Source organism: Procambarus clarkii, chromosome 11 (genome assembly GCF_040958095.1).
Source record: "Procambarus clarkii isolate CNS0578487 chromosome 11, FALCON_Pclarkii_2.0, whole genome shotgun sequence".
NCBI lineage: Eukaryota > Metazoa > Arthropoda > Malacostraca > Decapoda > Cambaridae > Procambarus > Procambarus clarkii.
In genome coordinates this window covers 37755527-37827615 of record NC_091160.1, presented here as the reverse complement: position 1 = coordinate 37827615, position 72089 = coordinate 37755527, and the positions used below count along the sequence as shown (strand labels likewise).

General features: G+C 48.2%; 1 protein-coding gene across 1 annotated transcript; it reads left to right on the top strand.

Moving 5' to 3' along the window:
* The first annotated feature begins 16269 nt into the window (after positions 1-16269).
* On the top strand, positions 16270-61072 carry LOC123752933 (uncharacterized). Its single transcript, XM_069322622.1, has 3 exons — positions 16270-19037; positions 20732-21136; positions 59779-61072. Exons 1-3 carry the CDS (start codon positions 16385-16387, stop codon positions 59931-59933), a joined length of 3213 nt encoding a protein of 1070 aa, XP_069178723.1. The 5' UTR covers positions 16270-16384; the 3' UTR covers positions 59934-61072.
* The last annotated feature ends 11017 nt before the right edge of the window (positions 61073-72089 follow it).

Below are 72089 nucleotides of genomic sequence, written 5' to 3'. Positions count from 1 at the left end.
GCGGCCCTTTTATGCACCTCTAAGAGGCCCCTTTATGTGCTTCTAGGCGGCCCCTTTATGCACCTTTAGGCGGCCCCTTTATGCACCTCTAGGCGGCCCCTTTATGTGCCCCTAGGCAGCCCCTTTATGTGCCTGTAGGCGGCCTCTTTATGCGCCTCTAGGCGGCCCTTTTATGTGCCTCTAAACGGCCCCTTTATGCGCCTCAAGGCAGCCCCTGTATGCGCCTCTAGGCGGCACTTTATGCGCCTCTAGGCAGCTCCTTTCTGTGCCTCTAGACGGCCCATTTATGCGCCTCTAGGTGGCCCTTTATGCGCCTCTAGGCAGTCCCTTTATGTGCCTCCAGGTGGCCTCTTTATGCGACTCTAGGCAGCCCCTTTATGTACCTCAGAGGTGGCCTCTTTAAGTGCGTCAAGGCGGTCCTTTTAGGTGCCTCTAGGGGGTCCCTTTATGTGCATATTGGTCGTCCGTTTATGTGCCTCTAGGCAGCCCCCTTTATGCGCCTCTAGGCAGCCCCTTTATGCGCATTTAGGCAGCCCGTTGATACGCTTCTAGGCCGTCCTTTTATGTGCCTCTAGGCGGCACTTTTATGCACCTCTAGGCGGCCCTTTATGCGCCTCTAAGAGACCCCTTTATGCGCCTCTTGGCGGCCCCCTTTATGTGCCTATAGGTGGCCCCATTATGTGCCTATAGGCGGCCCCTTTATGTGCCTCTAGGCGGCCTCTTTTTGTGCCTTTTCTTTCTCTCTTTTCTGTTCTTTGTTTTCTTTACGTTCCCTTACTATCCTCTTCTTATTCCTATTACTATCTCCTTCTCATTCGGTGTCTATAATAGGAGCTGCCTCGTATGGGTCAATAGGCCCTCTTCAGTTCTTATTCCTACTACTATCTCCTCTACTACACTTTGCTCCTCACCTCTCTCAAGCCTATTTATTGCCTGCATCTACTTCCTCGTCATTCCATTGCAGGATCTTTAGAATTCTAGGTTCTTGGAATTTGCTGATAATTCCGTGGTATCCATGGAGTCTGATGAACACGCCATGGAAGTTGCAATTGGTGTATAGGTTCTTAGTGGACCTGAAATTGACTCATCAATATCGCTTTCCGACGAGCTGGACTCTATCTGCTTTTTATGGGGGTGTCTCCTGCCCTGCTGTCTTGACGGTGTGGATATTACATCTTCGAATTTTTTGAGCTTGTGCTCAATTGTCTTCCGAGTCTCTGTGGTTTGCTTGATTCCATGTGAAGACAGCAGACTTTCGATTAACTCAGTGACCAAAGTTTTGAGCATTGGCCAGAGAGCGTTCAGTTCAGTGGGAGCATTATTTAATGTTGTGCAGGTTAGGGGCCTAGTGGCTTTTAGACCCTTCTCGGTAGCAACTTTGGCACTGGAATTGCTACTCCTATTGGCCCCAGTGTGCTTGCTGGATGAAATGGGAGGCCGACTGCTTTGAACATGATTCTTGTGTCCTCCATCTTTCTTTTTGGCCTGTACTGTCGTCTCACCCTTCACCATGGCCAATGGTGAAGGGCCGTGTGCCCCCTCTTCCTGAATGGATAGACCCCACGCGGTTTTAGTGGGCATGGGAGCTGGTATTCGTTTTGGTGGGGGTTTCGGCTCCGCTTAGGCGTGGTGGGGTTCGTTTGAAGCCTTTTGAGCCTTTCAGGGCATTTCAAGTTCCAGGCATGATGTGCCTTGGAACAATTTGGGCATTTTGCCTGAACAGGGTGGTTTGCCTTGAATTTATCAATACATGTTTTTGTATCATGGGGCTGGCTGCAGACTCCGCACCTCACTGGGCGTTGGCAGCCATCTTTGTGATGCCCAAATCTCTGACATCTAAAGCATCTTAGGGGTTCTGGGGTGTAAGGCCTGTGTTGGAACACACCCCAGATTCCAAGGTCAAGTTTCTCCGGGATCCGTCCTCTTACTGTGAGAAGGACAAGGACTGCGCACTAAATTGCAACACTTGCAATGCATAGCAGCAACCAAGGGCATAGACATCCTGATACTACAGGAGAGCTTGCTTCGAGCCGGATTAGAACCTAAAATCTCAGGCTATCGAGGCTTCTTCCTTCCATGGATCAATGGGCAATCCAGGGGATGTGCAATCTATGTAAAATGTGACCTGATCTCCAAATCCATAACCAGCCCACCCTATTGTGGAGCAGGGACAGACGTAATGGGAGTCACCATTGAGCTAAGACACGACAAACTTGAAGTGTTCAATGTGTACAGGTCTCCACAAGCCGAAATGGATCTCTCTGTGTTATTTGGACACGCGACAACAACAAACACAATCATTTGTGGAGACTTTAATGCCCATCATTGATTGGCACTGGGCTCGAACAAAACAAATGAAGCCGGCATACACATTACACATCTACTGGACCAGCTTCCAGAAATACAAATCCTAAACAAGAATGAACCTACCCACATCCAAGGAGGCAGATTAGACCTAACCTTCGTTTCAGCCTCCCTAAGAGATGCAGCAACATGGTCAGTTGAGCCCACACTCACAAGCGACCACTATGGGGTCCAAATTGATCTTCAGTTAGACCTACCCACCCCACCTCCGCCTCCATCTGAAGCCTGGAACTTTGCTTTAGCAAACTGGGACCGATTTCAAAACCTCATTTCAGAGTGGCAAAGAAACTATGATCTTCCCGAAGACATTAATCAGGCAGAACAAGAATTTGTCAAAGCGATTCAAAGTGCAGCCAACCACTCAATCCCACTGAAAAAACAGTCCACCGGACACCATAAAGATCATTGGTACTATTGCGAACGTGTCAAAGAACTCAACCATAGACTCAATAGAACAAGAAAGCTATACAAAAAGCAGCCAAGTGACCGCAACAGGATCTTACTTTGTGAGGTCAAGGAACATGTACATCGAGAGACCAGACAAATAAAAGAACAAAAGTGGCTGGAATGGTGTTCACACCTAAATGAACACACCTCTCTCGGAGAGATGTGGCAGCAAATTCACCGGGCCAAAGGGAATAAAACACCTAAAGCTCCACACCCTAAGGATCCTCAACAGGAAGCCGAAGTACTGGCAACCAGGTTTGCAGAGAGAGCAGCCAGCAATCAACTTCCACCAGATGTATTAGCAGTACAGACCGGACTAGAGGAGGAAAGGTGGCACAGAATCCTTACAGCATGTGAAGAAGTCTCTGACACTAATGCCCCCTTCACACTGGATGAGCTCAATCGGGCTAAGAAAAACTCCAAGGATACATCCCCTGGAGCCGACAAAATAACCTATAAAATTATTAGAAACCTCGGCCCAGAGGGAGACGCTGCATACCTAAGGTTAATTAATTTAGCCTGGACTTCTCAAACTAGACCTTCTGCTTGGAATAGAGCAGACATAGTGCCGATCCCAAAACACAAAGATCCAGCTAATCCCAGGCCCATCTCTCTCCAAAGCTGTGCAGCCAAGACGGCTGACAGAATGGCACTCAACAGACTGGAGTGGAAAATGCCTAAACTGCACCATGATATGTATGCCTATAGAAGAGGGGTTGGCACAGTGGAATGTATTACAACTCTGTTAGCCCACTTGAATGACAGACCAGGAATGCTGATATTCCTGGACCTCGAAAAAGCCTTTGAACTGGCTAGCACCCCAGCTATTCTCTGCTGCCTCATTGACAAAGAGGTCAGAGGCAACCTGCTCTCCTGGACCAAAAACTGTCTCATAAACAGAGAAGCAAGAGTAAAACTTAATGGCACAGTCTCTGAGTACAAAAGACATGAAAATGGTACACCGCAAGGAGGTATTCTCAGCCCTCTTCTCTTCAACTGTTTAATGGAAAGTATAATGAGGTTGAAACTCCCACATCACTGCAGGCTGCTAAACTACGCGGACGACTTTGTCATCATCATAAAAGGAAGAGATGCGGCGCGCCTTGCACCCAAATGCTTAGACTGCATCAGTAAAGAGGCAAACCAGATTGGGATCAAACTCAACCCCTCAAAGTCAAAGGCCATGCCCAAAAAAATAGCGAAGCCCAACATTCAACTCACAGTACAGGGCCAACCAATAGAATGGGTCGACACCTATCAGTATCTAGGAATCATCCTGGACACACACATGAATTTTAATGCTGAGGTCACTTACTTGAGAGAGCGAACTGTGGCCCGGACGGCAATCCTCAGGTCGCTAACCTCCCTTTCTGGAGGAGCCAATCTGCAAGTCCTTCGCACATACTATGTACAGGCAGTCAGATCAGTGATCGATTATGCCGCACCTGTACTCACAAATCTATCACACCAACAGTGGAAAAAGCTTGAAGTTGCCCAAAACAATGCTATGAGAGCTGCACTGGGAGCCCCCATGTGGACCAGGCTTGAAACTCTTAGACTGGAGACGGGTTTGCCCTCTCTACAAAAAAGAATATCACAAAGGACAGCTACAATTATCAGTAAGATAATTATTTCTTCCGATCCAATCCCAGTACGGCAGGCCTTGGTGGTTGGACTAGGCCAAAACAATGGAAACTCTTGGGTTGCAAGAGCAGGAAAAGTCCTAAACAGACTACATTTAAAAAGCATGATTCTTGATAGAGAGGGTGATCATCCACACCCAAATTACACTCCTTCCGCGCCGTGGGAAGACCCTACTTTCAAAATAGTAATAGAAAGTCTCCCAATGAAAAAGGCTGCCTATGATCCGACAATCCTAAGGCGCATAATAGAAGAGCAAATGTATAGCATAGCAGTAGCAGGAGCCACCCACATCTTCACAGACGGATCGGTGGACACAGAAAATGAAAGTGCTGGCGCTGCTCTTTGCACGACCAGCGTACAGGCATATTGGAGACTGGGAGGACTAGTATCATCAACCCAAACTGAGCTGTTTGCCATACAACAGGCATTCGCATATGTGATTGCACAAAACACTCAAAATGCAATCATACATACAGACTCAAAAGCTGCACTTCAAATACTAGGACAAAAACAGTGGAAAGATAATGTGGAAATAATTACCACCATTTTGTATCTTGGAGCAGTCGCTAAAGGCAAAGGACTCAATATAACTTTAAACTGGATCCCATCCCATATTGGAATCTCATTAAATGAAAAAGCTGATGAAATTGCTAAATTGGCAACTCGTCATCCAGTGATACATAAAACAATTCAACCCAGCCTAGAGAACATAAAAAACATCATCACCAAAAAACTCTCACATCTCAACAAAGCCTACCTGCACCAGAGAATAGCTGAAGGTTCGCCATCTGCAACATGGTATCTTCAGGCTACCAAATTAGAAAGGTTAAATATCCCAAAAGGAATCCACAGGGAAATAGCAGTTAGGTTATATAGACTACGTCTAGGTTACAGATGCAACTGGGAGATTGGTGAACCCCGACAGAGAGAGTGCATCTTCTGCCAAACTGTCACAGAAAAGCCATTACTTCACTATCTACTGGAATGTGAAGCAACCAATGACCTTAGAAGAGCTTTAAGAGTTCCTGAATCATGCAGTGGCCACCCTGAAGCCATCAACACAGCCACTCTCCTGGTCAACAAAGGTGTCCAGCAGCTGGACACCCTCATAAAGACTGTGAAGCAGTATCCTCCCCCGCGATAACAGCTTGATGGTTAAAAGCAACCTCAGAATACTGAGAAAAAAAAAATTGTACCACTTACGGGCTATTCATGCCCGTGCCACCTCTTGGGTGGCTTAATCTTTATCAATCAATCTTTCCTCATCACTTGCGGACTATTCATGCCCGTGCCACCTCTTGGGTGGCTTAATCTTCATCAATCTTCCTCATCACAATCGAATTGTGAATGGTCCAGGACGGACCGAAACGTCGTCGTCCCTTCACCTTCTAGTGTGTAGTCTGGTCAACTTACTTTAGCCACGTTATTGTGACTCATCGCCTTCTTAGTTAGCTTGTACATAGGGTCAGACCTGTGTTGATTACGTACCATTACTATAAATCCAACAGTTATCTTACTGGGCTTTGCTCGTGTATTGCTTGCTCTAGTGAACTCGGCTGTTGCCTTGGACAGTTGTTCTCGTATTTTCTTGAAAACTAGTTGCATTTGTCTACGCTTTACTTGAAGCGTAAATTACTTGATTTACGCTTAACCAGGAAAAATTAAAGCGTAAAGCGTTTACTTGAACAAAATGATCTACGTTATACAAAGGAGTAGGGGGTATGTTAATAAATTCATTAGCGAGAATCTTATCTATACCATAAAGAATAGCGTGAGGAGTGTCACCTGTGGAAACATTAATTGAAGAATTTATGGCCCACTGAAGTAAGGGTATGAATACATTCCAATTGTTGTTATCAAAATTCAATGTGACCCTCAAGGCATCTAACACTTTCCTGTTAGTACGCTCTGCTAACCCATTACTTGCTGGGTGATATTGCATAATACTACATTTTTTAATGTTATATTAATCGCACAAGCTAGTTAAAATACTATTACTGAATTCTGGACCATTATCTGAAAGGATTACTTTAGGCATACTATATCTACAAATAATTTTGTGAGGGAATGCACTGGCTATAGTTTCTGCTGTTTTGTTCGGGATTGGAACTAGTTCGCAATACGGTGAAAAATTATCAACCATTACAAGCAAGTGTTTGTTCCCTTTTTCTGTGTCTGCAAAATTTGTCAACAAATCCATCGATACTCATTCCCAAGGAGCTTTAGTCGTTGGGTACACATGAATTGGATTAGGTCCTGCTACATGATCCTTGTGCTGTTAGCACATTAAACATCTGTCAACATAATGAGCAATCTCCTTAGCCATTTTTGACCAAAAGTACTTTAATCGACCTTGCTGGAGTGTACGATCCTTTTTTGGATGTGCACTTGCAGGAGCATCATGGATAATTTTTAACACAGTTGGTACCAAGACAGCTGGAACAACTAACTGACAACATTTCCTCGGGGCTCTCCCTAGCTTTACTACTCTACACAGCAAATTGTCCAAAATCACTAACTCTTTCAATGGTACTGGAGGTTTGTGAATTGGGCGAGTATCTTGCTTAGTTAAAAACTTAATGATAGGTGCCTATATAGGGTCTTGTCTCTCTTCCGTCTCTACTACTGTAGCGTCTAATGCAGGGTAATTTAACTGATTCGCAGCTACATGTCGAGAAAACGCATCAGCACAATATTTTGTTTTTCTGGAATATAACCAAATGTGGGACTGAACTCTTGAATTGTGAGCAAATATCTGGCAAACTTTCCAATTGGATTCTTATTCTTGAACAAAGGAATTAATGGTTGGTGATCTGTAAGAACATGAACTGGGTAATTATAAATTGTATCCCTGAAATTTTTAAGAGCCCATACAACTGCTAACGCTTCACGTTCTGATGCACTATAATTTTTCTCTTTAGATAATGTACAGCTTGCATAAGCTATTGCGGGATCTCTGTGACCTGCTGTTTGAGGCAGAACTTGCAGCACTTAACCCAATGCCACTAGCATCTGTAACCAACGTGTAAGGTTTAGAGAAATCTGGGTACCTAAGGACAGGTGACGAGATCAAGGCTGTCGTGAGTTTTTGGAATGAATGTTCCTGGACTTCTTCCCAAACAAAGGTTTCATCTTTCCTTTGCAACTTGTAAAGTAGAGCAGCTATAATAGAGAATCCAGCAATAAATGAACGATAAAATCCTACAAGACCTGTGAACTGTCTTATGGCTTCTGCTCTCTGAGAATGGGGTAAACGATGTGCTGGTACATAAATTGGCATAGTTCCTTGCTCAAGGGGAATTTTATGTGTAATAAGAGGAATGAGACCAAACTTTTCTCCTGGTAGAGCAACAACGGCTCTATTCCTGTTTAGAATTTCCAAAAGTTGAACCAGAGTCAGGGAAGTCAGTAGGACTGAGGTGCACTGCACTTCTAGCTGAGATCCCTGTTCTCCTGGTGTGAGAGTACAAACAGTATGTTCCATGGAGACATCATCCACCACTTGCACCGGTAACGAGTAATGGGCAAAATTTACAACATGGGTGCCAGACTGGAGATGGATGTCGGCATTACTAGTGTTTGCAATATACAATGTAACGGTACCATCCTTCACTGTGTGCCAGGAGGGTTCAACAAATGTACCGTTCACTTTACACGTATAACTTTCCGCAATGACATCCGATAACTCAGGGACTCCCTGAACCTTAAATGTGTTGAGAGAATGAGAGTGCAGCACAGTGTCAGTAGAAGTCGAACACTGACTTCAGAGATGGAAGCTGCTAGGCAAGCAAGACAACGAGAATCCGTTAGGGCGTTCCCTTCCAGAAAATCTCGATACTCGCTCCCTAACAACTGCACAACTAAGATGCTTCTATCGAGTGCCGGTATTCTTGGGTATGCTACTGCGACAAGGATCTGACAAACCTACGCTAGCGAGTTGGGTTTGACAAAATTAACGTAGTCTGATTGAAGGTTGAACTCATGGCCCTGTCGATACATGCTGCACAAGGGTATGACGTGGTCTTTGATACTTATGTTCCAACGATGGGGAAACAAGGCAATATTTTCATCAATAATGGTGTACAGACCTAAGAGAATGTCACCAGGAAAATGGATATAGTCAACAACTAAACAGGTTATTGAAAGTGTGGTGTCATCTAACTTGAGTGGAAGGTCAATTTCTTCCTGAACTTTTACTGTGTTTCCTGAAACACCACTTAGAAAAGGTATGGGTGACTTTTTTACTGGAGTAGAGTACTTACTTGCAATATCCCTAAGAGCTGAGGCCTTGACAATATTAATTTTTGCACCAGAGTCAAGAAAAACTTTTAAAATTCTACTATGTACGATGGCTGAGACAAGGGGGCCATCACTTGATACTGGACATGTTACTACTTTTGATTTATGTTGTCTAGGGTATCTGCGTCTCGTCTGGGTCAAATACACTGCGATTCTGTCAACATCTACAACTGGTCGAGAGTCAGTGTCCAAATCTATTTTGGATAGCTACTGAGTAGACAGGGAGGGCACTAGGACTGGCTAACTTGAATTGGTTAGCAGATGGCTTTGGGAGTTTCCCGACAACATGGAATGAACATTTTGAGGTCCAGCAGTCAGTGATCGAGTATTAAAATTGGACGTTGTATTATGGTTGTGCTGGGAGTTGTAATTACAAGAGTTTTGATAATGTCTAGGACGCTGTGCGCCTCGCCAAGACTGACCGTGGGAATTACAAGGTGGAGATGTCCTTTGCCTAGCTCTACAATCTGCCGTGTGGTGACCAACTTGTTTATGATACTTGCAATATGGGAGCCTAGAATTATTAGATTGACGAGGAGACCGAGAGAATTGTCTAGGGGGTGATGATTGAGGAGTGGACCAACAGTCCCTTGCGAGGTGGTTAGTCTTACCACAATGCCAACATGAGGGATTGGATGGTTGTGTGCTATGGCGTTTCAGCAACTTATGAGGAGGAAAATTTGACTGCGGGCTACGACCATGGGTGCGGTTCTGTGACCAAGCGTTTTGAGAGTTTGTGGGAGGATGCTGAGGGTCTGTTACTACATTCACATTGTCAGAGGACGGCAACAATTGAGCACTTCAGGGAGCTAGTTTATCGGCGGCATTATTGATAGCCTCAAACACTTCACCAATTTCAACTTTAACTCAAAAATTTTGTTGCTCAATGATCGGTTTAGTATGCTCTGGGGCAAAATTAATTAAAGTCCCAAATGCAATCATTTTGGCCATGGCCTGGGGGATCAATGTTTTGTCCTTATCATCCCATGAGGAACTAAGCATGGCAGTCTCCAAGGCATACAGATACCGATCAAGACGGCTAGTAAATGCATTAAACGATTCACAAAGGCTGAATGGTGGCATTGGCAATATTCTTGACTAACCTATACGGGTCGAGGTCTCCTTTGTTAACAAAGTGCCAGTGAAAGAAATCCTTATATTCTGACCATGACTGGAGGCTAACAATGGCTTTCTCGTCTACCACAAAATGTGCATCACCTCTGGTTGTGTGAACGGCTGACCGAGCAATTGCCAAATATTCGGCATCATTAGGTTCAGAAAAACAGGCCTTGGTTTTAGCCTCAACTTTGCTAAACCAGGACTCTAACAAACAGGATTCGCCAGCAAAAAACGGAATAGTCATTTCCTGAGCTGACCTTTGGACAGTAGCACAAGCAATTGCTAAATTGGAGGGAGAAGAAGTTGCAACAGTGGAAGGCTTTATCACATCCGTGGAAGTAATGTTGGAACGCAGATAATACTTAAATGCACCAGGCATCAGAAATAGAATACACAAAAATAAACACTCAAAAATATCAAACTTGGTTAATGTAAGGAAATGACAGAAATAAAACTATTAAATTGGGCTAGGCAACAAAATAATTCAAAACAAGCAAAATTGTGAATTAAATCAGCAATCTGGTATGAAAATGGCTGGAATTAGATGTATATAAATTAATTATACCAGGCTAAGCACTGCTAATTAAATTAAAAAACTGTTAAGGGCAATTGCAATTTTGATAAAAAATCAACACAACACGTGGCAATACAGGAAATATTAGTGTAGCACAGAAACTGGATACAAGTATATATAAATTTCTATGGTAAAAATTATTATATGAAATGTTGAAAGAATAAATTTCTATTTTATGCCTGAAGAAATTAAATTTTTTATATTGTGCAAATCCTTAACTGCTACTAAAACAATGATTTCTTACTTCTCTGGACTTTGAATTTACCAATAACACTCTAGTAGCACAATTAAAACTCAATGAAATTACTGTGAGAAGCAGGAATGTTGAAAATGACTCAGAGAAACTGTGGGTGGAGTATGTAACCAGCTCCAATATTTAACAAGTCACTGAATGGGTATTACATGTGATGTTGTGGATATTATTATGTAAATCACTGTTAGAACATGGCACAGGAAGGCTCATCTATCAATTATTTATCTTGGGGGTGCAGTTCATGAGAATCACCAGTAGCCAAATTAGGAGAAACGTCGTGAAGGTGTTGTTGTTGTTGTTGTTGTTGAGTTAGGGGCGACGACGATCGGGGGATCGGATGCGCCCCGGCGTACCCGTGAAGGGTGAATCGCGAAGCCAGGAAAGGCGAAAAGCCAAGCCAAAACGCGAAACGAGTGACGCCAAGCACTAGAAACTAATACGCCACACGACAAAGCAACGCACAAAGGGAGAGGCAGAAGCACAGACTAGAACAGGGCAAACAAACAGCCAGAAGGGCACACAGCATGTCATAAAGCAAATACACAGGAAATCAGAGCACATATTTGCCCGGGAACCTTACATTGAACGCCTCCCAGAGCACCCATTGCCAAGGGTCTCGTCCATCCACCGGGTACGCCATAACATCTGGAACCGGGGCAACAAACACCTGCAAACTGGGGACCCAGATGGTAGTACTCATGAGGCGAGAAGTCGCCACTCGCCCCCACAGGAAGGGAACTTGCCCCCCACGAAAGCACTCGGGCCGTCAGACAGCAGTAACTCGGCAATCTTCGACCAGTGACCCGGTGGCATCACAGACGCCGGCAACACGTCCCTCAGGGGCCCAACTCGCACCACAGGGGTATCTGCGGCCCTGGGCACACCACCAGACGACAGCAGGGAACCCGGACGGCGCGCATCCTTCCGTAACGTCACCACCAGGCCACGCCCAGCACCAGAGTCCACACTATCCCTGGCAGCGGAAGCCACCACCCCCCACTGTGGAGAGTCCCCCGGCGGAGAAAGAACCGAAGGCACGTCCGAGACACAGGCACCAGCACCAGCAGGCACATGTACCTCCACCACCACGAACTGCGGAGACATATCCGTATCCACACCGTCAATACCCGAAGACCCGCAGTCACTGAAGTCACCAACGTCCGCCCAGGCAGAAGACGAACGCCGGGAACGTTTGGGCACCGGCCGGATATCGTCAGAGCCGGTAAGTGACCCAGAAACACGGGTACCACGAGCCGGAGGAACCGACGCCCGACACAGAACGGCAGCAGCCTCTACCACAAGGGGAACCGGGCAACACACAGCAGGAGTCTCCGCAGTCACCCCATCACCAAGCACATCCGGGACCTGAGTCACGGACACAGGGCCAGGCACAGCATCAGAAGACGAGGGAGAAGACAGCGACGTCACACAGGGAGCTCCAGGAAGGCCCACGAGAGCAGCTGGGACAGCGACAGGATCAGGCAGACCAACCGACGGGACCTCAAGAACCGGAGGAGGGACGGCAACAACCGGAGGAACGGCAGGCGCCGCCGGGGAAACCGCAGCAGCAAACGGGACGCGCACCTCCTCATCAACATTACCGGAGACTGCCTCCAGAGGGAGCGATGGGAAATCCTCGTCGCGGAACAAGTTGACAGGAGCAACTGGGGCCTCAGAGCACCCGGCAGCCTGATGCCCCAACAAGCCACACCGGAAACAGGTACGAGGCTGCCGGGAATAATACACCCGGACGTAGTATCCCATAAGCCGGACAGAAGAAGGTATATCCGACCGCAGGCGCATCCCCAACGTGCGAATGTTTGTACGCCTCCCAGCATACCACCCCAAGGAGAGCGTGTTCACCCGCACGCTGACAACAGAACCAAACCCCCCAAAGTAACGCCGGAGGAGGTCATCAGGGAACTCCAGGGGCGCACCACGGATACTGACATAAGTCAGGGCACCACTGCGGTCCGATATCGCCACAGAGCCGGCATCGTCTGGCAACGGCAACGTACGCCCCCTGTACCGACGGAGGAAGTCCCGGTACTCGTCCTCCCCCACGAAATTAATAACAACCCGATGGGCCTAACTAGCTCCACACCGTAAATAGCTTCCACCGGGATACGAAGCATGTCACACATCACCATCTCGATGGTCGGAACAGCAAACAACTCCAACAGCCACGGAGGGTCGGTAAACGTCCTCACTCCACGGCTGCTAGCAGTCGACTCCTCCGTCGTGAAGGTGCGTGAAGATCACATGCAGGGTTTTGTTTTCGTTTTGGTGTAGCAGGCAGCGCTCCTATCGGCCGTGCGCGAACATCTTCTGGGACCCTGCACTGGAATTGATGTTACAAGCGCGACGATAAACGCTGAGACGATGATATTGCGTCGATGGTGGTGGAGGAAGCACGATTTGCTAGGCAGGAGTTCACAGAAAAATGATGTAGCACGGGGCTGTGGCGATGGTGAGAGGAGGCGAGGAGTATGTAAGCTGGTGGCGAAACTTAGTCAGACAATTGCAGTCCACCAATTATTCTCAAATATCTGTACAACACATACGATGATGAGTTGATACTTGCGACAATGACTGACGGCGATTGCAGTAGCTTGATCACTCACAAGGCTTGATGCTGTCAGCTTGGGTGATGATTGTGGAGGTGGAGCAGGTTCCAAGATGGTGCAGGAAATTAAAAAATCGCTGGCGGCGCAAATTCCTCTCCCTTCACTGATGAAATTTCGTTCTCACTTCTAAATATTTCGCCTTACTTCTGAGAACGTCGACCTAGAGTAGTGGCTAATGGTAGGACCCCGGACTGGCACAATAATTGATGCGTGGGGTGGCAGGATGGCGGCTTATGGCGGCGGTGGCGGTGGAGGCTGGAACACGTGGTGATGTGGGTACATGAATTTTCGATGCCAGAAAATTAATTCTGGATCCAACAGCTGCTACCAGTATTAGTTTCCTTCTTCGATATGTATTGTTGTTGCTGGATAGTAGATAATACACGATTGATGACTTCAGCAGTTTATTGAGGAAGGTAACAAGTAGTATATCTGGCCTTCCGAGGTCCTACCTAACTCTGAGGTCTGTGAGATACTGACCGGTCACCGGAACGACTAGTCCCAGCCCTCTGCAGAGAATGACGTCAGAGGCTTACTTGATTGTGATTGGCTATCCCCAACCGTCGTACAAAATGAATACTAACATATGTGACTCTAGGCAGCCCCTGTATGTGCCTCCAGGCGAACCCTTTATGTGCCTCTATGCGGCCTCTTTACGCATCTCTTGGCGGTCCACTTATGTGCCCATAGGCGACCCCTTTATGTACCTTTAGGCGGCTCCTTTATGTACCTCTAGGTGGCCCCTTTATGTGCCTCTAGGCGGCCCCTTTATGTGCTTCTAGGCGGTCCCTTTATGCACCTCTTGGCGGCCCCTTTACGTACCTCTAGGCGGCCCATTTATGTGCCTCTAGGCGGACCCTTTATGCGCCTTTCGGCGGCTCATTTATGTGCCTATAGGCGGACTCTTTATGCACCTCTTGGTAGCCCCTTTATGTGCCTCTAGGCGGTCTCTTTATGTGCCTCTAGGCGGACCCTGTATGTGCCTTTAGGCGGCCCCTTTATGTGCCTCTAGGGGGCCACTTTATGTGCCTCTAGGCGGCCCTTTATGTGCCTCTAGGCGGCCCCTTTATGCACCTCTAGGCGGCCCCTTTATGTATCTCTTGGCGGCCCATTTATGTGCCTCTAGGGGGGCCCCTTTTATGTACCTCTAGGCGGCCCCTTTATGTACCTCTTGGCGGCCACTTTATGTGCCTCTAGAAAGATCTTTATGCACCTTTAGGCAGCCTTTTTTTGTGCCTCTAGGCGGACCTTTTCTGTGCCTCTAGGCGGCCCCCTTATATGCATCCAGGCGGCCCCTTTATGCGCCTCTAGGCGGCCCCTATATGCTTATAAGAGGTCTCTTTATGCGCATCTAAGCGGTCTCTTTATGTGCCTCAACGTGGCCCATTTATCAAAGCGGCATCTTTATTTGCTTCTAGGCGGCCCTTTTATGTACCTCTAGGCAGCCTTTTTATGTGCCTCCAGGAGTCCCATTTATGTGCCTCCAGGAGTCCCATTTATGTGCCTCTAAGCGGCCCCTTTATGCGCATCTAGGCGGCCCCTTTATGCGCCTCTAGGCGGCTTCTTTATGCGCCTCTAGGCGGCCCCTTTATGCGCCTCTAGGCGGCCCTCTATTTTTGCTCCTATGAGAGACGCTCAGGGGATGGAAATTTACTTGTAGTAAACTCCATGTAAGTTGTTTACATTGTACTGTGAATATTGTCCACAAGAGAGCGGAGGGGGAGAGGGTGATCGACACAGAATCTCAGCTGGGAACTTTAGCTATAAAATAAATAAATAATTCAAAGCCCAATTAATATGATATTGCAAAGTTCGCAGTAGGGGTAGCTTTGGCACCGCGTAAAGTTGCAGTCGCTACATATGTGCCCTGGGTATATATGTAGCCCTGGGTATGTGCCCTGTTGGGCACATACCCAGCAGGAATTACTGTTTGGAATTAGTTCTAGCTCCCTGGGTCTGGTCCTCAACATCGAATAAACACAGAGACAAACATTAATTGTTATTTATACAGATTTATCGTTTCTTGTTCTATTTTGTGTTGATATAGTTAACAACTTATTATTATTACCTTTGATATAACTTTTCATCCTTTTGACAACATCAATAATGTCAACTATACTTTTCAAAGAATGTGTAAACATAGCTTCCTTAATCTCTTTTAATAAGGGAGATTTCTAATTCCTGAGATCAACTTTGTCATTCTTCACTTTACGGGATCAAGTTAAATTATGTCCAGTATATTGTATGTTGACCAAACTGAACTGCATAATCTAAATAGGTCCTTACAAGAGCAAGATAAAGGCAGAGAATAACATTACTAAATGCTACACCATATATTTCTGTGTGAGAAAATGAGCACCATTACTCTACCTAAACCAGAAGCCAACACCACAATGATCACAGGAGTTATGTCAAAATATTGACAAGTTTTAAGTTATAAAATATAACAAAATGCAGGAGGCAGACTTTGGAATTTTATTTGTTTTAGTGATCTCAAAAATGTATTTCTGGCCCAATGTTTAACACTAACATCTTGTTTTAATAACGTTAAATTGTTCTTCCAGATGACAGAAATCTGAAGAGTATAAAGACAGAAGAAATTAACTAGTTAAAGAACAAATTGAAAATAACAAATAAAGCTGGAACCGAATATTGCATTAACATATGAACACATTTTGTAAAATTTGGTTTATTTAAAAATCACTTATATTTTTGGTCAATTAAGTGACTGTATTGTGGTTAATGCAGTCGGATCATCAACGATTAGATCCGAGTTTGATTTCCTGGCAGTGTGAGATGCTCAGCTTCCTGATACCTCTGTTCACCTAGCAGTAAACATTAACCTGGAAATTAGTCAACTGTTGAGGGATGCATCCTGAGGAAGGTCTGTCGTTGGCTTAGGAAGGCCTACACAAGCCTAACAAGCTGCCCGTCTCCGACAGTGGGAAACAATGTTATGTTTTTAAACATAATATAATAAGAAAACCAGCGTGGGACATTTACTGCTTGTGTGAAACTTGACAACAGTTGTGTGAGGTGAGAATCATACGGCCCAATATGGCGGCCTCGAGTCCTGTTATCCAACCGGAAGATGTGAACAGACTGCGGTATGGACTGGCTGTGACTAAGGCAGGACGAGACGCGCTAGCAAGTGTGTTTATGTGGTCGTACCGGGGCACCTTCCCAGTAGGGACTTACCTCACTCAGGACTTGGGGTACACCAATGCTCAGTACAGGCGTGTCTTTGATGATCACCAGAGGGATAAACTAGAAGCTTCCTCTGACGCGGCTACTTTTGACATCACCCTGTTGTATAAACTCCTGCAACGTGTGTGTGGTCTGGCTGAGATGAATGACCCCACGTGGACCGCTCCAGGGCCTCAGGGACCATCACTTGAACACCTCATTTACAGCCTGAAGCAACACCGAAACACGTTGGCCCATGATAATGTGAGAATGTCAGGGCAAGATCTTACATCAACACTTACGGAGCTCAGTGACTTATTGGCCACGATGCTGGCAAAGGCCGGCGTCTGGTGTAGGACAAACAGCCAGGTTAAGGACCACGTGACCAGAGATGTCACCGAATATATTAGTGGTCTGCTAGCGAAGGTCAGAGAGCCGCTGGATCCCTCAGATGTGGCGTACTTGCCTCAGCTCCGCCAGGAGATTAAGATGTTCAAAAGCCACATCACAGAAGAGGTTAAGCAGATGAGCAAGCAGGAGCTAACTGACGGGTATAAACTGCTGTACCAGATTGTTCCCGCACCCTGGCTCCTCCTCAACATTAACTACAACCCAAGTCTTGCTTTTACACGACTGCGACTCCTTGAAGATCCCGTCATAGGGGCAAGACCCTCCCACGCTGCCAAGGGTCAGGATATAAACTATGAAGACATCTTGAGTATGAGACGAGAGGACGGAAGAGTCTCTCAGTGTGTCCTCCTGACGGGGGAAGGTGGTATGGGCAAGACAACTTTACTCAAGCTCATCCTCGAGAAGTGGGTAGAGGACCCTGCTGCCATACGTCACCTGGGCACTGTGGACCTCGTTTTCTATGTACAGTGCAGGGACAAACATCTTAATACCTTCGATGATCTCCTGCACCAGTTGCTGCCTCAAACACTTAGTGATTCTGACGCTGACTTCCAGCTGTTTAAGGAGATAATATTGAGCTTAAATATATTAGTCCTGATTGACGGCTACGACGAGGTCAACGACCATTCAGGAAGGCTGGTGGAGGAGCTGTTGCACCTGCCTGGCAAGGATGTGAGGTTGGTGATAACCACACGGCCGGGGTGGGACCAACACCTGTCACAGCTCGTCCCACACACCAGACCTCGCTGCAACATCCTCGTCTTGGGCATTACTCCAGAACGTCGCGTGGAGTTCGCCGAGAGAACCATCAAGGTGCTGGAGGAGGAAGAGAGCCAACGGAGTGTCATCACAGGAAGGTTTACCCAGCGGCTGGAGCAGATGAGTGAGTTCCTGGGTGAGTACCTCAACACTCCACTCACCTTGACCTTGTTGGCGCTGCTGTGTGTCGAGGCTCCAGAAGAATTTAACAACCTCACCACAAACACTCAAGTCTACGAGAAGATTCATGACTTCATAACCAACAAATTAGTATCCAGACTCACAGACAAACGTATGACTGAACCCAAAGGAAAATGTGACGAAAATGTGAAAAAGTTTTTGAGGTTCTTAGAAGAGATTAGTTTAAGAGGGATCCAGAGGCAGGAGTACGACCTTTGGCCGGAGACGGAAGCGCAGATTAGGGAGAAGTGTGAGTCTCTGGGACTGCCGCAGGAGGAGGTCTTGTCCAACTATTTCACAAGAACCAGCTACCGTCGGGGCCTCAATGTGGTGTGGGTATTTGGCTATTTTCACGCCAGGTACCAGGAGTATTGTGCCAGCAGGAGGCTGGTCGATCTCTTGTTGAAGGCTGAACAAGAACGAGGTGATCCAGCATCACTCCGTGTGTCAGGGGACAGGTCTATAATCATTGACCTCTTGGTGGATGTTGTACGTAAGAAAAAGGGTTCCTTGAGAGATCATCTGAGAGGGTCAAAGTTTGATATTAGCGACGTGCAACATGAGCTTTGGGAGCGCCCCAGATGGCAAAGTATTTTACTCAGCACTACCGGGGTGCTGTGTGCCCGGGGAGTAGAGCACAAGTTCATTACTCACATAACTGATCTGTGCGAGATGGTTACACATGAGCCTGACGAGCTGTTGAAGCATGTAGCAGAGTCCCGCGGGAGTGAGCACGTCATCCAAGCCGTGTGTGAGAAGCTGCGTTTAGAACACGTGTGGACAATATGGAGTGTTGACTCGTGTGTTGTCCTGCCGCTTGTTCTTCAGAAGGTGACACCTAAGAACATTTACCTAATCATGAACGATACACCCCAACTAAAGCAGTGTCTGTCTACACTGTCAGTGCTGGCAAAAATGAAGGTAACCATATCCTTAGTTCTTGGCGATAGATTATACAGCAAAGACGGAAATATTGATAAATCAAAACTATGTTTGGAGAGGCTGACAGCCCCCGGCAGTAAGTGTACCTTAGAGGGGTTTGATGGCCACTTGCCTGAGGCAGCCATACCCCTCCTGCCTCACACCCTCGGGAGCCTCACCCTGTACCTCACACTACACCAACTGCCCGTCCTCATCCGTCACCTGTCTCACCTTCCTCACCTGCAGACTCTTGGTAAATATTCATATTTTCCACCATAATTTTTAGGGTTATTTATTAATACCAAAATTACGCAAAGGGCTTCATTCGTCATGTTTAATATAGTAATTCAGATTTACATTGTTTACATATATGTTTACAACCTTATGGACGAAAGACTCCTTATATTGTTTACAAACATAATCACCTTATGGGAGACAAACACCTTATATTGTTTACAAATATAGTTACCTTAGGGCGAGACATTGTTTACATATATAGTTACCTTAAGAGCGACAAACACCTTATATTGTTTACAAATATAGTCACCTTAAGGGTGACAAACCTTCTACTTTGATTACAAATATAGACTTATTAAGGGCGACTACTCCATAAATAATAAATTTTCGAAACATTCCGCTGCTGTATAAATTCTTGTGCATAAATAATTTCATGAAGTATTTAGCGACGCCATACTTTTGGTTCAGATGACTTACCACTTTGACTTTGACTCGTGGTACAGATCTCCTTTCACTGTGACCTAATTCCTGTTCAGGATGACCTTTCACTGTGACCTAATTCCTGTTCTAGATGACCTTTCACACTGACCTAATTCCTGTTCAAGATGACCTTTTACTGTGACCTAATTCCTGTTCAAGATGACCTTTCACACTGACCTAATTCCTGTTCAAGATGACCTTTCACACTGACCTAATTCCTGTTCAAGATGACCTTCACACTGACCTATTTCCTGTTCAAGATTACCTTTCACTGTGACCTAATTCCTGTTCAGGATGACCTTTCACTGTGACCTAATTCCTGTTAAGGATGACCTTTCACTGTGACCTAATTCCTGTTCAGGATGACCTTTCACTGTGACTTAATTCCTGTTCAAGATGACCTTTCACACTGACCTAATTCCTGTTCAAGATGACCTTTTACTGTGACCTAATTCCTGTTCAAGATGACCTTTCACACTGAACTAATTCCTGTTCAAGATGACCTTCACACTGACCTAATACCTGTTTAAGTTGATCTTTCACTGTGACCTAATTCCTGTCCAAGATTACATTTTACTGTGACCTAATTCCTGTTTAAGATTACCTTTTACTGTGACCTAATTCCTGTTTAAGATGACCTTTCACCGTGACCTTGATCCTTGGTTAATAAGACCTTCCGTAACTTTGATCCATAATTCAGGTGACCCATCTATCCCTGTGACCTTGATACTTGCTCCAGATGACCTTTCACTGTGACCTTGACTTAGTTTACATGACCTTTCACTGTGACCTTGACTTAGTTTACATGACCTTCTAATGAGACCTTGACTTAGTTTATATGACGTTCTAATGAGACCTTGACCATTGATAAAGATGACCATGACCATGATACAGATGACCTTGACCATCGATACAGATGACCTTGACCATTGATACAGATAACCTTGACTGTGACCTTGACAATTGATACAGATGACCTTGACTGTGACCTTGACAATTGATACAGATGACCTTGACTGTGACCTTGACCATTTATACAAATGACCTTGACCGTGGCTTTTAAAAGCTATTAATACATAGTTTAGATGCTATTAATACTGTTCAAAATACGGACTTGTCATCAGGTAATAAACCCAGCAGTAAGGTGAGTGGATGGCTCAGTATGTCTTCTTGTTATATCTTAGAACATACCAGTAACGACAGTGACTGTATCTCAGTGTATGTCTTCAGACATTGACCTGGACGCCACGGGCTACGTGGACCCGGACACCCTGGACGACACGGGTTACGTGGACCCGGACACCCTGGACGCCACGGGCTACGTGGACCCGGACACCCTGGACGCCACGGTCTACGTGGACCCGGACACCCTAGACGCCACGGGCTGCGTGGACCCGGACACCCTGGACGCCACAGGCTTCGTGGACCCGGACACCCTGGACGCCACGGGCTACGTGGACTCGGACACCCTGGACACTCTGCCGTGCCAGGGAAGGACGCTCGTACTGACCATCAGGCGGGACATTACTGATGACGACCCCGCCATAGACTGGTGCTGCCACCTGGCGGCTCAGCTGTGTCCTCCCTCAAGAGGACGGTATAGTGGCCTGGACTTCTCTAACACGCGTCTCACCAGTACGTATTGACGACATTTTAACACGTGAATATCTGTACCTCAGATGTTTAATTCACAGTGCTTCCAGTGGTTTCAAAAATATTTTTACATTAAAAGTCATGAATTAGAGAACTTATAAGGCTTCTTGAGTAACTTTGAGCACCGTTTAGCGACCAAGAATATTCATTAAACAAGCTTCACTGCTTATAAGATAACACTAATCAATATTAAGCCCAACAATGTCTTGCTTAATACAAGCTAGACTTACTTGATATAAGTTTTCTTTGGCATGAGTGTGTGACATAGACAGGTGGTGGTGTGGAGAGTAGCCAGGTGTGGGCTTTAGTGTTCCCTCTCATGTGCAGGTGTGGGTCGGGAGAGTAGCCAGGTGTGGGCATCAGTGTTCCCTCTTATGTGCAGGTGGGGCCCAGGAAACAATTTTAGGTTGCCACAAGGTACCTGGAAGGTGTTTGAAATCTGTGGCAACGTTTGTTTTCATGTATTAGCTACGTTATTGTGTGGTTGTAAATAAGTTGCCACAACTTACTGCACAACTTTGGCTAAACAATTTTGAGACCGTGTCGCAACCTTAAATGTTGCATAAAAATAGTTTTCCTGATTGATGGAATATATATATATAAATGCAGAAATATATTAAAAATATATTTTTACATAAACTAGAAATAAAATTGAAGCATAATAAAAGGTAGGTTAAAAATATTTTATTCATTACTTTCACTTAATGGAGAATCCATGGTAGTGGTGGTGGAATTGTTGCTGGGTTGTGGTTGGTGGCAGTGGTGGTAGGTTGTGATTGGTGGCAATGGTGGGTGATGTTTATTGTTGGTGGTAGTGGTTGGTTCTAGTGATGGTTAATAGTTGTGGATAGTGGTGTTGGTGGTGGTTGATTGCTGTGGTTGGTAATTGTGGTGGCTGATGGTTGTGATTAGTGGTAGTGGTGGTTAATGCTAATGGTGGTTGAGGTTGTGGTGGTTTATGGTATTGGTGGTTGATAGCTCTGGTGGTTGATGTCTGTGATGGTTGATGGCTAAGGTGGTTGATGGTGGTGGTAGTTAATGGTTGTGGTGGTTGATGGTAGTGTTTGTTGATGGTTGTGGTGGTTGATAATAGTGTTTGTTGATGGTTGTGGTAGTTGATGGTAGTATTTGTTGATGGTTGTGGTGGTTGATGGTAGTGTTTATTGATGGTAGTCGTTGTTGATGGTTGTAGTGGTTGATGGTTGCGGTGGATGATGGTAGTGTTTGTTGATGGTTGTGGTGGTTGATGGTAGTGTTTGTTGATGGTTGTGGTGGTTGATGGTAGTGTTTGTTGATGGTTGATGGTAGTGTTTGTTGATGGTTGTGGTTGTCGATGGTAGTGTTTGTTAATGGTTGTGGTGGTTGATGGTAGTGTTTGTTTATGGTTGATGGTAGTGTTTGTTGATAGTTGTGGTGGTTGATGGTAGTGTTTGTTGGTGGTAATGGTGGTTAATTGTTGTGGTGGATGATTGTTGTGGTGGTTGATTGTTGTGGTGGTTGATGGTTGTGGTGGTTGATGGTTGTGGTGGTTGATTGTTGTGGTGGTTGATGGTTGTTGTGGTTGATGGTTGTGGTGGTTAATTGTTGTGGTGGTTGATTGTTGTGATGGTTGATGGTTGTGGAGGTTGATTGTTGTGGTGGTTGATGGTTGTGGTGGTTGATGGTTGTGGTGGTTGATTGTTGTGGTGGTTGATGATTGTGGAGGTTGATGGGTGTGGTGGTTGATGGGTCTGGTTGGGGGGTTAATTGCGGTGGTGGTGGTTGATGGGTCTGGTTGGGGGGTTAATTGCGGTGGTGGTTGTTGTGGTTCGTGATAGTAGTGGTTGATTGTTGTACTTTATGTAGTGCCGGTTGTTGGTTATAGTTCGCGTGGGTGTTGGTTTATTAATTGTGGTGTTTGGTGGTAGTGGTGGTTGATTGTTGGTGGTAGTGGTGGTTGATTGTTGAGGTTGTTGTTGGTGGTTTATGGTTGTTGGTTGTTGATAGTTGTGGTTGGTGGTAGTGGTTGTTGATAGTAGTGGTTGAGGGCAGTGGTAGATGGTGGTTGTGGTCGTTGATTGTTTGTGGTAGTGGTGGTTGATTGTTGTGTTTGTTGATGATTGAGGTGTTTGATGATTGTTTTGGTTGATGGCAGTGGTTATTGATGGTTATGGTTATTGATAGTAGTTGAAATTGAAATTGATATTGAAATAAGTTTATTGAAGTAAAATACACACAAAGGGATGAGGTAGCTCAAGCTATTCTCACCCCGATCAGTACAAAGTGTTCATACATATATAGACACACATCACAAACAATAAACATATTACCGAACATTTTGAGCGATAAACATATACATTTCCTCCTTTACACAAGTAGTACGGTATCAGACGTACACACAAATACTTCTATGACTTATGTATACTGTATAGACAATTTGCAAGAAACATGCAGATAATTCAACAAAAGATTACAGTCGTGGTGCAAAATTCTTATATCTCTCCAGAATATCATCAACCTTTCCGTTGTGACACATCTAGGCTTTTTGTTCAGGAACAGTCCTTATCTCAGTGTTTCTCTATACATTAATCAACGGACAATCAAGAACATAATGGGCAAGGGTGTGAGACCTTAACATACCACATAGTTTACACTTCGTGTCATTATCATGAACACCTATCCCATATTCCCAGTAATATTTGTACCCAAGCCTGAGCCGCATGTGCACAGTCACTCCAAGCATTTCTCCTTTTACCATAACTGAAATGGATGTTTTGACTCACACACATATAGTGTTGCATGGTTTGGCTTCCCTCATACATTATACCTCTCCTCGCCACTTCTGCCTGTGCCTGAATATTTCTGATTTTGCTTCTTATTTGTCTCATTGTGAATTCACATTCGATGTCAACTTGAGGTTTTAATGTGGCACGTTTGGCCAAGTCATCCGCCACCTCGTTGAGCACTATTCCAACATGAGATGGAACCCACATGAATTTCACATTGTGACCTTTCAGCTGTATCTCAGTTATCCTTTTCTTACAATCCTCAACTATGGACATGAAGACTGGATTTCGACTGTTTAAGGACTCCAGTGCTCCTCGGCTATCGACAAATACAAAAACATCTTTGTCGTCATGACGTACTTCCTCCAAACACGCCAGAATGGCCTGCAGTTGAGCACTGATAGTAATGGTGGTTGGTTGTTGTAGTTAGAGGAGGAGGTCGAGGAGGAAGGAGGAGGAGTAAGGAGGAGAAAGAGGAGGAAGGAGAAGGTCGAGGAGGAAGGAGAAGGTCGAGGAGGAAGGAGAAGGTCAAGGAAGAAAGAGGAGAAGGTCGAGGAGGAAGAAGAAGGTCAAGGAAGAAAGAGGAGAAGGTCGAGGAGGAAGAATGAGAAGATCGAGGAGGAGAAGGTGTTGGTGGTGGCTGTTGGTTGTTGTTAGTGGATATTGATGGTTGAAGAACATAGAAGGATTAGGAAAAATATGGAAGGCAGGAACGAGAAGGAAGTTTAAGGTAGGAGTAGGAAGATTACGGAAGGAGGAAGAAAAATATGGAAGGAGGAAAAATAAGGAAGGAGGAAAAATAAGGAAGGAGGAAGAATAAGGATGGAGGGAGAATTAAGAAGAAGGAAGAAGAATAAGGTAGGAGGAGGAGGAATAAGGAAGGAAGGGGAAAAATAAGGAAGGAGGAAGAATAAGTAATGAGTAGGAATAGTAAAGAAGGAGGAAGAAGAATAGGGAAAAAGGAAAAAGAAGGAAGGAGGAGGAAGAATAAGGAAGGAAGAGGGAGCCGAGCGGACAGCACACTGGACTTGTGATCCTGTGGTCCCGGGTTCGATCCCGGGTGCCGGCGAGAAACAATGGGCAGAGTTTCTTTCACCCTATGCCCCTGTTACCTAGCAATAAAATAGGTACCTGGGTGTTAGTCTGCTGTAACGGGCTGCTTCCTGGGGGTGGAGGCCTGGTTGAGGACAGGGCGGCGGGGACACTAAAGCCCCGAAATCATCTCAAGAAAACCTCATGATAACTAAGGAAGGAGTAGGAAAAATAAGGAAGGAGTAGGAAAAAAGGAAGAAGGAGGAAGAATAATGAAGGACGAGGACAAATATAGAAGAAGGATGAAGAATATGAAAAGTGCCTACGTACGTAAATACATAAATACACAGATTTACATAAGCCCTACATAAAGTGTACGAAGTGTCATTAATGTGCATTTACAAAGGTGAAGTGCAAATTCTGATCAGCTTCCATATGTACTTTATACACATACATATACATACACATGCGAACAAGCCTGAATGGTGAACATTTGTAGAACATGGAGTGAACACAGAAAACATGAAAAAAATGTGAAAAACGCAGCAGAATATAGAGAAAATATGCAAATACAGTATGATTATTGAAGGTTTGGATACGTTGGGGATAAGAAGGTAAGGGGGGGGAAAGGGTAAGGTAATTACTCTGATAAAGAGTTAGGCTGGAGAGGGACTTGATCGGATATATTTATGTTCGATGATCTAAGTCAGAGGAAACGGTTTTACTACGTTAGAAGTAAGGTGATCTTAAATCTCAGGTGATTTAGTTGGATAATAAAGAACTTGTACAAAATGAGCTAAGCGGGGAATAAGAGTTGAAGCTCCGTAACTGAACTGGCCTTTTATTTACTATGTCTGAAAATGTAGTTGGGTGTTTAAATCTCCGGGGGATTTGGACTGATAGTAGTGAATTTACAGGAGTGAACTTGGACAGAGGACAAGAGCTAGAGTTTGGTAACTGCCCCGATCTTATTTACTGTGTCTGAAATACAGAGGGTAAAAATTTCAGGGAAATTGATGGGTTATTTACAAAGATACAAGAGAGAACTAACGTGGGGACGAGAGCTGGAGCTCGTTAACTGCTTTTTATCTTATTTACGGTGTCTGAAATACAGAGGGTAAAAATTTCAGGGAAATTGATGGGTTATTTACAAAGTTACGAGAGAGAACTAAGGTGGGGACAAGAGCTGGAGCTCGTTAACTGTTTTTTATCTTATTTACGGTGTCTGAAATACAGAGGGTAAAAATTTCAGGGGAATTGAAAGGATATTACCAAGACTTGAGGAGGAAGTAGGGTGGGGGACGAGAGCTGGAGCTCAGTAACTGACTTGATCTTATTTACTACGTCTGAAATATGACTTTAAAATTTCAGGGGGGATTGGACTGCTAGTAGCGAAAATGTGGTCTCTGTCAAATTTGGGTCTTCAATTGGACTCTGATTAATTTCGATCATGAACTGGACTCTGAATATTTTGGCACAAAGTGGACTCTGGCGAATTTTTGGTATAAACTGGACTCTGATGAAAATTGGGTAGAAAATGGACTCTCAAATTTCTGTCGTTAATTGGACTCTGATCATTTTTGGGTAAAAACTGGACTCTGATGAAGTTTGAGCTTAAACTGAACTCTGACGAATTTCTGTTGTTAATTGGACTCTGATCATTTTTGGCCTTTACTGGACTCTGATGAAATTTTGGTATAAAATGGACTCCGAAGAATTTTGCTAACAAAGTGGACTCTGACGAATTTTGCTCACAAAGTGGACCCTGATCATTTTTGGGTAAAAACTGGACTCTGATGAATTTTGCTAGAAAACTGGACTCTGACGAATTTTGAGCTTAAACTGAACTCTGGCGAATTTCTGTTGTTAATTGGACTCTTGTGATTTTTCTGGGTAAAACTTGACCCTGACAAATTTCTGTTGATAATTGGACTCTGATCATTTTTTTGGTAAAAACTGGACTCTGAAGAATTTTGCTCACAAAGTGAACTCTGTTAATTTCGGGGAAAAACTTGTCTCTGATTATTTCAGGCATTAGTCTCGGAGGCAGCTTCAGTATTAAAGGTTACATTGAGATGCCTCGGTTGATTTGTGTAAAACTGACTGGTTAACCCTTACACTGCTCAGGGGTCATATGGACATTTACACCCCTGTGCGCAAGAAAAAAAAAAATTCAAAAAATTTTTTTCGTCTTCTAAACATGTTAATTTGTGTCCCCTGAGCACGGAAAAAAAAAAATCGTAGGTGACATATTTTGGGCGCAATTGAACGAGGAAGTCTGGCAAAAAGTGAGCGTTGACAGAGCGGTCGTCAGACCCGGTCAGCGTCACCCGCGTTGACAGATGGGAGTTGCCACAAAGATATTATTACCTAATTGTTTCAATGTCTCCGATTGATTTTTTCTTAGTTTTTTTGCAGTAATATTATTCAATAGTGTGTATTGTAATATATTTATATAATAAAAGTGGTTAATAATCGCTATACTCAAAAGTATGATGTGCATATTAGTGATTCAATTATTATGTTTATAAAACAATAAACAAATAGTTTTGCTGCTATTACACTCTATACACAGGTTATATATAAGTATTGGCATGTTTTGGTCACCATACCGAACCATTAAGTTGGTATTGAGAGTCGAAAAGCAACGAGGAGTTACCGCCACACACCAGCCAGCCACTCGCTGCCACTCCCTCAACACACGCACTAAACTTTCTCCCCCAACAATACCAGTTGTGGTGTTATTACACTATATACAGACGTTATATATAAGTATGTGTATATTTTGTTCACCACAACTGTACAGCTAAGCTGATATAGTTAGTTCAGGCACTAAGAGTCGTCGCTATACACAGATGGCGGCTGGCGGCTCCCTCACTCTTTCAAAGTCACACGCACTAAACTTTCTCCCCCCACAATACCTTTTGCAGTGTTATTACCCTATATACACATATTATATATAAATATCTACATGTTTTATGCACCGTAACTGTACACCTAAGCTTGTAGTGCGCCCAAAGAGCATAGTGGCCACCCTCTAAACAGCTAGAGAAATCGTGCAGACGACGTCACCTCCGTCACCCATATGGCTCCTCCCAGCATAATCCTTTTGCTGTTATTACACTAATACACACATTATATATAAGTATCTACATTTGTGTTCACCATAGAGAACCACTGACCTGGTATGGTGAACGCAAACAATAACAGGTGGCCACACAGTCAGTAAACGATGCTGTCTCCCTCCGTCTCTCAGCATCACTCCTCACACAGCGCTAATTATTACAACAATCCTGCTATTATCACAACCCTGGTTATTTATATCACAGTCATTGGTCATCTGTAATATTGTCATCGCTAAATAATAACAATTATATATTTATTTTGACATTTTTCGGCGATGCTGTGGTCACAAGCTGAACATCAATGCTGTTCGCTCATGCAGCGTGCGCCGGCCTTGGTTGCTCCAACAGTACTGTGCCTCTCACACCTCAGAATATTGCCCACGATTTTTTTTTTAAATGGCATCTGTTTACAAGAGCCCCGAGGAAGCTACTGTGAACCCCGTGTAGCCGTGGGCCATTTGAATCAGGCCTGGCACCCTATGGCGTATATATACGCCAGGCGCACCATGGGACATGTTACTCAGGGCGTATATATACGCCCTGAGCAGTTTAAGGGTTAATGAAAAAGGAACAAACATTACGATGTCAGAAAATAGCTGTAAGGAAATACGAAGAGAGAACAATATGAAAGGAGAGAGAGAGAGAGGGTGGAGGGATGGTCCAGATATTATGGAGAAGATAAGATTATAGAGGTGACCTGAAGGCAACGTCTGGCTGGCAGCGTAAAGTAAACACAGGTGACGCGAGAGATTAAGAGGTAAGGGGGAGGGAGGGGGTGTGATGAATGAGCAGAATATGCAGGGGGAGGGCATGGTAGGGAAATGATTCAGTTATATAGCAATATACTAGTTTCTAAGTAAAAATTATCTACTTAAATGTATAAGGCCTAAATATCTGTTTATTATTAGTAGGAACTCTGAAAAAATTTAGCCCATAAGAACTGAACAAAACTCGTATGACATTATTTTCATCATAAAAACTTTTAACAAACTTCTAAAGACTCGGAAATTATTTTTCTCATAAGAATTCCTTACTCCAAAATCTGTGACTGCCCAAATTTACCTGAAAAACCCTGGCTCATATGCGTGATATTTGACCTGAAAACCCTGGCTCATATGCGTGATATTGGACCTAAAAATCCTGGCTCATATGAGTGATATTGGACCTGAATACGCTGGATCATATGCGTGATATTTGACCTGACACAAACGTTTACGCTGTCAACCCTACTACTCTCATCCAATGTACCACTACCCTCCTCCTCTGCACCACAACCCTCCTCTTCTGCATCACTACCCTCCTCCTCCTCTGCACCACTTCTTTATTCCTCCTACTCTGCACCACTATCCTCCTCCTCCTCTGCACCACTACCGTCCTCCTACTCTGCATCACTACCCTCCTCCTCTGCACCATTACCATCCTACTCCTCTGCATCACTACCCTCCTCCTACTCCTCTGCACCACTACCCTCCTCCTCCTCTGCACCACTACCCACCTCCTCCTCTGCACCATTACCATCCTACTCCTCTGCATCACTACCCTCCTCCTACTCCTCTGCACCACTACCCTCCTCCTCCTCTGCACCACTACCCTCCTCCTCCTCTGCATCACAACCCTCCTCCTCCTCCTCTGCACCACTACCCTCCTCCTCCTCTGCACCACTACCCACCTCCTCCTCTGCACCACTACTCTCCTCTTCTGCACCACTACCCACCTCCTCTGCACCACTACCCTCCTCCTCTGCACCACTACCCTCCTCCTCCTCTGCACCACTACCCTCCTCCTCCTCCTCTGCACCATTACCCTCCTCCTCTGCACCACTACCCTCCTCCTCCTCCTCTGCACCACTACCCTCCTCCTCCTCTGCACCACTACCCTCCTCCTCCTCTGCACCACAACCCTCGTCCTCTGCATCACTGCCCTCCTCCTCCTCTGCACCACTACCCTCCTCCTCCTCTGAACCACAACCCTCCTCCTCTGCATCACTACCCTCCTCCTCTGCATCACTACCCTCCTCCTCCTCTGCACCACTACCCTCATCCTCCTCTGCACCACTACCCTCCTCCTCCTCTGCACCACAACCCTCCTCCTCTGCATCACTACCCTCCTCCTCCTCTGCACCACTACCCTCCTCCTCCTGTGCACCACTACCCTCCTCCTCTGCAGAACTATCCTCCTCTGCACCACTACCCTCATCCTCCTCTGCACCACTACCCTCCTCCTCCTCTGCACCACTACCCTCCTCCTCTTCAGCACCACAACCCTCCTCCTCCTCTGCCCAACTACTCTCCTCACCCTCTGCACCACACCCCTCCTCCTTCTCCGCATCACGACCCTCTTCCTTACCACCACTACCCTCATCCTCCTCCTCTGCATCACTACCGTCCTCCTCCTCTGCATCACTACCCTCCTCCTCCTCTGCACCACTACGCTCCTCCTCCTCATCATCACTACCCTCTTCCTCCTCTGCATCGCTACCCTCCACCTCCTCCTCTGCACCACTGTCCTCCTCCTCTGCATCACTACCCTCCTCCTCTGCACCCCTACCCTCCTCCTCTGCACCACTACCCTCCTCCTCTGCATCACTACCTCCTCCTCTGCACCACTCCCCTCCTACTCCTCTGCACCCCTATACTCCTCCTCCTGCGCACCACTACCCTCCTCTTCTGCACCACTACTCTCCTCCTCCTCTGCATCACTACCCTCCTCCTCCTCTGCTCCACTACCCTCCTCCTCCTCTGCACCACTACCCTCCTCCACCTCTGCACAACTACCCTCCTCCACTGCACCACTACTCTCCTCCTCCTCTGCATCACTACTCTCCTCCTCTGCATCACTACCCTCCTCCTCCTCTGCATCACTTCCCTCCTCCTCCTCTGCACCACTACCCTCCTCCTCCTCTGCACCACTACCGTCCTCCTGTGCATCACTACCCTCCTCCTCCTCTGCATCACTTCCCTCCTCCTCCTCTGCACCACTACCCTCCTCCTCCTCTGCACCACTACCCTCCTCTTCATCTGCCCCACTACTCTCCTCCTTCTCTCCTCCACTACCTTCCTCCTCTGCATCACTACCCTCCTCCTCTGCACATCTACCCTCCTCCTCTGCATCACTACCCTCCTCCTCTGCACCATTACCCTCCTCCTCTGCATCACTACCCTCCTCCTCTGCAGCACTACCCTTCTCCTCCTCTGCACCACAACCCTCCTCTTCCTCTGCCCCACTACTCTCCTCCTCCTCTGTAGCACACCCTTCTCCTCCTCTGCACCACTACCCTCCTCCTCCTCTGCACCACTACCCTCCTTCTCTACACCACTACCCTCTTCCTCTGAATCACTACCCTCCTCCACCTCTGCACCTCTACCCTCCTCCTCCTCTGCATCACTAAACTCTTCCTCAACACCAATACCCTCCTCCTCCTCCTATGCACCACTTGCACCACTACCCTCCTACTCCTCTGCACCACTTACACCACTACCCTCCTCCTCTGCACCACTTACACCACTTCCCTCCTCCTCCTCTGCACCAATACCCTCCTCCTCCTCCTCTGCACCATTTGCACCACTACCCTCCTACTCCTCTGCACCAATACCCTCCTCTTCCTTTGCACCACTTACACCACTACCCTCCTCCTCTGCACCACTAACCTCCTCCTCTGTACCACTACCCTCCTCCTCTGCACCACTGCCCTCCTCCTCCTCTTCACCACTTGCACCACTAACCTCCTTCTCTGTACCACTGCCCTCCTCCTTCTCTGCACCACTACCCTCCTCCTATGCATCACTACCCTCCTCCTCCTCCGCACCACTATCCTCCTCCTCCTCTGTACCACTACCCTCCTCCTCCTCTGCAGCACAACCCTCCTCCTCTGCATCACTACCCTCCTCCTCCTCTGCAGCACTAGCCTCCTCCTCCTCTGCACCACTACCCTCCTCCTCTGCGCCACTACCCTCCTCCTCCTCTGCACCACTACTCTCCGCCTCTGCACCACTACCCTCCTCCTCTGCAACACTACCCACCTCTTTTGCACTACTACCTTCCTCCTCTTCCTCTGCACCACTACCCTCTTCCTTCTCTGCACCACTACCCTCCTCCTCCTCTGCACCACTACTCTCCTCCTCCTCTGCACCACTACCCTCCTCCTCTGCATCACTACCCTCCTCCTCTGCACCACTACCCTCCTCCTCTGCATCACTTCCCACCTCCTCTGCACCACTACCCTAATCTTCCTAAGCACCACTACTCTTCTCCTCCTCTGAACCACTACCCTCCTCCTCTGCACCACTACCTTTTTATTCTGCATCACTACCCTCCTCCCCCTCTGAACCACTACCCTTCTCCTCTGCATCACTACCCTCCTCGTCCTCTGCATCACTACCCTCCTCCTCCTCTGCAGCACTACTCTCCTCCTCCTCTGCATCACTACCTTCCTCCCCCTGTTCCCCACTAGCCTCCTCCTTTGAACCACTCCCCTCCTTCTCTACACCACTACCCTCCTCGTCTGCACCACTACCCTCCTTGTCTGCACCACTACCCCCCTCCCCTCTGCACCTCTACCCTTCTCCTCTGCACCACTACCCTCCTCCTCCTCCTCTGCCCCACTACTCTCCTCACACTCTGCACCACAACCCTCCTCCTCCTCCGCATCACTACCCTCCTCCTTACCACCGCTACCCTCCTCCTCCTCCTCTGCACCACTACCCTCCTCATCTTCTGCACCACTACCCTCCTCCTCCTCCTCCTCCTCCTCCTCTGCACCACTACCCTCATCCTCCTCCTCTGCACCACTACCCTCATCCTCCTCCTCTGCATCACTACCGTCCTCCTCCTCTACATCACTACCCTCCTCTGCACCACTGCCCTCCTCCTCTGCATCACTACCCTACTCCTCTGCACTATTACTCTCCTCCTCTGCTCCACTACCCTCCTCCTCCTCTGCATCACTACCCTCCTCCTCCTCTGCATCACTTCCCTCCTCCTCCTCTGCATACTACCCTCCTCCTCCTCTGCACCACCACCCTCCTCTTACTCTGCCCCACAACTCTCCTCCTCCTCTGCACCACTACCCTCCTCCTCCTCTGCAACACTACCCTCCTCCTCCTCTGCACCTCTACCCTCCACCTCCTCCTCTGCATCATTACCCTCCACCTCTGCATCACTACCCTCCTCCTCCTCTGCACCACTACCCTCCTCCTCCTCTGCACCACTACCCTCCTCCTCCTCCTCTGCACCACTACCCTCCTCCTCCTCTGCACCACTACCTTCCTTCTCCTCCTCTGCACCACTACCCTCCTCCTCCTCTGCACCACTACTCTCCTCCTCTGCACCACTACCCTCCTTCTCTGCAACACTACCCACCTCCTTTACACTACTACCTTCTTCCTCTTCCTCTGCACCACTACCCTCCTCCTTCTCTGCACCACTACCCTCCTCCTCTGCATCACTACCCTCCTCCTCTGCACCACTACCCTCCTCCTCTGCATCACTTCCCACCTGCTCTGCAACACTACCCTCCTCTTCCTAAGCACCACTACTCTCCTCCTCCTCTGAACCACTACCCTCCTCCTCTGCATCACTACCCTCCTCCTCTGCACCACTACCCTCCTCCTCTGCATCACTACCCCTCCTCCTCCTCTGCATCACTACCCTCCTCCTCTGCAGCACTACTCTCCTCCTCCTCTGCATCACTACCCTCCTCCTCCTGTTCCCCACTAGCCTCCTCCTCTGAACCACTCCCCTCCTCTTCTACACCACTACCCTCCTCGTCTGCACCACTACCCTCCTCCTCCACTGCACCTCTACCCTCCTCCTCTGCACCACTACCCTCCTCCTCCTCCTCTGCACCACTACCCTCCTCCTCCTCAGCACCACTACCCTCCTCCTCCTCCTCCTCTGCATCACTACCCTCCTCCTCTTCAGCACCACAACCCTCCTCCTCTGCCCCGCTACTCTCCTCACCCTCTATAACACAACCCTCCTCCTCCTCCGCATCACTACCCTCCTCCTTACCACCACTACCCTCCTCCTCCTCCTCTGCACCACTACCCTGCTCTTCTTCTGCACCACTACCCTCCTCCTCCTCCTCCTCCTCTGCACCACTACCCTCATCCTCCTCCTCTGCATCACTACCGTCCTCCTCCTCTGCATCACTACCCTCCTCCTCTGCACCACTGCCCTCCTCCTATGCATCACTACCCTACTCCTCTGCACCACTACCCTCCTCCTCTGCTCTACTACCCTCCTCCACCTCTGCACCACTACCCTCCTCCACCTTTGCACCACTACCCTCCTCCACCTCTGCACAACTACCCTCCTCTACTGCACTACTACTCTCCTCCTCCTCTGCATCACTACCCTCCTCCTCCTCTGCATCACTACCCTCCTCCTCCTCTGCACCACTACCCTGCTCCTCTGCATCACTACCCTCCTCCTCCTCTGCATCACTTCCCTCCTCCTCCTCTGCACCACTACCCTCCTCCTCCTCTGCATCACTTCCCTCCTCCTCCTCTGCACCACTACCCTCCTCTTACTCTGCCCCACTACTCTCCTCCTCCTCTGCACCACTACCTTCCTCCTCTGCATCACTACCCTCCTCCTCTGCACCACTAACCTCCTCCTCTGCATCACTACCCTCCTCCTTATCTGCACCACTACCCTCCTCCTCCTCCTCTGCACCACTTGCACCACTACCCTACTCCTCCTCTGCACCAATACCCTCTTCCTCCTTTGCATCACTTACACCACTACCCTCCTCCTCTGCACCACTACCCTCCTCCTCCTCTGCACCACTTGCACCACTACCCTCCTCTTCTGCATCACGACCCTCCTCCTCTGAACCACTACCCTCCTCCTCTGCATCCCTACCCTCCTCCTCCTCTGCATCACTACCCTCTTCCTCCTCTGCAGCACTACTCTCCCCCTCCTCTGCATCACTACCCTCCTCATCCTGTTCCCCACAACCCTCCTCCTCTGATCCACTCCCCTCCTCCTCTACACCACTACCGTCCTCGTCTGCACCACTACCCTCCTCCTCCTCTGCACCTCTACCCTCCTCCTCTGCACCACTACCCTCCTCCTCCTCCTCTGAACCACTACTCTCCTAAACTGCATCACTACCCTCCTCCTCTGCACAACTACCCTTATCCTCCTCTGCACCACTACTCTCCTCCTCCTCTGCATTACTACCCTCCTCCTCTGCATCACTTCCCTCCTTCTCTGCATCACTTCCCTCCTTCTCCTCCTCTGCACCACTTCCCTCCCCCTCTGCATCACTACCCTCCTCCTCCTCTTCACCAGTACTCTCCTCCTCCTCTGCACCACTACCCTCCACCTCCTCCTCTGCACCACTTCTCTCCTCCTCTTCATCACTACCCTCCTCCTCCTCTGCACCACTAACGTCCTCCTCCTCTGCACCACTACCCTCCTTCTCCTCCTTTCCACCACTACCCTCCTCATCCTCCTCTGCACCTCTACCCTCCTCTTCTTCTTCACCACTACCCTCCTCCTCCTCCTCCTCCTTCTTTGGACCACTACCCTCATCCTCCTCTTCTGCATCACTACCGTCCTCCTCCTCTGCATCACTACCTTCCTCCACCTCTGCACCACTACCCTCCTCCTCCTTTGCATCACTACCCTCTACCTCCTCCTCTGCACCACTACCCTCCTCCTCTGCACCACTACCCTCTTCCTCTGCATCACTACCCTTCTCGTCTGCACCACTTCCCTCCTCCTCTGCATCACTACCCTCCTCCTCCTTTGCACCACTACCCTCCTCCTCCTCTGCATCACTACCCTCCTCCTCCTGTGCATCACTACCCTCCTCCTCCTCTGCATCACTTCCCTCCTCCTCCTCTGCACCACTACCCTCCTCCTCTGCACCACTACCCTCCTATTCCTCTGCCCCACTACTCTCCTCCTCCTCTGCAGCACTACCTTCCTCCTCTGCATCACTACCCTCCTCGTCTGCACCACTACCCTACTCCTCTGCATCACTACCCTCCTCCTCTGCACCATTACCCTCCTCCTCTGCATCACTACCCTCCTCCTCCTCTGCACAACTACCCATCTCCTCTGCATCACTACCCTCCTCCTTCTCTGCACCACTACCCTTCTCCTCCTTTGCACCACTTGCACCACTACCCTCCTCCTCCTCTGCACCACTACCCTCCTCCTCCTTTGCACCACTTGCACCACTACCCTCCTCCTCCTTTGCACCACTTGCACCACTACCCTCCTCCTCCTTTGCACCACTTGCACCACTACCCTCCTTCTCCTCTGCACCACTTGCACAACTACCCTCCTCCTCTGCACCACTACCCTCCTCCTCTGCACCACTTGCACCACTAACCTCCTCCTCCTCCTCTGCACACTACCCTCCTCCTCTGTACCACTACCCTCCTCCTTCTCTGCACCACTACCCTCCTCTTCTGCATCACTACCCTCCTCCTCTGCACCAATACCCTCCTCCCCCTGCTCTGCACCACTACCCTCCTCCTTCTCTGCACCACTACTCTCCTCCTCCTCTGCACCACTACCCTCCTCCTCCTCTGCCCCACTTGCACCACTACCCTCCTCCTCCTCTGCACCACTACCCTCCTCCTCTGTACCACTACCCTTCTCCTTCTCTGCACCACTACCCTCCTCCTCTGCATCACTACCCGCCTCCTCCTCCGCACCACTATCCTCCTCCTCTTCTGTACCACTACCCTCCTCCTCCTATGCACCACAACCCTCCTCCTCTGCATCACTACCCTCCTCCACTGCACCAATACCCTCCTCCCCCTCCTCTGCATCACTACCCTCCTCTTCTGCACCACTGCCCTCCTCCTCCTCTGCACCAATACCCTCCTCCTCCTTTGCACCACTTACACTACTACCCTCCTCCTCTGCACCACTACCTTCCTCCTCCGCACTACTACCCTCCTCCTCCTCTGCACTACTTGCACCACTACCCTCCTCCTCCTCTGCACCACTACCCTCCTCCTCCTCTGCACCACTACCCTCCTACTCCTCTGCACCACTACCCTCCTTCTCCTGTGCACCACTTACACCACTACCCTCCTCCTCTACACCACTACCCTCCTCCTCCTCTGCACCAATACCCTCCTCCTCCTTTGCACCACTACCCTCCTCCTCTGCACCACTACCCTCCTCCTCCTCTGCACCAATACCCTTCTCCTCCTTTGCACCACTTACGCAACTACCCTTCTCCTCTGCACCACTACCCTCCTCCTCCTCTGCACCACTACTCTCCTCCTCCTCTGCACCACTACCCTCCTCCTCCTCTGCCCCACTTGCACCACTACCCTCCTCCTCCTCTGCACCACTACCCTCCTCCTCTGTACCACTACCCTTCTCCTTCTCTGCACCACTACCCTCCTCCTCTGCATCACTACCCTCCTCCTCCTCCGCACCACTATCCTCCTCCTCTTCTGTACCACTACCCTCCTCCTCCTATGCACCACAACCCTCCTCCTCTGCATCACTACCCTCCTCCTCCTCTGCAGCACTAGCCTCCTCCTCCTCTGCACCACTACCCTCCTCCTCTGCGACACTACCCTCCTCCTCCTCCTCTGCACCACTACTCTCCTCCTCTGCACCACTACCCTCCTCCTCTGCCTCACTGCCCACCTCCTTTGCACTACTACCCTCTTCCTCCTCCTCTGCACCACTACCTGTGAGATTTTTCTCTACGCCTACCTCCCTTAGGAGGTGGACTACAAGTTTAAAGTCTGCTCACTGCAGTTAAGCATGAGTCCAATAGAAAAAGGAAAAGCGGGAGCAAACCGCCAGGCCTCCACCACTAGGGGTGAAAACCTGTCCACAATAGGCCGCTGGCTTCTTCTAGTTAAACAGGACGTTAAAACTAATAAAGGGTAACCGACGGGTTCTCACAATCAAATTTTTATATTTGATGTGGCGCTATGAATTGGAATTCGAATTCCCAAGAGCAGCCGTTGTATCCATTATCACATCAACATTTAATCGTAATATGCAGAAATATGGTGGAATAATATGGTAGAAGGGTTGACATCAAAGACCGTTTTCTATAACATAACAATTTATTAATAACAAGAGACTAAGTACTACATTACCAAGATTACGATACGTTAATGTCCATCCAGTGGCACGATAACAAACAGCTAAATAGCAACCCTTGCTGTGAGGCTGCATACTGAACTAACCTGAACACAGGTGTGCCCACTGATGACGCAATATTGCAAATCAAAGAAAAATATCACAGACTAAGTTACACCACAGCGAATGGTTACGTTATTGTCCAACAAGTGGCATTTGCAACACAGCTATTCAACAGCCCCTTGAGAAGTGACAGCAGGCTCCATCTTGCTGACACTTCGGGCTGACAACATGAACTAACTGAACAAATGAAGGATATCCACTGAAGACACAAGCATGCAATCAATAGTGTCTCGGTTTCCCTGACAGCTACTATAATCACAAGCTTAGGGGTCCTCCCGCCCCCCAGGAGAGACCCACGTAACTAGGCGGGTAGTCCAGCAGTGACCCCCCCCCCCTATCACAACCCAGTGTGAACACTCTTTGCAACTCCCTACAAGAAGTTGCCCTGTTGTAAACAGTAACAAAGACAGGCAAGGCGGGATTCTGGGACACAGCTCCACAAATCCCTAGATTACTCTACTCTCGTCACCAGATGACAACCAAAAGAAATTGCCTTAAGTGATTAATTACGTTAATTGACTGATCGCAGCAGTCAGCAACAAAGTACTACGGTAATCATAAACAATTGTCTCACACTAGACAACAACATGATGATACTCTACGTTAATCATTAACACTTGTCTCTCTTGTTAACAATAACTCAAACTTATATTACATCACACTTAACTCCTTGCAAGTATTCAGTGAGTAATTCTCATTTAAGGTCAAACGGACCATTAATTACATCCCCATTGAGTTACGTTAACTAAACCTACCCTAACTTGGTAGCTTCTCAACAGTCTGTGTCAAAAATTTACTAGTGAGTGTTAATTACCCTAATTAATTCCCTAATTAATTCTGAGCAATTAATTAACTGTCACCAGGACCGATAATTAATCATCCATAAATACCTCTCACTCCGCACTGCCTAAGCAGGTCTCATCAAACACTGTGAATTCACGGGAAAGGAGTTAATTACCCCTAATTAACAAGATGTGCCACTAATCCACTGTCCTCAGACAGGATATGATTAATACAACGATTTATGCTAGCTCCATGACCTCGCTTTACCGAGTCATCGGAGCTCTCAGATGTTAATTATGTAATGATCTGGGGCTCAGATCATTAGTTCTCCCTTCTCCCCTCCTTTCCCTCTCCTTCTCCCCTCCTTTCCTTCTCCCTCTCCCCTCCTTCCTTCTCCCCTCCCCTTGGCCGTCATTCGTCTCCTCCTCTTCCCCCCCCCTGTCGCCCATTTGTCAGGGTCAAGAGGTTGACCTGAGGGTGGTCTTGGATACCTCTCCATCCCCCTCTCATTCCCTCTCAGAAGCGGTCCCGTCCCCATACGAGGCAGAGTCAAATGTCCCTACTCGTATCTTAGAGGAGACAGGCTTGAACATAATTTATCAGTTTTGTAAACATTGCTCGCAGGTGCCTGGGGCTCCATAGAGGCGCCTTGTCTCCCTTCTCTTAGCTGGGGAGAGCTGACTCAATCTTCAGGAATTCATGTAGCTTTCCACGGCAGATCAGTGAAGGTGATTGGCCTGAGATAAGGGCCAAGTCCTTATTGGCCCTAGAATGCCAGACCTCAGGCCTACGTGTTAAATGGTTGGCCATTGCCAAAATAATGGGTGGAGCCCTGGGGCTGTATTAGATGGTGGGAGAAGTAATCCTTCCCAGCAATAAGCTGGGAAAACAAAATTTCATCAGTGTGTCTTGGGAGTTTATTAGGAACCGGGCCGTAAGCCCGTATCCTAGGGGCTGAGGGCAGCCATCAACATCTGGGCCGTAGTGCGGGTATTTAAGGTATAGTAGCACTTGAGTTTCGTGCCCTCAATAAATATCCATTGTGCCTCTAGGGAATAGAATAGGTTATGTGTTCAAATTGTCTTAATTTACATGTTTCATAAAATAAATTGTATAGCTTGTCCAGTGGTATTCACTTAACTCCCCTTTGATATATTTTGCTTCTTTGTCATTTTTAGGTGTTGTATTGGAAGCCCCCAGGTTCTCCTACTACTAATAGATACTAAAGTTGCCCTTGGATTCAAATAAGTAACGTAAATTTACGTTATGACCGGTAAAGCGGTCATCACAATTACTCCACTAATTAACCTGAGCCACTAATTGCTATACCCCAGAAAGGTAATTAGTCTCGAGCAAATTACGTTAACACAAATACTGACAGACCCTGACAGATCCTCTCCCACTATGTGAATTCATGATGAGAAGGCTAATTACATAATTAGCTAGAGTGGTCAATTAGTTGTCACACGGACAATTAATTGCTCCCAAGATATCTCACTCAAGCTCAACGCTGTTCTCTCTCATAACAGCCCTCACTCACTCAACAATAAGTGTGCACCCCCTATCCAGTTCATTACCCCTTACTTAATTAACTCACTGAATCCTTAAGTCCTCAACACAACTTAAAGAAACAAAGTAACCCCAGTGTTACATAGGTCACACTACAATGGCATGCAACAACACAAATGCACTGCCCACATATGGTTGCGGCTACTGCAACTCGTTAATTACTGTGCCCACACAATAATGACACACGGTTGTGCAACACACAAGAGTATACCAATATTACTGCCCCCCTTATCTTGCACCCGTTGCAAAGGACTACTGTGAACACACACTTACCTCAGCAAGGCAATTAACCCATCAATTGCCTGCTCTCATTAAGTACTGTGAATTCCCCTGAATAATCCTAGAGGTCCCTTAAACCCTCAACACAGTTCCTAGGGCAACAATAATATCGTATAAACTGGTAACAACACTGCACAAACCTGCAACATAATGATGCCGTCAGCATACCCCACATGCTAATGACATCATTAGGCAATCAGTCAGCAATCACATCTACTGACTTACCACACAACACAGTACATAAAGCATGCAAATGAACACATAGAAATGGCATTCACATAATCAATGCAAATTATATCATCAGGTAAATGTAACTAACTACACAGACCTCAGGGGTCCCCACTGACATCCCTGCAACCTGGCCTGCCTACCTCTAATGATTATAATTTATATACGGTACTCTATGGCATTAATCCAGCCTGAACGATTATATAGAATCGACAGGCTGGATAACTTATATGGGAAATCTCTACACTGACCGGTTACATACTCGAGTCAGTCTACACATATATACATCATGATACTACAGTGTGGTCCCGTGTATAACATCTATCTCCAGGTACCGCCCTGCCAGTCACCTGGACGTGCTACAAACAACTGTCTCTCAGCTGCTTCTCTAGCCTAACGAGGCTCTGAGACAACTCTTACCGGGAATTTCCACCGGTACTCATCACACTGTACACAATGATAATAGTGCTCACGTCTTTCTCTCCTTATCTTTTACTCATTTCCCAGGTCACTACCTCACTGGCTGTCAACACTTAGCTTGCTCCTCATGCGTCGACAAGATGTGGCCCTAGGCTGTCCCGGGAAAGTGGCCAAGTGGCCCAAGGAGGTGGCCAAGGTATGTGGCCACAGCATGGCCCACAGCGCCCCTCCCGAGCTGAGGGGGTGGTAGCCGGCGCGCGGGCCGAGCCGAGCCTGGCAATGCGGCTGGGTGGCCTGAGGGTGGCCACGGGTAGTGCATGACGTCATAGCACCCCACTCAGCTGAGCTGGTGCGCGGGGTGGGGTGGGGGTTTGCCGCGCGGGCGGCCTGAGGTGGCCTGGGGGTGGCCACGGGTTGACGCGGGCGGCCTGGATTGGCCGCGCACATGGGTGCCTCAGGCTGGCAGGCTGCCGCCCACAGGCGTACACACGCGGATGGGGAATCACTAACAACCCCAACAAACCAGAGCCTGCCTTACTCTACACTGGGGTGACAATGGCCAGCGGCGTCCCCACACTGACGCAGCCTGGCGGAATTTAAAGTCCAACATGGGCCTGTAATCACACCACAATTACACTAGGAGGCCCTGCTCGATTCCACTAATTGCCCAACAACACTAGACAGGTTATTCAAACCACCTGTTACACCATGAGGCTCTGCCAGCTGCCTCATGGGTGAACACTGTCAACTGTCTCTTTAGCTTTTTACTGTTCCTTCCGTAAATCCTTGGCCACAATTCACGCCAATTGGGCCTTGACACAACCCCTAATGGCAGGAGTGCCATGCTCAATGAGTAATTTGGACGACAGAAGCGATTAACGGGGGATTGGAGGTGGCGGGCCTGCCACCTCCACCAGTCACTTCTTCTTCTGCTTGCCGCCCAATTCAAACTGCTCTATGGCGGGCAGGGAAGCTCAAATGCCCATATCTCCCCCCTTACTTTGTCTTGACCAATCAGCCCAAAGCCGGCACGGCTCCCTCGTGCCGCTCCCAATCACAGCTCTTCGCGCCAAAACTCGGCTTGGAGCACACATGCCTACTCCAATCACAGCCTCACTCACCCCTCGAGCGTCCCGTGACGTCACAAGGAGGGGGAGGCCTAAAGACAATGGCGTGATGTCTCACATGTCGGGGGGGGGGGGGGGCAAAGTTCACCCCACTCTCCCCCCCCCCTCCTCTAACGGTTTTAGTCAAGTATCCTCCTCATCCTATTTCACAGAAACAGTAAAATTCTCTGTAATTCTCTCTACAGAGCAATCACAGACTTCTGACTACTCACAAATGATAGACCATAACATAAGCTTTCATTCAACACCCAACAAGTATATGTTAGTTTAAAAGCTTCAGTTTCTAGAGCGATAGCCTAATCTAGAAACTAGGAAAACTAGCTGAGGGAATCTAGATTCCCTCACACTACCCTCCTCTTCCTCTGCACCACTACCCTCCTCCTCCTCTGCACCACTACTCTCCTCCTCTGCACCACTACCCTCCTCCTCTGCATCACTTTCCAACTCCTGTGCACCACTACCCTCCTCTTCCTAAGCACCACTACTCTCCTCCTCCTCTGCACCACTACCCTCCTCCTCTGCATCACTACCCTCCTCCTCTGCACCACTACCCTCCTATTCTGTATCACGACCCTCCTCATCTGAACCACTACCCTCCTCCTCTGCATCACTACCCTCCTCCTCCTCTGCATCACTACCCTCCTCCTCTGAACCACTCCCCTCTTCCTCCTCTACACCACTACCCTCCTCGTCTGCACCACTACCCTCCTCCTCCTCTGCACCTCTTCCCTCCTCCTCTGCACCACTACCCTCCTCCTCCTCCTCTGCACCACTACTCTCCTCCTCCTCTGCATCATTACCCTCCTCCTCCTCTGCACTACTACCATCCTCCTCCTCTTCACCACTACCATCCTCCTCCTCTGCACCACTACCCACCTCCTCTTCATCACTACCCTTGTCCTCTGCATCACTACCCTCCTCCTCCTCTGCATCACTTCCCTCCTCCTCCTCTGCACCACTACCCTCCTCCTCCTCTGCTCCACTACCCTCCTTCTCCTCTGAACAACTACCCTTATCCTCCTCTGCACAACTACTCTCCTCCTCTTCTGCACCACTACCCTCCTCCTCTGCATCACTTCCCTCCTCTTCTGCACCACTTCCCTACTTCTCTTCCTTTGCACCACTACCCTCCTCCTCCTCTGCACCTCTTCCCTCCTCCTCTGCACCACTACCCTCCTCCTCCTCCTCTGCACCACTACTCTCCTCCTCCTCTGCATCATTACCCTCCTCCTCCTACTCTGCACTACTACCATCCTCCTCCTCTTCACCACTACCATCCTCCTCCTCTGCACCACTACCCTCCTCCTCTTCATCACTACCCTCCTCCTCTGCATCACTCCCCTCCTCCTCCTCTGCATCACTACTCTCTTCTTCCTCTGCAGCACTACCCTCCTCCTCCTCTGCACCACTACCCTCCACCTCCTCCTCTGCACCACTACCCTTCTCCTCTGCATCACTACCCTCCTCCTCTGCACCACTACTCTCCTCATCTGCATCACTACCCTCCTCCTCTGTACCACTACTCTCTTCCTCCTACTCTGCACCACTATCCTCCTCCTCATCTGCACCACCACCGTCCTCCTCCTCTGCATCACTACCCTCCTCCTCCTCTGCATCACTTCCCACCTCCTCCTCTGCACCACTACCCTCCTCCTCCTCTGCTCCACGACCCTACTCCTCCTCTGCACCACTACCCTTCTCCTCCTCCTCTGCACCACTACCCTCCTCCTCCTCTGCACCACTACCCTCCTTCTCCTCCTCTGCACCACTACCCTCCTCCTCCTCTGCACCACTACCCTCCTCCTCCTCTGCCCCACAACCCTCCTCCTCTGCATCACTATCCTCCTCCTCCTCTGCACCACTACCCTCCTCCTCTGCACCACTTGCACCACTACCCTTCTCCTCCTCTGCACCAATACCCTCCTCCTCCTTTGCACCACTTATGCCACTACCCTCCTCCTCTGCACCACTACCCTCCTCCTCTGCACCACTTTCACCACTACCCTCCTCCTCCTCTGCACATATACCATCCTCCTCCTTTGCACCACTTACACCACTACCCTCCTCCTCCTCTGCACCACTTGCACCACTAACCTCCTCCTCCTCTGCACCACTACCCTCCTCTTCCGTACCACTACCCTCCTCCTCCTCCGCACCACTACCCTCCTCCTCCACTGTACCACTACCCTCCTCCTCCTCTGCACCACAACCCTCCTCCTCTGCATCACTACCCTCCTCCTCCTCTGCAGCACTACCCTCCTCCTCCTCTGCAGCACTAGCCTCCTCTTCCTCTACACCACTACCCTCCTCCTCTGCGCAACTACCCTCCTCCTCCTCCTCTGCACCACTACTCTCCTCCTCTGCACCACTTCCCTCCTCCTCTGCCTCACTACCCACCTCCTTTGCTCTACTACCCTCCTCCTCCTCCTCTGCACCACTACCCTCCTCCTCCTCTGCACCACTACCCTCCTCCTCCTCTGCACCACTACCCTCCTCCTCTGCATCACTACCCTCCTCCTCTGCACCACTACCCTCATCATCCTCCTCTGCACCACTACCATCCTCCTCCTCAGCACCACTACCCTCCTCCTCCTCCTCCTCCTCTGCACCACAACCCTCCTCCTCTGCATCACTACCCTCCTCCTCCTCTGCACCACTACTCTCCTCCTCTGCACCACTAACGTCCTCCTCCTCTGCACCACTACCCTCATCATCCTCCTCTGCACCACTACCATCCTCCTCTGCACCACTACCATCCTCCTCCTCAGCACCACTACCCTCCTCCTCCTCCTCCTCCTCTGCACCACAACCCTCCTCCTCTGCATCACTACCCTCCTCCTCCTCTGCACCACTACTCTCCTCCTCTGCACCACTAACGTCCTCCTCCTCTGCATCACTACCCTCCTCCTCCTGTGCACCACTACCCTCCTCCTCTTTTCCACCACTACCCTCCTCATCCTCCTCTGCACCACTACCCTCCTCTTATTCTGCACCACTACCCTCCTCCTCCTCCTCCTCCTTTGCACCACTACCCTCATCCTCCTCCTCTGCATCACTACCGTCCTCCTCCTCTGCATCACTACCCTTCTCCACCTCTGCACCACAACCCTCCTCCTCCTCTGCATCACTACCCTCCACATCCTCCTTTGCACTACTACCCTCTTTCTCTGCATCATTACCCTCCTCCTCTGCACCACTACCCTCCTCCACCTATGCACCACTACCCTCCTCCTCCTTTGCATCACTACCTTCCTCCTCCACTGCATCACTACCCTCCTCCACCTCTGCACCACTACCCTCCTCCTCTTCTGCATCACTACCCTTCTCCTCCTCTGCACCACTACCCTCTTCCACCTCTGCACCACTACACTCCTTCTCTGCATCACTACCCTCCTCCTCTGCACCAATACCCTCCTCCCCCCTCCTCTGCATCTCTACCCTCCTCTTCTGCACCACTGCTCTCTTCCTCCTCTGCACCTGCACCACTACCCTCCTCCTCCTCTGCACCACTACCCTCATCCTCCTCTGCACCACTACCCTCCTCCTCCTTTGCACCACTAACACCACTACCCTCCTCCTCTGCACCACTACCCTCCTCCTCCTCTGCACCACTTGCACCACTACCCTCCTCCTCCTCTGCACCAATACCCTCCTCCTCCTTTGCACCATTTACACTACTACCTTCCTCCTCCGCACTACTACCCTCCTCATCCTCTGCACCACTTGCACCACTACCCTCCTCACCCTCTGCACCACTTGCACCACTACCCTCCTCCTCCTCTGCACCACTACCCTCCTCCTCCTCTGCACCACTACCCTCCTCCTACTTTGCACCACTTACACCACTACCCTCCACCTCCTCTGCACCACTACCCTCGTCCTTCTCTGCACCACTACCCTCCTCTGCATAACTACCCTCCTCCTCCTCCGCACCACTATCCTCCTCCTCCTCTGTACCACTACCCTCCTCCTCCTCTGCACCACAACCCTCCTCCTCTGCATCACTACCCTCCTTCTCCTCTGCAGCACTAGCCTCCTCCTCCTCTGCACCACTACCCTCCTCCTCTATGCCACTACCCTCCTCCTCCTCCTCTGCACCACTACTCTCCTCCTCTGCACTACTACCCTCCTCCTCTGCCTCACTACCCACCTCCTTTGCACTACTACCCTCCTCCTCCTCCTCTGCACCACTACCCTCCTTCTCCTCTGCACCACTACCCTCCTCCTCCTCTGCACCACTACTCTCCTCCTCCTCTGCACCACTACCCTCCTCCTTTGCATCACTACCCTCCTCCTCTGCATCACTACCCTCCTCCTCTGCACCACTACCCTCCTATTCTGCATCACGACCCTCCTCCTCTGAACCACTACCCTCCTCCTCTGCATCCCTACCCTCCTCCTCCTCTGCATCACTACCCTCCTCCTCTGAGCCACTCCCCTCCTCCTCCTCTACTCCACTACCATCCTCGTCTGCACCACTACCCTCCTCCTCCTCTTGTAATGATCTGGGGCTCAGATCATTAGTTCTCCCTTCTCCCCTCCTTTCCTTCTCCCTCTCCCCTCCTTCCTTCTCCCCTCCCCTTGGCCGTCATTCGTCTCCTCCTCTTCCCCCACCCCCCTGTCGCCCATTTGTCAGGGTCAAGAGGTTGACCTGAGGGTAGTCTTGGATACCTTTGGCTTCCCCCCCCCCCCCACACAACTCTCCACTCAGGATTTCCCTCTCCATCCCCCTCTCACCGGTCCCTTCCCCATACGAGGCAGAGTCAAATGTCCCTACTCTTTATCTTAGAGGAGACAGGCTTGAACATAATTTATCAGTTTTGTAAACATTGCTCGCAGGTGCACTGGGGCTCCATAGAGGCGCCTTGTCTCCCTTCTCATAGCTGGGGAGAGCTGACTCAATCTTCAGGAATTCATGTAGCTTTCCACGGCAGATCAGTGAAGGTGATTGGCCTGAGATAAGGGCCAAGTCCTTATTGGCCCTAGAGAGCCAGACCTCAGGCCTACGTGTTAAATGGTTGGCCATTGCCAAAATAATGGGTGGAGCCCTGGGGCTGTAGTAGATGGTGGGAGGAGTAATCCTTCCCAGCAATAAGTTGGTAAAACAAAATTTCATGAGTGTGTCTTGGGAGTGTATTAGGAAAAGGGCCGCAAGCCCGTATCCTAGGGGCTGAGGGCAGCCATCAACATCTTGGCCGTAGTGCGGGTATTTAAGGTATAGTGCACTTGAGTTTCGTGCCCTCAATAAATATCCATTGTGCCTCTAGGGGAATAGAATAGGTTATGTGTTTCAAATTGTCTTAATTTACATGTTTCATAAAATAAATTGTATAGCTTGCCCAGTGGTATTCACTTAACTCCCCTTTGATATATTTTGCTACTTTCTCATTTTTAGGTGTTGTATTGGAAGCCCCCAGGTTCTCCTACAATTAATAGATACTAAAGTTGCCCTTGGATTCAAATAAGTAACGTAAATTAAACAAACTAATTTTCCAAAATTTATTACTGAAATTCATATTACCCGGAGTCCCATGGTTACTGATTCCTTGCCTTCCTGGGGGATCGGTGATCGACACATTCAGGTATGGTTGGTCGGGAAGGTGGTGGCAGTTAATGAGTGTTGTTATTGATTTGTTTACTAATAACCCTTGTCCTTGGTGTATCTTCCTCATTTAATATTCCTCTTATATACGTGGCAGTCCAGTGAGGGGTCATACTGGACTGGAACAGTGTTAAGCTGGGGTATTGAGTGAAGAGAGACAGAGAATTACAACAGAGAGCGTATAGTACGATTATGAGAGATCACAAGATAACAGGATTAATACTCTGGAACATTGGGTTATTACAATAGAGGCCGCGGTTATTACGACGAGGGTAAAGCTGTTATTACACTCTGCACCTCTTCCCTCCTCCTCTGCACCACTACCCTCCTCCTCCTCCTCTGCACCACTACTCTCCTCCTCCTCTGCATCACTACCCTCCTCCTCCTCTGCACTACTACCATCCTCCTCCTCTTCACCACTACCATCCTCCTCCTCTGCACCACTACCCTCCTCCTCTGCATCACTACCCTCCTGCTCTGCATCACTACCCTCCTCCTCCTCTGCATCACTTCCCTCCGACTCCTCTGCACCACTACCCTCCTCCTCCTCTGCTCCACTACACTCCTCCTCCTCTGCACAACTACCCTTATCCTCCTCTGCACCACTACTCTCCTCCTCCTCTGCACCACTACCCTCCTCCTACGCATCACTTCCCTCCTCCTCTGCACCACTTCCCTCCGTCTCCTCCATTGCACCACTACCCTCCTCCTCTGCATCACTACCCTCCTCCTCCTCTGCAGCACTACCCTCCTCCTCCTCTGCACCACTACCCTCCACCTCCTCCTCTGCACCATTACCCTCCTCCTCTGCATCACTACCGTCCTCCTCTGCACCACTACTCTCCTCCTCTACATCACTACCCTCCTCCTCTGCACCACTACTCTCTTCCTCCCACTCTGCACCACTATCCTCCTCCTCTGCACCACCACCGTCCTCCTCCTCTGCATCACTACCCTCCTCCTCCTCTGCATCACTACCCTCCTCCTCCTCTGCATCACTACCCTCCTCCTCTGCACTACTACTCTCCTCCTCTACATCACTACCCTCCTCCTCTGCACCACTACTCTCTTCCTCCCACTCTACACTACTATCCTCCTCCTCCTCTGCACCACTAACGTCCTCCTCCTCTGCCTCACTACCCTCCTCCTCCTCTGCACCACTACCCTCCTCCTCCTCAGCACCACTACCCTCCTCCTCCTCCTTCTCTGCACCACAACCCTCCTCCTCTGCATCACTACCCTCCTCCTCTTCTGCACCACTAACGTCCTCCTCCTATGCACCACTACCATTCTCCTCCTCCTCTGCATCACTACCCTCCTCCTCTGCACCACTACCCTCCTCCTCCTCTGCACCACTACCCTCCTCCTCTACATCACTACCCTCCTCCTCTTCTGCACCACTAACGTCCTCCTCCTATGCACCACTACCATCCTCCTCCTCCTCTGCACCACTACCCTCCTCCTCCTCCTCCTCCTCCTCTGCACCACAACTCTCCTCCTCCTCTGCACCACTACCCTCCTCCTCCTCCTCTGCACCACTGCTGTCCTCCTCCTCTGCATCACTACCCTCCTCCTCCTCTGCATCACTACCCTCCTCCTCCTCCTCTGCACCACTACCCTCCTCCTCCTCTGCACCACTACCCCTCCTCCTTCTCTGCACCACTACCCTCCTCATCCTCCTCTGCACCACCACCCTCCTCCTCCTCAGCACCACTACCCTCCTCCTCCTCCTCCTCCTCTGCACCCCAACCCTCCTCCTCTGCATCACTACCCTCCTCCTCCTCTGCACCACTACCCTCCTCCTCCTCCTCTGCACCACTAACGTCCTCCTCCTCTGCATCTCTACCCTCCTCCTCCTCAGCACCACTAACGTCCTCCTCCTATGCACCACTACCATCCTCCTCCTCCTCTGCACCACTACCCTCCTCTTCCTCTGCACCACAACTCTCCTCCTCCTCTGCACCACTACCCTCCTCCTCCTCCTCTGCACCACTACTGTCCTCCTCCTCTGCATCACTACCCTCCTCCTCCTCTGCATCACTACCCTCCTCCTCCTCCTCTGCACCACTACCCTCCTCCTTCTCTGCACCACTACCCTCCTCCTCTGCACCACTACCCTCTTACTCTGCATCACTACCCTCCTCCTCCTCTGCACCACTACCTCCTCCTCTGCGTCACTACCCACCTCCTCTGCACCACTACCCTCCTCCTCCTCTGCACCACTACCCTCCTCCTCTGCACCACTACCCTCTCCTCCTCTGCACCACTACCCCTCCTCCTCCTCCTGTGCACCACTACCCTCCTCCTCTGCATCACTACCCTCCTCCTCTGCACCACTACCCTCCTCCTCCTCTGCACCACTATCCTCCTCCTCCTCTGCACCACTACCCTCCTCCTCTGCACCACTACTCTCCTCCTCCTCTGCATCACTGCCCTCCTCCTCATCTGCACCAGTTCCCTCCTCCTCTGCACCACTACCCTCCTTCACCTCTGCACAACTACCCTCCTCCTGTGCATCACTACCCTCCTCCTCCTCTGCTTCACTTCCCTCCTCCTCCTCTGCACCACTACCCTCCTCTTCCTCTTCCCCACTACTCTCTTCCTCCTCTGCACCACTACCCTCCTCCTCTGCATCACTACCCTCCTCCTCTGCACCACTACTCTCCTCCTCTGCATCACTACCCTCCTCCTCTGCACCATTACCCTCCTCCTCTGCATCACTACCCTCCTCCTCTGCACCACTACCCTCCTCCTCTGCATCACTACCCTCCTCCTCTGCACCACTACCCTCCTCCTCCTCTGCACCACTACCCTTCTCCTCTGCATCACTACCCTCCTCCTTCTCTGCACCACTACCCTCCTCCTCCACTGCATCACTACCCTCCTCCACCTCTGCACCACTACCCTCCTCCTCCTCTGCATCACTACCCTCCTCCACTGCACCAATATCCTCCTCTGCATCACTACCCTCCTCCTCTGCATCACTAACCTCCTCCTCCTCTGCACCACTACCCTCCTCCTCTGCACCACTACCCTCCTCCTCCTCTGCACCACTACTCTCCTTCTCCTCCTCTGCTCCACTACCCTCCTCCTCCTCTGCACCACTACCCTCCTTCTCCTCCTCTGCTCCACTACCCTCCTCCTCCTCAGCACCACAACCCTCCTCCTCTGCATCACTACCCTCCTCCTCCTCTGCACCACTACCCTCCTTCTTCTCTGCACCACTACCCTCCTCCTCTGCAGCACTACCCTCCTCATCCTCCTCTGCACCACTACCCTTCTTCTCCTCAGCACCATTACCGTCCTCCTCCTCCTCTGCATCACTACCTTCCTCCTCTTTAGCACCACAACCCTCCTCCTCTACCCCACTACTCTCCTCCTCCTCTGCACCACAACCCTCCTCCTCCTCCGCATCACTACCCTCCTCCTTTCCACCACTACCCTCCTCCTCCTCCTCTGCACCACTACCCTCCTCTTCTTCTGCACCACTACCCTCCTCCTCCTCCTCCTCCTTTCCACCCCTACCCTCCTCCTCCTCCTCTGCACCACTACCCTCCTCTTCCTCTTCCCCACTACTCTCTTCCTCCTCTGCACCACTACCCTCCTCCTCTGCATCACTACCCTCCTCCTCTGCACCACTACTCTCCTCCTCTGCATCACTACCCTCCTCCTCTGCACCATTACCCTCCTCCTCTGCATCACTACCCTCCTCCTCTGCACCACTACCCTCCTCCTCTGCATCACTACCCTCCTCCTCTGCACCACTACCCTCCTCCTCCTCTGCACCACTACCCTTCTCCTCTGCATCACTACCCTCCTCCTTCTCTGCACCACTACCCTCCTCCTCCACTGCATCACTACCCTCCTCCACCTCTGCACCACTACCCTCCTCCTCCTCTGCATCACTACCCTCCTCCACTGCACCAATACCCTCCTCTGCATCACTACCCTCCTCCTCTGCATCACTAACCTCCTCCTCCTCTGCACCACTACCCTCCTCCTCTGCACCACTACCCTCCTCCTCCTCTGCACCACTACTCTCCTTCTCCTCCTCTGCTCCACTACCCTCCTCCTCCTCTGCACCACTACCCTCCTTCTCCTCCTCTGCTCCACTACCCTCCTCCTCCTCAGCACCACAACCCTCCTCCTCTGCATCACTACCCTCCTCCTCCTCTGCACCACTACCCTCCTTCTTCTCTGCACCACTACCCTCCTCCTCTGCAGCACTACCCTCCTCATCCTCCTCTGCACCACTACCCTTCTTCTCCTCAGCACCATTACCGTCCTCCTCCTCCTCTGCATCACTACCTTCCTCCTCTTTAGCACCACAACCCTCCTCCTCTACCCCACTACTCTCCTCCTCCTCTGCACCACAACCCTCCTCCTCCTCCGCATCACTACCCTCCTCCTTTCCACCACTACCCTCCTCCTCCTCCTCTGCACCACTACCCTCCTCTTCTTCTGCACCACTACCCTCCTCCTCCTCCTCCTCCTTTCCACCCCTACCCTCCTCCTCCTCCTCTGCACCACTACCCTCCTCTTCTTCTGCACCACTACCCTCCTCCTCCTTTGCACCACTACCCTCCTCCTCCTCTGCATCACTACCCTCCACCTCCTCCTCCTCTGCACCACTACCCTCCTCCTCTGCATCACTACCCTCCTCCTCTGCACCACTTCCCTCCTCCTCTGCATCACTACCCACCTCCTCTGCACCACTACCCTCCTCCTCTGCACCACTACCCTCCTTCTCCTCCTCTGCACCACTACCCTCCTCCTGGTTGATGGGGTTCTGGGAGTTCTTCTACTCCCCAAGCACGGCCCGAGGCCAGGCTTGACTTGTGAGAGTTTGGTCCACTAGGCTGTTGCTTGGAGCGGCCCGCAGGCCCACATACCCACCACAGCCCGGTTGGTCCGGCACTCCTTGGAGGAATAAATCTAGTTTCCTCTTGAAGATGTCCACGGTTGTTCCGGCAATATTTCTTATGCTTGTTGGGAGGACGTTGAACAACCGCGTACCCCTGATGTTTATACAGTGTTCTCTGATTGTGCCTATGGCACCTCTGCTCTTCACTGGTTCTATTCTGCATTTTCTTCCATATCGTTCACTCCAGTACGTTGTTATTTTACTGTGTAGATTTGGTACTTGGCCCTCCAGTATCTTCCAGGTGTATATTATTTGATATCTCTCTCGTCTTCTTTCTAGTGAGTACATTTGGAGAGCTTTGAGACGATCCCAATAATTTAGGTGCTTTATTGCGTCTGTGCGTGCCGTATATGTTCTCTGTATTCCCTCTATTTCAGCAATCTCTCCTGCTCTGAAGGGGGAAGTGAGTACTGAGCAGTACTCAAGACGGGACAACACAAGTGACTTGAAGAGTACAACCATTGTGATAGGATCCCTGGATTTGAAAGTTCTCGTAATCCATCCTATCATTTTTCTGGCTGTCGCAATATTTGCTTGGTTATGCTCCTTAAACGTTAGGTCGTTAGTCATTATTATTCCCAAATCCTTTACATGCTGTTTTCCTACTATGGGTACATTTGATTATGTTTTGTACTCTGTATTATGTTTAAGGTCCTCATTTTTACCGTACTTGAGTACCTGGAATTTATCACTGTTAAACATCATGTTATTTTCTGATGTCCACTCGAAAACTTTATTAATATCAGCTTGAAGTTTTTCAATGTCTTCAGACGAGGTAATTTTCATACTGATTTTTGTGTCGTCTGCAAAGGATGATGAAGCTGTGACTTTTTCTATATCTGATATGAGAATAAGGAAAAGCAGCGGTGCAAGGACTGTACCCTGAGGTACACAGCTTTTAACTGCACATGGACTAGATTTTATATGGTTGACCGTTACTCGCTGAGTCCTGTTTGACAGAAAACTATCCAGCGTCCTACTTTACCGGTTATTCCCATTGACTTCATTTTGTGTGCTATCACGCCATGGTCACATTTATCGAAAGCCTTTGCGAAGTTCGTGTATATCACATCAGCATTCTGTTTTTCTTCTAATGCCTCAGTGACTTTGTCGTAGTGCTCAAGTAGCTGTGAGAGGCACGATCTTCCCGCTCGAAATCCATGTTGGCCTGGGTTGTGAAGGTCATTGGTCTCCATGAAATTGGTGACCTGACTCCTAATCACTCTCTCAAATACTTTTATGATGTGCGATGTTAGTGCAACTGGTCTATAATTTTTTGCCAATGCTTTGCTCCCTCCCTTGTGTAGAGGATCTATGTCTGCTACTTTAAGTGCATCTGGTATCTCCCCCGTGTCCAAGCTCTTCCTCCACACTATACTGAGTGCCTGTGCTACCGGCACTTTGCATTTCTTAATAAATATTGAATTCCATGAGTCTGGACCTGGGGCCGAGTGCATGGGCATGTTTTTAATTTCTCTTTCAAAATTTAGTGCGCTCGTGTTAATATCAGTTATATTTACAGGGGTTTGAATATCCCGCATAAAGAAATTGTTTGGATCTTCCACTTTCATGTTGTTTATTGGAGTGCTAAACATGTCCTCATACTGCTTTTTTAGGATTTCACTAATTTCTTTGTCATCCTCCGTGTATGAACCTTCACTTGCACGAATAGGTCCAATACTGGCAGTGGTTTTTGCTTTTGATTTCGCATATGAGAAGAAATATTTTGGATTTTTCTTTATTTCCTGAATTTCTTTCTGTTCTAACTGTCTTTCTTCAGTTTCATATGAGTGTTTCAATTTCCGCTCGATTTCTTCAATCTCCCTATTTAAATTATTCCTTCTTTGACGGGAAATTCGTGTCTGCATAAGCAGTTCCGTTATTTTTGTTTTGCGTTTATAGTGTCGTCTGCGTTCTCTTTCTACGTTGGATCTCTTTCTAGCTTTCCTGAAAGGAACATGTTTTAGACAGACTTGATACGCTTCCGAAGTCAGTTTTTCTATTCCTTCTGTAGGACTTGTATTACTTAGAACAGTTTCCCATGGAATGTTTGTAAGTTCCCTGTTTATTATCTCCCAGTCTATCCTTTTATTATTAAAATTGAATTTACTGAATAGCCCCTCTCGCTTTATCAACATTTTAGGTCTATTCTGAGTATTGATGGTCGTTTGCACTTCAATGAGCTTGTGATCTGAGTATGTGGTATCTGATATCGTAATGTCTCTGATAATGTCTTCATTGTTCGTAAAGACCAGATCTAGAATATTTTCATTTCTCGTTGGCTCTGATATCTGCTGATCGAGTGAAAATTTGTCACAGAATCTAAGTAGTTCTCTAATCTGTAGTTAGTTAGGTCCCGATAGATTTCCTGGTATAATATTATTGTTTGCTATTTTCCACCTGCGACTAGGCAAGTTGAAGTCACCTAGGAAGAAAATATCAGGTATCGGGTTCTCCATATTATGAAGGCTATTCTCTATTTTGTTTATCTTTTCTGTGAATTCCTCAGCCGTTGCATCTGGCGGTTTGTATATTAGAATAATTACTAAATTTATTTTCTCTATTTTTAATCCCAGTACCTCTACCACCTCATTTGTAACGTTTAGGAGCTCCGAGCATACAAGGTCTTCTCTAATATACAGACCCACTCCTCCATGTGACCTAATTTTCCTATCACACCTGTATAGGTTATATCCTGGAATCCAGATCTCACTGTCCAACAATTCCCCTGCATGGGTTTCTGTGAAAGCTCCAAATACTGCTTTTGACTCCGTGAGGAGACCATTTATGAACTGTACTTTGTTGTTCCTCCTCTGCACCACTACCCTCCTCCTCCTCCTCTGCACCACTACCCTCCTCCTCTGCATCACTACCCTCCTCCTCTGCACCACTACCCTCCTCCTCCTGTGCACCACTATCCTCCTTCTCCTGTGCACCACTACCCTCCTCCTCTGCACCACTACTCTCCTCCTCCTCTGCATCACTTCCCTCCTCCTCTGCACCAATACCCTCCTCTTCCCCACTACTCTCCTCCTCTGCACCACTACCCTTCTCCTCTGCATCACTACCCTCCTCCTCTGCACCATTACCCTCCTCCTGTGCATCACTACCCTCCTCCTCTGCACCACTACCCTCCTCCTCTGCACCACTACCCTCCTCCTCCTCTGCACCACTACCCTTCTCCTCTGCATCACTACCTCCTCCTTCTCTGCACCACTACCCTCCTCCTCTGCACCAATACCCTCCTCCTCCACTACCCTCCTCCACCTCTGCACCACTATCCACCTCCTCCTCCTCTGCATCACTACCCTCCTCCTCTGCACCAATACCCTCCTCCTCCTCCTCCTCTGCATCACTACCCTCCTCCTCCTCTGCACCACTACCCTCCTCCTCCTCTGCACCACTTGCACCACTACCCTCCTCCTCTGCACCAATACCCTCCTCCTCCTCCTTTGCACCTGTGGGATATCTGGGGCTTGACTCGTATATTCAATTATTTACTTATTTGATTTAATAAATCGAAGGACCACCCACTTTTGAGAAAAGAGGGAAAACTAATAAAAGTGATCATTAGAATAACACTAGAGAACCAGTGTCTATGGATAATTATTAAAAGGATAATCACTTGAAATAATGAATGGACTGTATGATTAATTAATTAAAGTCAGAGCCTCAAAGACCTACATTTGGAGGGGGGGGGGGTATTTCTAGAAATTCATATACATCTAGGAACTAGTGTGGTTCGCCACCAGTTCATTGCTGAGTAAATGATATTATAAATCTAAACTACTATAGATTCAAATATGAGAACTCAAATTGTAAATAATAATGATTATAAATTACTGAGCAACAGTCAGAGCAAACACATGAATTACCAATCATCATTTCTGGTAATAATCTATTCAAGGCAAAGATTCTACAAGAATTATATAAGAATCAAATCATGTAAATTAAATTTGTACGAAAAAGGTCTTAGCTTTAAGACGATTTCTATAACATCGTTTCATCATTCGTCCTCGTGTTCACAGGATCTCCACAAGGAAAGAACTAGAGGTGAATAACACGAATGAAGAGAAACAACTTGATGACTCCTCGCATACACGCTGAAATCAGAGAAAATTAAGTAGCATTTGAATAGGCTACGTTTTAATTTCAATATTCATGAAAACGGAGGAAATTGCCGAACTTGTACTAACGTGGTATATTGGGTCTCCTCACTATATAACGACAGCCTACTCACAAATATACAATCTTGGATGATGCATCAAACGAGAAACCTATACTTATCATGAGCGTATTGAATACTGAGGTCTGCCGGTGTCGCGTCAGCTAGTCCCTGACGCTCACTGCTGTGTACGTGTAATTACGGGTCTTGGCTTCAATTGTTGACACGTTATTAACTGGCTGGGCACTATAGAACACGTGGATGAGTAATTATTAACTGTTGACCGAGTATCAGCGTAATTCTTGCCAATAAACTCCCCAGTCACTACCACGTGTCTCGCCACTCTTCACGCCGGGGATCCCTTCTCTCGCACAATGGCGTCGCCGCCTCCCCCAACCCGTCTCTCACATTCACCATAGAAATTATTAATCACGAATAATTCTTTTCCGCGCTATTATGGATGTAATACGTTAATGAGAACAGAGTTGCAATTATAGGGATTTAAATATTATCATATTCTCGTTTTATGGTGTTAAACGAGAAATGGAGAAGATTTTATTTTTCTCCATGACATTCGTAGGTAACAGAAAGAACTGTTACTACAGAACAATTTAGTTAATAACTCTCGCTTTAAGATTATTGGGAGTGATATTATCCGTAAGTAATTATTACACGGAATACTGATGATTTTAGAGAACCACATTCAATTCTCTAACCCACTGATAATAAATGTGTCTAACTAGACATTATCTGACGCAATGTTGCTACTCGATTTCATGAGAATTCTAGCATTAATACGCTGATGCAATGGTTAGTTTATGTTGACACTACCGTAAGTAAAATTAGTAACTACTGCAGTTAGTATATATTGATAATGATTTATTATAATACAATAGTAGTTTATTAGTGTTGGAAATTTCCAACAGCATTACTTACACCACTACCCTCCTCCTCCGCACTCCTACCCTCCTCCTCTTCTGCACCACTACCCTCCTCCTCTGTACCACTACCCTCCTCTTCTGCATCACTACCCTCCTCCTCCTCCGCACCACTACCCTCCTCCTCCTCTGTACCACTACCCTCCTCCTCTGCAACACTACCCTTCTCCTCTGCATCACTACCCTCCTCCTCTGCAGCACTACCCTCCTCCTCCTCTGCACCACTACCCTCCTCCTCCTCTGCGCCACTACCCTCCTCCTCCTCTGCACCACTACCCTCCTCCTCTGTACCACTACCCACCTTCTCTGCATCACTACCCACCTCCTTTGCACTACTACCCTCCTCCTCTTCCTTTGCACCACTACCCTCCTCCTCCTCTGCACCACTACCCTCCTCCTCCTCTGCACCACTACTCTCCTCCTCCTCTGCACCACTACCCTCCTCCTCTGCATCACTACTCTCCTCCTCTACACCACTACCCTCCTCCTCTGCATCACTACCCACCTCCTCTGCACCACTACCCTCCTCTTCCTAAGCACCACTACTCTCCTCCTCCTCTGCACCACTACCCTCCTCCTCTGCATCACTACCCTCCTCCTCTGCACCACTACCCTCTTCTTCTGCATCACTACCCTCCTCCTCTGAACCACTACCCTCCTCCTCCTCTGCATCACTACCCTCTTCCTCCTCTGCATCACCACTCTCCTCCTCCTCTGCAACACTACTCCCCTCCTCCTCTACACTACTACCCTTCTCGTCTGCACCACTACCCTCATCCTCCTCTGCACCTCTACCCTCCTCCTCTGCACCACTACCCTCTTCCTCCTCCTCTGCACCACTACCCTTATCCTCCTCTGCACCACTACTTTCCTCCTCCTCTGCACCACTACCTTCCTCCTCTGCAACACTACCTTCCTCCTCTGCATCACTACCCTCCTCCTCCTCCGCACCACTACCCTCCTCCTCCTCTGTACCACTACCCTCCTCCTCTGCAACACTACCCTTCTCCTCTGCATCACTACCCTCCTCCTCTGCAGCACTACCCTCCTCCACCTCTGCAGCACTACCCTCCTCCTCCTCTGCACCACTACCCTTCTCCTCCTCTGCAACACTACCCTCCTCCTCCTCCTTCTCTGGACCACTACCTTCCTCCTCCTCTGCAGCACTACCCTCCTCCTCCTCCTCCTTAAGAGATGGGTATGAGTAGTAGCCAGGTGTGGGCTTCAGTGTTCCCTTTCATCTGCAGCTGTAGGTGGGGAGAGTTGCCAGGTGTGGGCTTCAATGTTCTCTCTCATCTACAGATGTGGAAAGGGAGAGTTGCCAGGTGTGGGCTTCAGTGTTCCCTCTCATCTGCAGGTGTTGGTGTGGAGAGTTGCCAGGTGTGGGCTTCAATGTTCCATATCATTTGCAGGTGTAGGTGGGGAGAATAGCCAGGTGTGGGCTTCAATGTTCCCTCTCATCTACAGGTGTGGGAGGGGAGAGACTCCTTCGAGGACTTCACCGGAGGGACGTCACTGGCCGTGACCTTGCGATTGGGATCCGGGACAGTGAGGAGAACAAGAAGTACCTCCAAGAGCTCAGTGCGTCGCTTAACAATTTTAATAATGTTTATATTTCGTAGATTGTTGAGACCTCCCTCACGAGACCAATGATGTACAAGGACACATCTACGAGGAACTGGTTGTTGAGACCAGCCTCACGAGACCAATAATGTACAAGGACACATCTACGAGGAGCTGGTTGTTGAGACCAGCCTCACGAGACCAATAATGTACAAGGACACATCTACGAGGAGCTGGTTGTTGAGACCTGCCTCACGAGACCAATAATGTACAAGGACACATCTACGAGGAGCTGGTTGTTGAGACCAGCCTCACGCGACCAATAATGTACAAGGACACATCTACGAGGAGCTGGTTGTTGAGACCTGCCTCACGAGACCAATAATGTACAAGGACACATCTACGAGGAGCTGGTTGTTGAGACCTGCCTCACGAGACCAATAATGTACAAGGACACATCTACGAGGAGCTGGTTGTTCAGACCAACCTCACGAGACCAATAATGTACAAGGACACATCTACGAGGAGCTGGTTGTTGAGACCTGCCTCACGAGACCAATAATGTACAAGGACACATCTACGAGGAGATGGTTGTTGAGACCTGCCTCACGAGACCAATAATGTACAAGGACACATCTACGAGGAGCTGGTTGTTGAGACCTGCCTCACGAGACCCATAATGTACAAGGACACATATACGAGGAGCTGGTTGTTGAGACCAGCCTCACGAGACCAATAATGTACAAGGACACATCTACGAGGAGCTGGTTGTTTAGACCTGCCTCACGAGACCAATAGACACATGTTGACAAGGACACATCTAGGAGTACCTCGCTGGAACTGTTACCACGGGCGGCCTTGTTTTATTTGTTTATTTTGTTTTTGTTTTTAAGTTATCACGCATGCTGACGGTATGGAGGTTTTATTGTATGCTGAAGGTATGAATAAGTTTTGATATCCTGGAGGTGTGAATGAGTTTTAGTATTTTGGTGGTATGAATGAGTTTTGGAATGCACATTGCATGAGTAACTTTTGGTATGTAATTTATATATTAGCATTTTCTACAATTTATTGTCAATCTGACTTTCTCTTAATTGTTTATTGCATTACTATTATTAGTTTTGGCTGCTTATTTCTTTAGGAATCTTTGCTATTGTAACAATATTAGTATTTTAGGCATTAATAAGAATTGTTGTCTGACTTTTAGTTTGTCTTAACCTTATTATCCTCAAGATCAAGCAGAAGCATATATACACCTTTGTTATTGTAAGTTGCTTAATGTACAACTAAATACAATAAGTTTCCTACTGTAACTTACTATAATGCATTAAGCAGCTTACTCTATATGAACGTTAATATTATCTGTATCCTATCGTATATTTCCTCTAATACAGTTGCTAGCCTTCTGTGCGCTTACTTTATTACAGTAAGTACCTTCCTCTACAAGTACTTTAATACAGTAAGCAGCTTACTGTTCAAGTTGATTAATACAGCAAATATTCGTCTGTACACTTATATGTACAATTTCTTTAGTAAAGAGACTACCATATATACACCACCTTTGATACTGTACATAGCCTATATCCGTTCCCTGTAATACAGTAAGTAACCTATTGTACACTTTTTCTTAATTTTAAGTAGCTTATTGTATATTTTCTATAGTAGAGTACTGCAAGTACTTAAATTAAATACATGCATTATCTGAAATAAAGCTACATTTTAGTTTAAACAATTTAAACACTTTTATTTTCACTCATTCTCTGAGGCCTATTGTTTGGAGGTATTACGTTGCTAGTGGTATATGATATGACTTTTTCAACAGAAACAGAGTAAGACAAATCCGAGTGGTAAACGTTGCCAATGGTCCTCAGGACTCTGGCCTGAGACCTGTCTTGTTTACCGTATATATAAACCATGTAGATACAACACTCAAGTGCAACATTACCATAGTTGTCAATGGTCCTCAGGACTCTGGCCTGAGACCTGTCTTATTTACCGTATATAAACCATGCACATAAAAAATAATTAAATTTCCTAATAAATTAAGAAAACTTAAAATCTTTACAAGAAGACTTAGGATTTTAAAATTTAACAAAACATTTGCATATGCTGGTCAATACTGTCTATGCTAAGTTTAATATTATTTTGACTTTCCTTTGAATGACTGGAGACCAAAGTCTCATTTTGATCATTTTCTCATTGATGATGACCTAACTGGTTACATCTGAGGGTATAAGACTCAGTGATTGTGACAACCTATCCTGACATTTTCCTGTCATAGTCACTTTCACTATACCTCACTGTACTGTGAGGTATAGTGTTGTTGTTGACAGTGTTGGCAACTGTTGCTACTGACAGTGAGAACAGTAACCAACCTTAAAACATTTAAACTGGGAGAGAGTCACTATTGCTGACCTGGAGAAACTTTGAGTGTCTGTTTAAAAGAAAACTTGATAATATTCATATATCAATTATTGCAACTGTCAACAAAAATCTTCAGTGTAATGTCTATCAAAACAGTTTCAATTACTCTGTTTTGCATTTGTCATCTCAGTACTAGTTAAGGAAGGGGAGAGAGAATCCTTCTAGAAAAAACATATAAAAAAAGTATGCCAGGTGGGAATTGTCACGTTAAATAATTCCAAATTACATCTATTATTGGGATACTCTGTGGCAAGATGCTGGGTGCCCCAGAGATGGCTGGGATACTCTGTGGCAAGATGGTGGGTTTCCCAGAGATGGCTGGAATACCCTATGGCAAGATGCTGGGTGTCCCAGAGATGGCTGGGATACTCTGTGGCAAGATGCTGGGTGTCCCAGAGATAGCTGGAATACCCTATGGCAAGATGCTGGGTGTCCCAGAGATGGCTGGGATACCCTATGGCAAGATGCTGGGTGTCCCAGAGATGGCTGGGATACTCTGTGGCAAGATGCTGGGTGTCCCAGAGATGGCTGGGATACTCTGTGGCAAGATGCTGGGTGTCCCAGAGATGGCTGGAATACCCTATGGCAAGATGCTGGGTGTCCCAGAGATGGCTGGGATACCCTATGGCAAGATGCTGGGTGTCCCAGAGATGGCTGGGATACTCTGTGGCAAGATGCTGGGTGTCCCAGAGATGGCTGGGATACCCTATGGCAAGATGCTGGGTGTCCCAGAGATGGCTGGGATACCCTGTGGCAAGATGCTGGGTGTCCCAGAGATGGCTGGGATACTCTGTGGCAAGATGCTGGGTGTCCCAGAGATGGCTGGGATACCCTATGGCAAGATGCTGGGTGTCCCAGAGATGGCTGGGATACTCTGTGGCAAGATGCTGGGTGCCCCAGAGATGGCTGGGATACCCTGTGGCAAGATGCTGGGTGCCCCAAAGATGGCTGGGATACCCTGTGGCAAGAAGCTGGGTGCCCCAGAGATGGCTGGGATACTCTGTGGCAAGATGCTGGGTGTCCCAGAGATGGCTGGGATACTCTGTGACAAGATGCTGGGTGTCCCAGAGATGACTGGGATACCCTGTGGCAAGATGCTGGGTGCCCCAAAGATGGCTGGGATACTCTGTGGTAAGATGCTGGGTGTCCCAGAGATGGCTGGGTTACTCTGTGGCAAGATGCTGGTGCCCCAGAAATGGCTGGGATACTCTGTGGCAAGATGCTGGGTGCCCCAAAGATGGCTGGGATACCCTGTGGCAAGATGCTGGGTGCCCCAAAGATGGCTGGGATACCCTGTGGCAAGAAGCTGGGTGCCCCAGAGATGGCTGGGATACTCTGTGGCAAGATGCTGGGTGTCCCAGAGATGGCTGGGATACTCTGTGACAAGATGCTGGGTGTCCCAGAGATGACTGGGATACCCTGTGGCAAGATGCTGGGTGCCCCAAAGATGGCTGGGATACTCTGTGGTAAGATGCTGGGTGTCCCAGAGATGGCTGGGTTACTCTGTGGCAAGATGCTGGTGCCCCAGAAATGGCTGGGATACTCTGTGGCAAGATGCTGGGTGCCCCAAAGATGGCTGGGATACTCTGTGGCAAGATGCTGGGTGTCCCAGAGATGGCTGGGATACCCTGTGGCAAGATGCTGGGTGCCCCAGAGATGGCTGGGATACACTGTGGCAAGATGCTGGGTGTCCCAGAGATGGCTAGGATACCCTGTGGCAAGATTCTGGGTGTCCCAGAGATGGCTGCCTGTCCCAGACCAGACTAAGAACTAGTGCTCTAACCATCATATTATCAACAGGATTTAAGACAAAGCAAATGTTTAACAATCAAAGGATTTCTGATTGCGTTAAAAGACAAAACGGTTTATGAATTTCGTGATGAAATTATAAAAATATGAGAGTAAGGAACGTCGTTGAAGATTCATCTGGGCTGTATTACATGTAATACTTTCAGAGATAAGTATTCTACATTATACAGCAGCGCTGTATACAGGACACGAGACTGAACCTGACCTTACAGCAAAATGATGTCCAAATAAACCCATCCTCATCCTTCCCCCCTCCATCTCCTCCTCATTCTCTCCCTGCCTGTACAACAACACTCTACACACACACTCACACAATATACAATGCCCAACCTACTAATCATAGAATTAAGATGTGAATAAGGCTGTCTGTCTAAACTCTTTCTCCCTCTTGATTTTCGCCATTCCAAACGATCATTCCCGAGCGGTAGCCAAAACTGGGATCTTGAAATTCTCGCGATGGTTTGATCGGGCAATTAAAAACCTTGTAGCAGGCTTAGGCTGTCGATAGGTTCAATTACCAACTGTTCAAGTAGCTCTAGTTGCCTAACAACCAGAAGTTAGCAGCCTCGGCCGAACTAACACCCATCAGCCACTTAGTCTACCAAGACACAACACAAACATCCTCCTTAGTATAGATTAGACTAGGCTTCCTGGCCCAACAAGGTCATGGCGACCAAAGTCAGCTTCACTGACGAATCTGGCCAGATTCGTTCTCCAGCCCAACTACTTGAAGTAATTCATGAGATCACCCAGATTACCTACAAAAAATGTGTTCAAAATAACAACTGGAGCCATCTTGTTGGTACACAATGCAGACCTTCCAGAACTCCTTTCGACCGACAGTCTGAACAAACTATTGGAGAAGGGGATCACAGTCTACCCCCTGGCCAACTTCCAAGCCAAACGCACTATCTTTGTACATAGGATCCATGGCATCATCATGGATCACTCAGTTGACGAGATATCTGCAGAAATCTGGAGAAAAAACAGGGATATTAAAATAATTCAGGCCCACTGGTTCACAACTCAGTCCCACGACAACCAAGTACTGAAGCTAACTCTGGCTTCACCGAAGCAAGCAGCACAAGTCTGCAACCTTGGCTTTTCTGCATTTGGCATCAAGTCTGGCCCTGACCAAATCACCTTACAGAGGTTTCACAATCTCAAACAATGCTTCAAATACTTCCAGTATGACCACTATTCCAGTGCATGCAACATTGAAATCCCCAAGTGCAGCAGGTGTGCAGGGGAACACAACTACAGGGAATGCACAAGCCCAACACCCAAGTGTGCACAATGCAATGGTGCACACACATTGCAATCTCTCATTTGTGTCCCCATAAACAGGATGCAATCAATCAAGCACAAGAAACGGTGACAATAGCCCGTCAACAAGCAGCAATTACCATTCCTGCCCCTCCTCCACCAGTACACGCCTGGGGTAACCCCAACCAACAAGAGGCACAATGGCCTGTCCCCTGTCCACATGTCCAAGGACTCGCTGGCCTACCTATCTCCTAACAACACAACAGCCACCGGCCGGGCCCATGCACAACCCAACAACCCCAACCCAAGTACTCTCCACCCCCAGGCCTCATCCAACGCTCAAGAGACACCAAACTCCCAGAATCAACCCGGCCCCTCCACCCCGACAAACTAGCAAACACCCAGGTCCACCATTCCTACAGTAGTCCCAGACAGGATTGTACTCAAATCCTTCACAAGCACCCTTGCCAAAAGAAACCCTAGACGCAATCAGCGTCTCACACACCACAGTTTCACACACCGCAGTTCCACACACCACTGTTCTAAAAGGCTCAGGGCCAACTCTAGCAGCCGAAGGTCATCCTCTGAGGACAGGATAAGGGCAAGCAACCCCCCTAATACTCCATCTGTGAGTGACTCTAGCACTACAAACGTGGACATCGAGAACAGTAGCGTCAACAAAGACCCCTCAATTGTACAGCAACGTGTGGAAAACCTCATCCATCCCCCTGCCGGAACCAGGAACATGATCCCTGGTCCAAAAGACCTATCCTCCACCTACACACACATCAGAAGCCAAACCGAAGTTAACAACACTGACACTCGAGCCGAACAAACACATACGACTCACAACCAACAATGGGGATCACCATTCTTCAAGTGAATATCAGACTCTACTTCAACAACAGATACCTCCTCACCCTGGAGGTAGCCAGACTTAACCCAGATATTATCTTACTCAATGAAACAGCGGCTAGACAGGACCAGCACATCTCTCTTTGGGGATATTCTACTATGGAGGTCAACAGGGGGATGCACAGCGGGGTGGCAATCCTAATAAAGAGAAGGCTTTCCTACCGCCCCATCCTCATAGAAGATGACCACTTCCTTGCAATAGAATTCACCACCTCACACGGCCCCCTAATCGTCTGCACCGCATACCTACCCCCAGGACTCACTTACTTCCCCTCTATCCCACTCAACAGGCTGCTCGACAGGACACTCCCAACTATAATTGCAGGAGACCTGCAAAGACCACCACCACCAGGCCCTATTCAACGCTCCTACCAGAGCAGACCTAAAGGGCAGACAGCTCCTCAGTTTAATGCAAAACAGAGACCTCTCCATCGAAAGCCCACACTTCAAGACATTATTTGCTGGCAATGTGAGTGGCACCCCTGACATATTACTGACCAACAGAGACTGTGACCTGTTCCACTGCAGAGTGACCCGAGGCAAGAATGTGGGATCGGATCACATCCCTGTGGTCACCATCCTCTAAGCTATCCCCTTCTGGTTTGTGACACCTCCCAGGCCCAGACTGGAAACCATGCGAGTCAGGGATTATGACAACTTCCTCACTGACGACCCCATCATCGAGTTTGACAACCTACCCACCCAAACAATAGACCAAGCAGTAATCACCATCCACAACCACATCTAGCTTGCAACTGAGGCCACCTGTGAAAGATCGACCACCAATATAAACCGACCCAAGAAATCAGAGGTAAAATGAATGAGTACCAACGAGCCTGTCAAAGCCACTACCAAACTGGCCAGCCACCAGTGTTGTCCCTACAAACACTCAGAAGGGAAACCATAGACCTAATGCTAACTCCTAAGAGCCACATATGGGGAACCCTTGTGAGACAGGCCAACCAGTACAAAAAGGAGCCAGTAGCCTTCTGGCGTAAGATCAGACAGCTCTTAGGATCGGCTAACCCCAGCCTCACCTGCCTCATACACACATTCCTGGATGAAGATTACGGGGAACAACAGGAAAAATTAGAAGACGCACAAGAACAGGCTGACCTCATCAGTGCAGTATGGAAAAAAAGACACTCACGGCTTCAAACAGCAGAGCCTTCAACAACATTCACTTCATCCGTGTCAACCAATGGACAACAGAAAACGCCGCCTTCCTTCTCAGTACCCTCTTGATAGACCTGACAACCCTCCAAGACGACCACCCACTAACAAGACCCATAACTATGGTAGAGATGAGAGGAGTCATTAAAAACATCAAAGATAAGGCCCCAGGACCATCGGGGGATCAAAGCAAAGCAGATCAAATTCCTACCAGGCAATTTTCTGCAATCCCTAGTCAACCTATTCAATGCCATGCTGGCTTCTGGTCACATTCCCTTAGCTTTCAAATCGGCCAAGATGATATTCATTCCCAAACCCAAGAAAGACCCCCACCAGCCTGGCAACTACCGCCCAATCTCCCTTAGACACAATAGGGAAGTGCTTTGAAAAAATCATGTCCAACCGTCTCAACTTCTATATGGATTACAACAACCTCTTCACAGAAAAACAGTTTGGCTTTCGAGCACAAAGATCAATCCAGCACGCAATAAACATCATCTACGATGCTGTGAGATCAATTCGCCAGCAAAAACAGGTAGCCCTGATTGCGACGCAGGACGTCCACAAGGCCTTCGACAGCCTATGGCACGATGGTCTGGTGTACAAATTAGCAGAATTACCAGCCCAAAACTGGACCCTCCTCAGGCTGATCAGAAACTTTCTAGAAAACAGACAAGTTACTCCCAGCTTCAAGGCGAAAGCTGCATCAGTTTTCACCCCAACAGCTGGAGTCCCCATGGGTCGTGCCTGAGCCCTGTCCTCTTCAACATTTTTGTAAATGACCTGCCCCAACCGGAGTACAGGGACACCATTATCGTCCAATTTGCGGACGACGAAACACACGTAATAACATCTAACCCAAGTAGCCAAGCAGCCAAACATGCAACTGTAACCCGTAAGGCGAATGTAGAACTAGCCAGGACTGCTAACTGGGAAAGAAAATGGAGGATCACTACTAACCCAGAAAAGATCCAAATAAGCACTGTCGGATGTATGGCCTTCTCAATTGAAAACGAGGGGGGAAATAAGGATCAGGGGTGAACCTATAGCCATCTCAAACTCCAACACAGTGCTCGGATACAACTTCAACAGGCTACTCAACTCTACCCAGTACGTCTCCCAGAAGACAGCGATGGCTAGGGGTTCCCTGTTGAGGCTCTTCTGCTTTGGGCAAGCTCCATCCCACATCTAGCTCCACCTGTACTGAATGATAATAAGGCCTAGCCTGGAGTACCCTTACGTCCACCTGAACCTTACCAACAAATCCAACATGCTGAAGATCCAACGGGTACAAAATAAAGCACTTCGGTTTGCAGAGGGCCTGTCACTGATGAATATGGTAAGAACTGACCAACTCCATGAGACACTCAACATGATGCCAAGGAACATCAGGCTCAGCTACCTAGCTAGAAGTCAGCTGTACCGCATGAAGCACATGTACGTCCCAGACCCCGAAGATCCCTACGAAGCAATAAACACCACCAGTGACTACGAGATCCATGAACCACCACACAGGACCAGAAGAATAACTTTCTAACAAAAAGTGATCAGACACGTCCATGATCAGGCCTTCCCTAGTCCTCAAATACTAAGTGGCCTACCAGACGACCCCGATGAGTAGCCCATCCCGGACCCGATCTATACTTAATAAAGAATTAAAAAAAATGAAATAAATAAAATAAAAAAAAAAAAAACTTTTTTGTGCTACCAGAAGAGTAACTACCGTGATGTTGCTAAGATTAAACTCTTGCAGCCAACTCCACCTAGGGCTTCCAGACACCAGCTAGGACACAAACACTAGCCACCCAGCCAAAGTACAGGCAACCCAACACACCACAAACCCAAACAAACGACAATCACATGTCAACCCATGGTGGACAGGCTACCGAACTTTCTAACCTCCTCTCTCTCAACACCCGCATCCTCTTCCGGAATTTCACCTGCCCATACCCTCTACCTTCCCCAACCTTTCCAAACCCTTTGGACATCAAAGAAAAGAAAGAAAAGAGCCCACTTAGTTCAGGAATGATTTTTCTTGCCCGGTGTTGAACTTTTCCTTAAGCAGATGTACCTTTCTGAAGCTGAGGTCTCCATGCTTCGATACAATAATACAAGGACAAGAGATTCATACTGTTGAAAAAAAAATAGCTACTCTATTTTCAATTAAATCAAAGTTACGTCTGACTATTCCTCGGATATGGTTGGCTTCTTTTACTGCAGCTTCCACTTGTTGAGCAACTTTTGATTTGATTTGTGGATCCTGACTCCAAGGTCCTTCTTCATCAACCTCCTGCAAGGTAATATTTTTTATTTGATAGTTGTGATGTGCAATGTTATGCCCCACATGCAAGGTCTTTGTATTTTTCGAAGTTAAAGAGCATCTGCAAAACGTCCGACACTTGTGGAGTTCATGTAGATCGCTTTGTAAGGCCTCAATATTATGTTCACTCCATACTTTACCATAAATCTTAGCGTCATCTTCAATTTTGATGATATGGTTTGTGATTTTCTATTCTATGGCATTGATGTATATGACAAAAAGGGTTAGCCCCAAAATGGAACCTTGCAGTACTCCACTCACCACATTTCTCCAGTCAGAGATATTTCCGTTTAGGACGACACTTTGCTTTCCTTGTTTTAATCATTGTTTGATCCATTCTAGTATTCTACCATATATTCCATGTGTTTGTACTTTCCATGTCAGTCTTTCATGTGGTACATTATCAAAAGCTTTTGCAAAGTTTAAGTATACTTCATGTACTGGAAGTCCTTGTCTAAATAGTTGGTTGCCATTTCCAAAACCTGGAGCAGTTTGTAAGGCATGATTTATTTTTGAGAAGGCCATTGTTGTGACCCAAAGTGAAGGAGTGAATAAATTCGAAAATCTCTCTCAGAGTATGGGACAAGGGAAGTGTGTATAAATGTGTGTGTGTGTGTGTGTGTGTGTGTGTGTGTGTGTGTGTGTGTGTGTGTGTGTGTGTGTGTGTGTGTGTGTGTGTGTGTGTGTGTGTGTGTGTGTGTGTGTGTGTGTGTGTGTGTGTGTGTGTGTGTGTGTGTGTGTGTGTGTGGAAGCAAGCTAGCGAAGACATCTGGGACGTCAGAATGTCGGTACCGTCTAAGAATCATCCGCCAATTATGGCTGCAATAAGGAAGGCGGTACTTCAAGGACACAGTGTGGCCGGAAATGCACAAGGGCTGGTTGTGTGGAGGGCCAGAGGACATATGTGACAGATGTGGATTTGGGAGTAGACATTTGGCTGGAGCAAGTGACAGAAGGTAGTTCTATCCTGCACGTCAGACTGGGCGGTGATCCAATGGAAGCCGAGGGTACATCAACAGAGTACCTGTCGACAACTGAGGACATCAGTTGGTCGGCATGTCCCAGTCTGGTTGCCTCCACACCTCAGTGTAGCAGTGTAGACCTCTTTGTGGTTTACGTGAGTATGCATCTTAAGTAGCATATTATGATGCTACTGATGTAAGCATCATACTGATGAGATGATGTTAGGTGGTGGGTGCTAGAGCTCCTAGTTAGAGGTCTGATTTCCCGGGTGTTAAGGGCGCGACACAAGTGTTAAGTGGCAGACTAAAGCATAACTAACGAACCTACGACACTGCAATGAAATATCATCCGAAGTCAACCTGCTCTCGCACAAGACAGCACATATATGACTTATTGCTTATAGTCACTATTTCGCTTGTAAATAAATACATATGTGATATATTCCAAGCCATATTTTTTTTCAAGGCACTAACTTTTTTCTCAGTTTTATTAAACAATAGAGATTTTATAAAAAAATTGACTATATCCGAGGTTACTTTACAATTTATTTAAATATTTTAGTTTTGTTTTATTATTTTTATAAAACTGTAATATCAGTACAGGTATAGATTCAGTACTAATTGTATATCTTAACATACTAAGAAGGTTAGGTTAGGTTGTGGTTTTATATTTAGCTTTTCAATGTAAACTCATATATTCACAATAAATTAGTATGTCACATATGCACTTATTCATAAGAAATATATTGACTATAAGCAAGTGCGAGAACGGGTTGCAGAAGTGATATATGAGTGGCAGAAAGAGGCCTACGTTTTGGAATTCAAGAGTGGTGCTAACCATAGCTGGCGGCTATCTTGATGTTATCTTGAGATGGTTTCGGGGCTTAGCGTCCCCGCGGCCCGGTCCTAGACCAGGCCACCTTTATGTTATACTCCCCTAGGAAGCAAACTATAGCAGATGTCTAACTCCCAGACACGTATTTACGGCTAGGTAACAGGGGCATCAGGGTGTAAGAAACTCTGCCCATTTGTTTCCGCCTCCACCGGGGATCGAACCCCGTACCTTAAGACTACTAATCCGAAGCACTGTCCACCCAGCTGTTAGGCCCTATTCAGGGGCATTCAAAGAGTTAAAGGAGGAATAGAAGGCTATACTACAGGCTCAAGGCCTTTCCCAGTATTTATAGCTAAGTGGATTAGTGTGCTGGGCAACATGAATATTATCGTGTACTAATATTATTAATCAACAAACAATAAAGAAAATATATATATAAACAGAGAAGTAAGATATATTCTTTTGGGTGAGTATCCTCCCAGAGCGCCAGCTATGTAGCATAGATGGCAGG

Bases quoted from the DNA above. Each gene is read 5' to 3' on its own strand.
- LOC123752933 (XM_069322622.1), top strand. From the start codon at position 16,385: ATGGCGGCCTCGAGTCCTGTTATCCAACCGGAAGATGTGAACAGACTG. The intron at 19,038-20,731 runs GTAAATATTCAT...GTATGTCTTCAG, and splicing joins TCCTCACCTGCAGACTCTTG to ACATTGACCTGGACGCCACG. The intron at 21,137-59,778 runs GTACGTATTGAC...TCTCATCTACAG, and splicing joins CTCTAACACGCGTCTCACCA to GTGTGGGAGGGGAGAGACTC.